The following is a 60,948-nucleotide window of genomic DNA, read 5'->3' as shown; positions in this document are numbered from 1 at the left end:
GGAGCCATACCTAGCACAAAGGAAGATGGATGTGGTTGGCAGAGGCCAATCATCTCAGCCCCAGGACACCACTGCAGGTGTTCCTCAGGGCAGTGTCCGAGGCCCACTCATCTTCAGCTGCTTCATCAATGAACTTCCCTCCATCAAATTCCTGGAATTCCCTCTCGAACAGCACTATGGGACTACCATTACCATGTGGAAAGCAGTGGTTCAGGAAGGTGGCTCACCACCACCTTCTCAAGGGCAATTAGGGATGGGCAATAAATACTGGCCTTGTCAACACGCCCACATCCCAGGACGAATGAAAAAAAAGACATGGAAATAGTGGGAAGAGAGGTTTGAGGGTGACAGTTGAACAAAACATGAAGGAAGTGTGGTAAAGATTCGAAGACGAATGTTGGTCCCAACAGAGAGGAAGGTGGGAGTGTAGGGGATGGTGTGGGGCATCAGTTTACCTTCCCTGACCCAGAGCGGTTGTGAGTTGCTCCCACTCCCTGGTTTTTGAGCCTGGATTTATTAATCAGGGTGTGATAAAGTACAGCAGACAACTGCTTTGTACAAAGAAATGTATGGTTTTTATTCAAGAAGAATGAATACACCTTTTATTAAAACTGAGAAAACTTATCACTTTAAAGGAGGGAAAACTTATCACTCTAATGGGGAATCCCTTATTCAAACACAAGGGAATACACCGCAGTACAAGACCTCCCACCTCCCAATTCCCCTATCTAACTAGGTTAGGCTCTGGAGCTTCAGGGACTATGCTCACCAATCCTTCCTTGACAGTCGGTAATGGGTCGCGGTTTCGGGGTGCGTTAGATTTTGTTGATTCTGCTAGCCATACCCTGAACGTAGGAGAGGACTTCTTGCTGCGTGTTCCTCAGTTGGGTGATGTCCGCTGATGCGGTAGGGCACGTATTGGATTTATGGGGTAAGTACCCACTTTCTTCCTTCAGCAGTCGGTTTCAAAGTACTTTTAGGTAATGTTTTACCCGTTGGTAGCTCAGGGATAGCTTGTAGAGTAGCTTGCGAATCTTCAGGTTTTCGTCGAGTTGACTTCGGTTTGGAAATCGTTGGTCGCGGTGGCTCAATATTACCAATTTGGTTGCTGGTAATATCTTGGTGGTTGTTCCGTGAGCCTCTTGCTGCCGCGGCGTGTTTGGTGTCCTGGTCGTTTGCAATGCTGTCTTGGTTGATGTTCTGAAGAACCAGGTTAACAACGCTGGTGTGCTGATCTTGAAGTCTGTCAGGTCTGAAGCATACGAAGTTGGTGTAGAAGCAAAGTGTCCCCCTGGCTGTAAAAACAGGCCTTAATTATACTTTGAGAGACTTCCTTATCTGTGCCCCAAATCAACCTTTGTTCTTTTTTAAGTTTTGCAGCCCAGCTAACTGAAACTTGATTAAGTTTTATTCTGGCATTGATAGACTTTCCTGAGTTGGTGAGATCTTGTCCATTGTGATAGCACCGTTTTTTCTTGCTTCCGGAAGTCTGGCCTGAGCCAGATATTTCGATGCCTGTTGAAAGGTGTTGGAATAAGTATGTGACATTTGGGTCCTCTGGGTGGGGTGGATAATGTTTCTACCGTGGTCGGTTATAAAATGTAAATGTCTTCTCGGGGCAGGTTACTGGGGTAAACAGTTCCCAGACAATTTGATTAGCTCCAATGTCCAAACTGGCCTTTTAAAGATTGACCCCACCCCTTTTCTTGCAGACCCAACATTCACCTTTTAAAAATCCCAAACTTGGTTAAAACTCGTAGATTTTTTCCATAAGCATTTTAGGATCCCAAACTTTCTGATTGATAGTCCCAAATCGAATTTCCTTTTCAATGAGTCCAAACACTGAGGGGTTTCCACGAATTTTGCAATCCTATAGGAGAGAGATTCAGAGATAAATGTTGATAAAGACACACAATAAGTGCAGGATAGGGGTTCAGCGATGAATATTGGTCAAGGCAGGGAGGATGAGGGGATGGGGGATAGAGGTGCAGGGTTGAATAGTGTTAAAGTTAAGGAGGAAAGAGGAGGGAATGGAGAGAGTTTCAGGAATGAATTTTGCCCATATTAGGGAGAAAGTGAGGGACATCGGTTCAGGAATGAAGGTTTCTCAATGTTAAGGAGGAAGTGGGTGGAGACAGGTTCAGGGATTAATGTTGGCCAATGTTAGTTGGAGTACTGCATACAGTTCTAATCACCGTATTATAGGAAGGACGTGATTGCACTAGAGAGGGTGCAGAGGAGATTTACTAGGATGCTGCCTGGAATGGAGAATTTTAGCTATGAGGACAGAGCGGATAGGCTGGGTTTGTTCTCATTGGAACAGAGGAGGTTGAGAGGAGACCTCATTGAGGTGTACAAAATTTTGAGGGGCCTGGATAGAGTGGATAGCATGGGCCTATTTCCCTTTGTGGAGGGGAAAATTACGAGGGGGCATAGTTTTAAGGTGGTTGGTAGAAGGTTCAGAGGAGATCTGAGGGGAGACTTCTTCAAGCAGAGTGTTGTGGGGATCTGAAACTCACTGTCTGGAAGGGTGATGGATGCAGAAACCTTCACCACATTTAAAAGGTGCTTGGATGGGCACTTAAAGTGCCGCACCGTGCAGGGTTACAGAACTAGAGCAGGTAAATGGGATTAGACTGGAGAAACTCTGTTCGCTGGTGCAGATACGATGGTAAGTACTGCAGAGAATCGAATATGTCCAATGTGATTTCCTGGACTAGTTTTGATCGCCTGGATAGGTCAGAGAGGAATCTTCCCAGATTTTTTTTCCCCAATTGGCCTGGGTTATTATCTGGGTTTTGCCTCTCCCAGGAGATCACATGGCTCCGGTTGGGGTGGTGTACAGAATGTTTCGGGGCAAGGGGTGTCACAGTTGTGTGGGGCGGACTGTTTGGGCAGTGGTTACCTTTCCGCTGTTGTTCATTGTTCATAGGTTTATATGTAACCTTCAGGGCTGCTGACCGAGAGCCATGTGGCTCTTTGTTGGCCGGTGCAGAGACATAGAAACATAGAAACATAGAAAATAGGTGCAGGAGTAGGCCATTCGGCCCTTCTAGCCTGCACCGCCATTCAATGAGTTCATGGCTGAACATGGGCCGAAATGGCCTCCTTCTGCACTGTATATTTCTTTGTTTCTATGTTTCGATGTTAAGGAGGAAGTGGGGGAGACGGGTTCAGGGATGAATCTTGCCCAAGAGAGGTAGGGAGGGAGAGAAGAGAACGTCCCAACAAAGTTGCATTTGACAGTATGAAGCTTGCGTCAACATTTCACGATTACCACACATACCAAGAGATAGAGAGATCCAGGAGGTGTCATCAGTCACATGCCGGTCAGTATAAATACATTGTCGCACAGTGTCTGATGAATTTTCATCTCTGGCAGAGAGGATGCGCTCGAGTTTGGTATTGGCGCAGGTTCTGGCCCTGGCCACGCTGTGGGTCGCCGGTGAATCTGACACCAGTATCGAGTGTCAATGCTCGAATCCGTCTCTGTGCCAACCCGTGGCCACACACATTCAGCACCAAGTCGAGGTGGGTGTCGAGGGCCATTAAATTCCCTCGTGTAAAAGTTATTTTACTTTAAGTTGTCTGTTGAAGTGTATTGAGCAGCAGCCCTTGGAATGGACATTGGGATGTGAGCTCCTTCCTTTCTTCATTTTGTTCCTCTCACCCGCACTGTTGTGGAAGATCTGAGAGATTCTCCTCTTTAGGTTGTTCTTTCCGGGGTCGGGGGTCGTTCTTCACCCCCTGGCACTTTCCCCCTAGGGAACCGAGATGGGGGGCTCGGGCTGGGTTGTACTGGGGACTCGGGCTGTGCTGCGTTATGATGGAGGGCACTGGTTGGGTTTGTTTGGGGGGCTTGGGCTGGGTTGAGTTGGGTTGGGGGCACAGGCTTCATTAGGTTGAGTTGGATGGGTCGGGCTGGGAGGGGTTAGGTTGGGGGGCATTGGGTTAGTTTGTTTCGGGGGGCTTGGGATGAGTTGTGTTGGGGGACACAGGCTGCACTGGGTTGAGTTGGGGGCATTAGTGGGTTAGTTTGGTTTGGGGGACTCGGGCAGGGTGTGGCTGGGTGGAGACACTCGGACTTGTCTGGGTTAGGTTGGGGGCATGGCTGGTTTGGGCTGAGGCTGACAGGTTCGGGCTGGGCTGGTTGAGCTCGGGCTGGGCTGGGTTGGTGGGTTTGGGCTGGGCTGGGTTGGTGTGTTTGGGCTGGGCTGGATTGGTGAGCTCGGGCTGGGCTGGGTTGGTGGGTTTGGACTGGGCTGGGTTGGTGGGTTTGGACTGGGCTGGGTTGGTGAGCTCGGGCTGGGCTGGGTTGGTGGGTTTGGACTGGGCTGGGTTGGTGGGTTTGGACAGGGCTGGGTTGGTGGGTTTGGGCTGGGCTGGGTTGGTGAGCTCGGGCTGGGCTGGGTTGGTGGGTTTGGACTGGGCTGGGTTGGTGGGTTTGGGCTGGGCTGGGTTGGTGGGTTCGGGCTGGGCTGGGTTGATGGGTTTGGGCTGGGCTGGGTTGGTGAGCTCGGGCTGGGCTGGGTTGGTGGGTTTGGGCTGGGCTGGGTTGGTGAGCTCGGGCTGGGCTGGGTTGGTGGGTTCGGGCTGGGCTGGGTTGGTGAGCTCGGGCTGGGCTGGGTTGGTGGGTTTGGACTGGGCTGGGTTGGTGAGCTCGGGCTGGGCTGGGTTGGTGAGTTTGGGCTGGGCTGGGTTCGTGGGTTTGGGCTGGGCTGGGTTGGTGAGTTTGGGCTGGGCTGGGTTGGTGGGTTTGGGCTGGGCTGGGTTGGGGGTTCGGGCTGGGCTGGGTTGGTGGGTTCGGGCTGGGCTGGGTTGAGGGTCTCAGGCTGAACTGTGCTGAGCTGGATGGCAGTCACGGGCTGGGGACAACATGCACGTGCTGAGCTTGGGTGCACGGGCTGGATTGGGGCAGAGAAAGAGATGGCACCGGTCAAGCTCCAGCCTATGTCACGGGGGAGAGGGATCGCTGGCCAAGTATCCGGAAAAGGCTGAGGGGTGTGGGTTGGGATCGGGAACTGGTGAAGCTCGTGGAATAATGCAAGGATCAAGCTAGAATATGGTGGAAATGCAGAGTATCATATTATAATTCGTATGTTAAAATGTTAATGTTGGTATAGTTGCAGCCTGTATAAAATAGGACAATCTATTGAGCAGTGTAAAGATATTTTCGCATGTGCAACATCAATAAAATGTGCTTTTTTTTAACGTGAAGTGTCTTAAATGACATGATCTCCCTCTTACTGCCTAATGCCATGGTTAAGGTTTGAGGTTTGCACAGAATCTTGACCCCAAAACACCTGTTAAAAATTCTGGAATCCCATGTAATAAAAATGGGATTTGACTTAATCAGTCAATGTAAAGTGTGACCCTGGCCATGATTAAACTGCATATAACTTATCTGATCTTTGAAAACAAAACATTGGTGGCAAATGACTATGTAACTGATGTAACTGATGAGGTTAGCATTTACTCCAGAGTAATGTTACTAAGTGGGCAGTGTGACAGCAACAAGAGCACCACCAATATAACCTGCAGGATAGATGTGTTCACCAGCCCTCCCTGGTCACATAGCCTGGAGACCGTTATATTGATTGGGAAAATCTATATTTTTAAACAGCGGTTGACAGCTTTATTTTTGTACTAGGTTGTTGTCTTTGATATTGGTGGAAAGGATTGGAAGCATTATGACTGGTCTAAGGTCACGACTATTATACCCGTGAGAACGTATGACCCTGAGATTTTGTGTCGCGCTCATGCAAATGACGTTCGAGTTCTCCTGATAGGTAACTAATTTTATCACTGAAAAAACCACAACGAGATATTGGTAGATCAAGGGCTAAAAATTGATTACCGCCCCGTTTGGCGCCGGAACACTCGCTCGGCGGGATATTTTGCAGCGGGCACAGAAGTCCCAACCCGCTCTCTAAATTGGGGTTACCGCCCCCGAAAGGAAGTGGAGCATTAAATCCAGCACTCCACTTGCTTTTTGGGGCAGTATTGGGGCACATGCACTGGGCCGCATAGCTCTGCCGTGTAGGTGGGGCTCATCCCTAAATTAAAGAGAAGGACCAAAGCTGCAAAGTCTGCAGTAAAAAAATAGTCCTACCTTGACCACCGGGTTGCAGGAGCCCCACGCCAATAGCCCGGCACTCAAACAGAGTGCCTGAATGACCAATCACGGTGTGGACCCACGTCCAAAGTGGCAAAGGGCTGCACAAGACAATTGGATAATTTTAATTGACCCACCCACCACCTCCCTTTTAACTCGTGCCCCGCTAGCGGCAGGCCGCCCGGTATGTATCCTCTGAAGCTGACGCTGTCATCGCTTGAGGGCTCGAGATAGAGTGCGTGGGAAGGACCTATTTCCCTTAGCAGAGAGATCAATAACCAGGAAGCATAGATTTAAATTAATTGGTAGAACGATTAGAGGGGAATTGAAGAGAAACGTCTTCAGCCAGAGAGTGGTGGGGGTCTGGAACTCACTGCCTGAAAGGATGGTAGAGGCAGAAACCTTCATCACATTTACAAAGTACTTAGATATTCACTTGAAGTGCCAAAACCTACAAGGCTATGGGCCAAGAGCTGGTCTTTTTCGGCAGGCACAGACATGATGGGCCAAATGGCCTCCTTCTCTGGCATGAACTTCTCTAATTCTAGGATTATGTGCAAAGTCCTGTTAATAAGATGACAGGACAGGCATTACTAGATTTGAACACATTAGAATTGGTAAATTGGTAAATTGGTAAATCGTTGACACAGAACTTTGAATAGAAAGCTGAAAGGACATACGTGGATGTTAAAGTCTTATAAATAGATAGTTGGTACATTTATTCCCTGGCACTGCAGCAGTATGCCACGTATTCTGAAATTAGGATGCAGTTAAATGAAAGCCCTCCCCAATTGTGTCCCGAGCCTTGGCCCAGCACACACGTTACACTCTACTGTCTCTGGCCGACTGAGATTTCTCCTCGTGCACCATCAATGGCAGAGACTTCAGCTGTTATTGACTTCAACGCTATCTGAAACTCTGTGCCTTGGTATTTCTCTATCTTCGCAAGCCCCCTTAAAACCTAGCTCATTGACTGTGCTTTTGGTTACTTCCCTCAAGTGTCTGCCTGGCTCCGTGGTAGCACTCTCTCTCTCTCCTTTGGCTCAGGAGGTTTTGCTGTTCTTCAGGACTTGACACATTTGGGCAGTACTGAGAGAGGGCTGCATTTCCAGAGCTGCTGTGTTTCAGATGATACATTAAACAAAGGCTCCACTTGCCTATTCAGGTGAATGTAAAATACCCCATTGTCACAATTCAAAGGATAATGGTCAGTTCTCGTGGTGTCCTTGGCAACATTTATTCCTCAACCAACATTATCTGGCCATTTGATAGTATCATAGAATCATAGAATGATTACAACATGAAAGGCCATTCAGCCCGTCGACCCCATGCCGGCTCTCTGCAAGATCACCTCAGCTATGTCGCTTTTGATTATTTTGCCAATCACCTAAAATCTGTGTTCTCTGGTTCTCGACCCTTCTGCCAATGGGAACAGTTTCTCTGTATCTACTCAGTCTAGACCTCTCATGATTTTGAACATCTTTAATAAATCTCCTCTCAATCTTCTCTGCTCAAAGGAGAACAGCTCCAGTTTCTCCAGTCTATCCACGTAACTGGAGTCCCTCATTCCTGGAATTATTCTCATAAATCTTTTCTGCACCCTCTCTAAGGCCTTCACATCCTTCCTAAAGTATGTTACCCAGAATTGGACACAATACTTAAGTTGGGGCCGAACCAGTGATTTATACAGGTAGATCATAATCTCCACGCTTTTGTACTCTATGCCTCTATTCAGCAAGCTCAGTGTCCTGTAAGCTTTTCTAACTGCCTTTTCAACCTTCAACAAATTATGCATATATAACCCTAGATCTCTCTGTTCATGCACCCCCTTTAGGATTGTACCATTTAGTTTATATTTCCTCTCCTCATTCTTGTGACAAAAATGAATCACTTCATACTTTTCTGCTTTAAATTTCATCTGACACGTGTCCGTCCATTCCACCAGCCTGCCTATGTCATCTTGAAGTCTATCTTTAGTTTCCACACTATTCACTATTCTTCCAAGTTTTGTAACACCTTCAAATTTTGGAATTGTGCCCCGTATACCCACATTCAAGTCATTAATATATATTAAAAAAAGCAGTGGTCCTAGAACCGACGCCTAGGGAACACCTCTGTATACCTTAACGTCCAGTTCGCTAAACAAATGTTCACCACTACTCTCTGTTTCCTGACTCTTAGCCAATTTCATATCCATGCTGCCACTTCCCTTTTATTCCATGGGTTTCAACTTTGCTGGCAAGCCTATTATGTGGCACTTTGTCACACGCTTTTTAGAAATCTGTGTACACCACATCAACAGCATCATCATAGGCAGTCCCTCGAAAGCAAGGAAGACTTGATTCCACTCTAAAAGTGAGTTCTTAGGTGACTGAACAGTCCAATATGGGAACCACAGTTTCTGTCACAGGTTGAAGGAAAGGGTGGGTGGGGAGGCTGGTTTGTCGCACGCTCCTTCCGCTGCCTGTGCCTGTTTTCTGCATGCTCTCGGTGATGAGACTCGAGGCACACAGCGTCCTCCTGGATGCACCTCCTCCACCAAGGGTGGCCTTTGGCCAGGGACTCCCAAATGTCGTTGGGGATGTTGCACTTTATCAAGGAGGCTTTGAATATGTCCTTGAAATGTTTCCTCTGCCCATCTTGGGCTCACTTGCTGTGTAGGAGTTCGGGGTAAAGTGCTTGCTTTGGGAATCTTGTGTCAGGCATGCGAACAATGTGGCCCACCCATTGGAGCTGGTCGAGTGTGGTCAGTGCTTCGATGCTGGGGATGTTGGCCTGATCAGCATTGCCCTCATCAAAAAAACTCGATCAAGTTGGGTAAACATAATTTGTTTTCAACAAATCCACGCAGGCTTTACTTAATTAATCAACACTTGTCCAAGTGACTGTTAATTTTGTCTCTGATTATTGTTTCTCAAATCTTCCCCAGTATCAAGGTTAAACTGACTGCCCTATAGTTGCTGGCTTTATCATTACACCCTTTTTTGAACAAGGGTGTATCATTTGCAATTCTCCAGTCCTGGAGCTCCAACCCAATTTCTAAGGAGGGTTGGAAGATTATGACTAATACCTCTGCGATTTCTTCCTTCACTTCCCTCAGTGTTCTAGCATCCATCCCATCCCATCCTGGTGACTTATTTACTTTAAGTACAGCTAGCCTTTCTAGTACCTCATCTTAATCAATTTATATCCCATTCATTATCTCTTTTACCCCCTCTTTCATTATGTCTATGGCAGCATCTTGTTCCTTGGACAGATGCACTGTATTCATTTAGTAACTCAGCCATACCTTCTGCCTCCATGCATACGTATCCTTTTGGATCCCTAAATGCCCCCACCCCTCCTCTTACTATCAGTTTACTATTTATATGCCTATAAAAGACTTTAGAATTACCTTTTGTGTTCATTTCCTATTTATGGGTCATTAATTGGGTACAAATTAGCGACCACATCTGCTTATACAACAGTGATTTCACTTCAAACATAATTATTTGGCTCTGAGTCACTTAAGGACATCCTGAGGATGTGAAAGGCACTATGTAAATGCAAGTTCCAGCTAAATCTTCCTCTCCTACTTACTACTGTTGCACTTCTGTCCTGTAAAATGCCTTGGGCTCGATGTTCTACAAATGATGCTGTAAAGATGTCAGTTGTTTCTTCTTTCTTCATTATACATATAACACAACCGCTTTTACGCAGCCCTTCAAAGCGAGCAGCTTGGATGAATGAACAAATACAGGTGGCAAAAAGGCAATTTATGGATGGAATCTCTTTGAATTACCAGCAAAGTTTATCAGATCAATCAATGTATCATACCGGACTAATTGAGCTGATTCGCGATACCGCACAAATCTTCCACCGTGAAATACCTGGATCTCAGGTAAACAACAACAACTTGTATTTATATAGCGTCTTTAACGTAGTAAAATATCCCAAGGTACTTCACAGGAGTGTTATAAAAAAAAAAAATTTGACACCAAGCCACGTAAGAAGAAATTACAGCAGATGACCAAAAGCTTGGTCAAAGAGTTAGGTTTTAAGGAGCGTTCTGAAGGAGGAAAGAGAGGAGAGAGGGGGAGAGGTTAGCTTGGATTATAATCAGGGTTGCTCAAGAGGGCTGAATTTGAGGAGCACAGACATCTCGGGGGGGTGTGCCTGAAGAAGATTGCAGAGATAGGGAGGGATGAGGACATGGAGGGAATAGTAAACAAGGATGAGAATTTTGAAATCAAGGCATTGCTTAACCGGGGGACAATTTAGGTCAGCGAGCACAGGGGTGATGGGTGAGTGGGACTTGGTGCGACTTAGGATACGGGCTGCCGCGTTTTTGATGACCTCTAGTTTACGTAGGGTAGAATGTGGGAGGCCATCCAGGAGTGCCTTGGAGTAATCAAGTCTAGAGGTAACAAAGGCATGGATGAGGGTTACAGCAGCAGATGAGCTGAGGCAGGGGCGGAGATAAGCGATGTTACGGAGGTGGAAATAGGCGATTGAAGTTATGCTGTGGATATGTGGCCGGAAGCTCAGTTCAGGATCAAATATGACACCTAGGTTGTGAACATTCTGGTTCAGCCTCGGACACATGCTAGGGAGAGGGATGGAGTCGGTGGCTAGGGAACGTAGTTTGCAGCAGGGACCAAAGACAATGGCTTAGTTCTTACCAATATTTAACTGCAGAACATTTCTTCTCATCCAGTACTGGATGTCGCACAAGCAGTCTGACAATTTACAGACCATGGAAGGGTCGAGAGAGGTGGTGGTCAGGTAGAGCTGGGTGTAATCAGCGTACATGTGGAATCTGATGGCGTGTTTTCGGAAGATGTCGCCGAGGGGCAGCTTATAAATGAGAAATAGGAAGGTCAAGGATAGATCCTTGGGGGACACCAGAGGAAACGATGTGGGAGTGGGAAGAGAAACCATTGCAGGTGATTTTCTGACTATGATTAGATAGATAAAATGGAACCAGGCGAATGTCCCACCCAGCTGGACGGTGACAGAGAGGCATTGGAGGAGGGTGGAATGGTCAACCGTGTCACAGGCTGCAGACAGGTCGAGAAGGATGAGGAGGGATAGTTTGCCTTTGTCACAGTCACAAAGGATGTCATTTATGACTTTGATGTGAGCCATTTTGGTCCTGTGGCGGGGGAGTAACCAGATTGAAGGGATTCAAACAAGGTTTTGGAGGCGACAACACGTTTAAGGAATTTGGAGAGGAAAGGGAAGTTGGGTGATCAGCAGTTTAGTGGGAATAGGGTCAAAGGAGCAGGAAGTGGGGCTCATGTACAATATGAGCATGGAAGGGTCAAGAGGGGCTATCAGAGAGAAACTGGGGAGAGATGTGAATTCAGGGCTAGGGCAGGGGGGAACCTCAGAGGAAATTTGGCCCGGTGGGTCAGGGGAAGGAAGGGAAGTGGCAGAGGCAGCTGATCGGATGGTCTCCAAAGAACAAATTGCAGAGGCTTTGACGATCGTTTTCCAATCCTTCTCCCGGCTTCAGGTGTGGTGACAGAGGACGGGAGGACTGCTAATGTGGTACCTATGTTTAAGAAGGGAGAAAGGGACAGGCCAAGTAATTGCAGGCCAGTCAGCCTAACCTCAGTGGTGGGAAAATTATTGGAACAATACTGAAGGACAGGATAAATCTTCATAGGCCGTCCCTCGAAGCGAGGATGACTTGCTTCCACGCCAAAAAGGGATGAGTTCACAGGTGTTTCAATGAAGGACCTAATATTCCAGGTCCCGAACTACATGTTGAAGGGTGGAAGATGCCTGTGCGTGGATTTTTTTAATGTGGGGTGGCCATTGCACCCCAGCCACCACATGGGCTTGACAGAGGTCTTGGTCCAGTGGCAAGGATTACCCAAGATGACTGGAGACCAGCTCTGCTGCACGGACCTAGTGCGCACACATATCGCAGTGCGGGCTGGCCCGTGCTGCCCCTGGGCACCTTGTCTCTCCTGGGCCCCGAGCTCACGCCTCTCCTACACTACACTGGGTCTTTCTTTTTAATTCTTTTTAGGGATGGACCTGGTGTAGGATACGGACAGGACCATTTAACCTATGATATGTTGGATTCTTTGTCTCAACTCTTGGGTGAAACCCCCCTCTTCACATCCTCCCAAGGTTGGAGTCAGACATTCCATTCTTGGCCTTCAGATGTTTGGAGCTGCCTGTTATCAGTTATTGATGTTCACGCTGTTCAAGTCGCTTGACTATTGAACCAGGGAATGAATCCTTTATTCTAACACCAGTCTGAAGGGACATCTTGGTCTCAAGTTATTTCTTCCAATTCACAATTTCTTACTTCACTTTGATCAGGTATTGGAGCGTGGCCGGTAGTTTTGCAATTGCAATTTGCTCACAACTTGCCACATTTAGGAGAGGAGGAGAGAAAATTGACAGAAAAATTGGAGGAAGGAGTTGGGGGAACGATGAGGTATTCAACATGATTAATATTTTGTTAATCTAAAGTGCAACTAATTAACTTCTTTGTGTTATTCTTTGGCCCTTAGATCACATTTACTGTGCCTTGGGCTCCAAACTGCATAGAGGGCCAATGCTATGACTTTGCTACAATTGGAAAACATTGTGACTTTTTGTTTGTGAGATCCTATAATATGCATGATCAAACGATGAACGAGTGTTTTGCAATGTCAAATGCTCCTTATCACCAGGTTGTATCAGGTATGTACAATAGAAACATAGAAACATAGAAAATAGGTGCAGGAGCAGGCCATTCGGCCCTTCTAGCCTGCACCGCCATTCAATGAGTTCATGGCTGAACATACAACTTCAGTACCCCATTCCTGCTTTCTCGCCATACCCCTTGATCTCCCTAGTAGTAAGGACTTCATCTAACTCCCTTTTGAACAGATCCAATAAGATGTTCAGGTTCAAGGTCGACCTGCCCTATATCAATGTTAATCTCAGAACCTCATTGTTGTTTTTTGCCCATTTAGGTCTGTCCACTTATATCAATCTGGGTATTGAATCCAGAAAGCTCGTGTTGGGACTTGCATGGTCTGGTTATGACTATACTTGCAAGCACTTGTTTGAGGTAAGGCAAAATGGTCAGTTTGCATTGCACAAGAAATGGGAGTAGAATCAATTCACCTGGAACTCATCCATCTGGTATATTAATTGTCTGATCAGGATATCTAATTGTGTTTTTGTCTCTGTTAGTTTACTTTGTAGACTATTTCAAAAACTCTTTTTGAACAAAAGGTTTTTAATTTCTGTTCCATGTTTACATTTCACCAATTTCCATTTACATTCATTGGCTTAGTCTCTGGGCTGACCTTATCCATGTTATTTAATATTGTATTCCATTGAAGCCGCCCTAAGTGCATTGTTCACGACTTCACCCTCCAGTGCAATTACTTTCTCTCTATCTACCCAATCAACTCCTTTGATCATGTTAAACTCATCAATTAGATCAGCCCTTAATCTGCTATATTCAGTCACCAGGAGTATCTGACGAACATCTTTGTGGCCTTCTGTGCATGCTCGCGGTATCCCAATGTGCACTCGATCCCCTTCTGTACATGCACGCTGTTAACCGAAACCGCGAAAGCACAGTACCCAATCGTTGCGGCCTGCACTGTGGGCCCCCTGGTGGTAAGTCTTACACATTGGTAATGTTTACATATATAACATCATTACCCCCCCAAAGTCTAAGATACAAGTTATTTACAAGCTGAGGCGATCCGGGGCTCTGCACTCCTGGGTTGATCACCTGAGTTGAAGTCCTGGCTTGGGTGAGTCGGTCAGATCATTGCTGCACTGCGGTGTGGCTGGTCTGATCGGACTGTTGGGCATGGTGGGTTCATCCTCGTGGTTGACCACAAGGTCGATTGCTGGTTAGGTGTGTGTTTGGATCATTGCTGGTAATGTCCTCTTTAAACTGTTCTTGGTTGTCAGTGAACTGCAATTTTGTCCATTCAAAAGTTTGACAACAAACACTCTATTCCCCTCCTTGGCTAACACAGTGCCAGCAACTTGGGTCTCCTAGAGGTGCGCCCCCTGGTGGCAAGTCTTACACATTGGTAATGTTTACATACATAACAGGGGCAGGATGGGGGGATGTCGGTGGAAGAGAGAGAGAGGGAGAGGGGGAGAGGGAGAAAGAGAGAGCGAGAGGGGGGAGCGAAGAGTGATAGGGCAAAAGGGAGTGAGAGAGAGGAAAGATAGGGAGAGGGAGATGGGGAGAGAGAGAGGGGGAGAGAGAGGGGAAGTGAGAGAGAGGGACAGATGGAGAGAGTGGGGAAGGGTAGAGAGAGGAAGAGAGAGAGGGGAGAGAGGGAGGGAGAGTGAGGGGAAGAGAGAAGGGGAGACAGGAAGAGGGGAGTGAAGAGAGAGAGGGATGTAGAGAGAGAGGGAAGAGAGACGGGTGTAGAGAGAGAGAGAGGGGAGGAGAGAGAGAGGGGAGAGAGAATGGTAGAGTGGGAGAGAGAGAGGGAGAGAGAGAGAGGGTAGAGGATTTAAGGGGAGGAGAGAGGATTGGAGCGAAGGAAGTGGGTTCTGAAATTTGGCGGGGAGATGAGATCAGGACCTCAATGATGAGAGCAGTTCAGGAATTCGGGGACGGGGAGGTTAAATAGCACGGAGAGCACAGTGGGGATGGGGGAAGAATGTGATTCAGGTCGGAAGCTGCGGGGGACTTATTTTCTGTTTTTATATTTCTTGCTATTTACTCTCATAATCTATCTTCCCTCTCTTTATTACTTTTTAAGTCGTCCTTTGCTGTTTTTTTCAAAATTCCCAATCCTCTGGCCTCCCACTAATCTTGACAACTTTGTATGCCATTGTTTTCAATTTAATACCATCCTTTACTTCCTTAATAAGCCATGGATGGTTCTCCCTTCTGGTAAAGTCTTTCCTTTTCACTGGAATATATTTTTGTTGAGAGTTATGAAATATCTCCTAAATTATCTGCCACTACTTATAAATGTCTTACATTTTAATCTATTTTCCCAGTCCACGTTAGCCAACTCTGCTTTCATACCTTTCTAATCACCTTTATTTACGACACTGGTTTGAGATCTGACTTTCTCATCCTCCAACTGAATTTGAAATTCAACCATGATATGATTACTCTTTCCTAGAGGATCCTTTACTAGGAGACCACTTATTAATCCTGCCTCATTACACAGTACCAGATCTAAGATAGCCTGCTCCCTGGTTGGTTCCGCAAGGTATTGTTCAAGGAAACCATCCCGGGTAAACTCTGTGAACTCTTCCTCAATTTGATTTGTCCAATCAATGTGAAGATTAAAATTATCCATGATTATTGCCATACCTTTCTTACAAGCCTCCATTATTTCTTGAATTATACTCCATCCAACAATGTAGCTACTGTTAGGGTGTCTATAGACTACCCCCACCAGTGACTTCTTCCCCTTATTATTTCTTATCTCCACCCAAACTGATTCTATATCTTGATCTTCTGAGCCAATATAATTTATCTCTACTGCACTGAACTCATCCTTTATTAATGGAGCTACCCCATCTCCTTTTCCTTTCAGTCTATCCTTCTCAATTGTCAAATACACCTGAATATTCAGTTCCCAGCCTTGGTCACCTTGCAACCTTGTCTCTGTAATGGCTATCAAATCATACCCATTTACATTTATTTGCGCCGTTAACTCATCTATCTTCTTACGAATGCTGCGTGCATTCAGATAAAAAGCTTTTCATTTTGTCTTTTTGGCCAAGAGGAAAGATTGGAGATGCAGGGTCTGTTTTCTTTGGAAAGGGTGTTAAGGGGAGGCCTGATTGAGGTGTATAAAATTATGAGAGGCCTGGATAGAGTGGATAGGAAGGACCTGTTTCCCTTGGCAGAGGGTCAACAGCCAAGTGGCATAGGTTTAAATTACAGGCAACTCTCGATTATCCGGGGCCCTCGGGGATCGGGCTATTCCGGGTGAACGATTTTGCCTCTCGGACGAGTACAATAGAGTACATTTTCTATCAGTCTTGCTTGCTTTCTGCAATCTTTTTTCTTTCTTATTTCCTTTCTGCACAACCAACATGTTATGACTGGTGTTATCAACTTGTATAGATGTGTATCTCTGTAAATGCATTTTATGAAAAAGTGAGACCATCATCGATCGGCGGAGAAAGAGCACAGACAAGCCGGACGGTGCCAGCATGCAGGGTCCCCACCCGAGCCATGCATGTTTATTTAGCAACACAACAGAAACAGCAACGGCCCCATTCCTGTCCCGTTGACTACTATTAAGAAATATTCCTTTAATATTACAATGCATTTCATTTAAATTTTGGCGAGAGTGCAAACAGGATCGCTTCTGGTGTCCGAAAATCGAGAGAGATGTGTAACAGCCGTTCGACCACGCATTGTCTGACTTACACTCTGGCCAAGAGTTAAAATATCCCCGATAAGCACACGGTTTCAGATGTGCAAAGATGAGATAAACACAAGTCAATAAAATTCAACTTGGGTGCGGGGGGAACGGGAGGTGGGGAGGGGGTGGGGAGGGGGGGTGTTGAGGGGGGTTGTGGGGGGCAGGGTTGGGGGGGGGGAATGGTCAATAAAACGGGCAGTATCAGACTTCAGTGGAAAAACAAATCCGGCTGGGTCGGGCGTGTGGTCGGACGTGTGACGTTGAAGCGGGTTCTCCGTTGGATCTGTGTACGGATAATCGAGAGTAGCCTGTAATTGGGGGGAGGTTTTGGGAAGATATGAGCGGAAATTTCTTCACCCAGAGGGTAGTGGTGGTCTGGAACTGCCTGAAAGGGTGGTAGAGACAGGAACCCTCACCAAATTTAAAACATTCTTGGATGTGCACTTAAAGTGCCATAACCTACAGGGCTACGAACCAAGAGCTGGAAAGTGGGATTAGGCTGGAGAGCTCTTGGTTGGCCGGCACAGACTCGATGGGCCAAAATGGCCTCCTTCCGTGCTGTAAATTTCTGTGTTACTCTGATTTTATGATTTTACCATTTTGTCCGGCTTTGACCACACTTTCTGATACACTCTGATTTTTATACATTCTGTCCCTTCCTGTCACACTTTGGTTATCATTTCCCCCACCGCTGCCCTGCCCTATTGCCTTCACAGAGGAAGTTATTTCTTAAATGGAGAAAGATTGCAAAGTGCCGCAGTACAGCGGGACCTGGAGGTACATGTGAATGAAACACAAAAGAATACTATACAAGTACAGCAAGTGATCAGGAAGGCCAATGGTATCTTGGCTTTTATTGCAAAGGGGATGGAGTATAAAAGCAGGGAAGTCTTGCTACAGCTATATTAGGTATTGGTGAGGCCACACTTGGAGGCCACTGTGTGCAGTTATGTTTTCCATATTTACGAAAGGATATACTTGCTTTGGAGGCAGTTCAGAGAAGGTTCATTAGGTTGATTTCGAGGAAGACGGGGTTGACTTATGAGTAAAGGTTGAGTAGGTTGGGCCTCTACTCATTGCAATTCAGAAGAATGAGAGGTGATCTTATCGAAATGTATAAGATTATGAGGGGGCTTGACAAGATGGATGCAGAGAGGATGTTTCCACTGATGGGGGAGACTAGAACTAGAGGGCATAATCTTAGAATAAGGAGCCATTCATTTAAAACAGAGATGAGGAGAAATTTCTTCTCTCAGAGTTGTAAATCTGTGGAATTTGCTGCCTCAGAGAGCTGTGGAAGCTGGGACATTGAATAAATTTAAGACAGAAATAGACAGTTTCTTAAACGATAAGGGCTAAGGGGTGATGGGGAGCGGGCGGGGAAGTGGAGCTGAGTCCATGATCAGATCAGCCATGATCTTATTGATTTGCGGAGCAGGCTCGAGGGGCCGTATGGCCTACTCCTGTTCCTATTTCTTATGTTCTTATGTTCATCTTGCTCTTTGACTTTTATAAATTTCTGCTCACCTGAGCCCTCCCCTCTCTACAGCCCTAGTTAGTCAATTCCCCAGGACACTAGCCCCAGCATGGTTCAAGTGAAACCTGTCCCAATGGAACAGTTCCCTCTTACCCCTGTACTGGTACCCGTGCCCCATGAATTGAAACCCATTTCTTCCACACCAGTCTTTGAGCCATGCTGGGTTACTGTTCACTTCACAGCCAATAAACCTGTTAACAATCTGTGACCCACACACAATGCCCCATCTGAAGGGGGAAAAATTCATTGGAAACCCCCCCCCCGCCAAGTGTTTGGACTAATTGGAAAGGAAATTTAATTTGGCATATCTACCAGAAAGTTTGAGATCCTAAAGTGCACATGGAAGAAACTATGAACTTTAATCGAATTTGGGATTTTATAAAGCGGATTGAACCTGTGGGGCAGGGCTAAAGAACGAGACCACCCCTTACACACCTATGGGTGGTGGGGGCTGGTAAGGAACTAGTTGCGGGGAGAAGGTGAAGAGCCCAGAAGGGTAAAGAAGGTCAGGAACTTGGGCATTAGGTGAAGGTCAGGACCTTTGGTGGGGGGAGGTCAGATATTTGGGTGGGGGGTGGTGCTGCTCAGGAACCTGGGTAGGGAGAGAAAATGTCAGGATTTCGGGGGGAAGGGGGGAAGGTGAAAGGCAGGAAATTGAGTGGGGAGAGGATGACAGAAACGTGGAGGGGAAGGTCAGGAACTTGTTAATTGGCAAAATTCAGAAACTCAGGGGGTGAACTGAATGTTAGAAACATGTTTGGGGGGTAGGAGTAGGTCTTAAGACACAAGGGTGAGCCCAATCTCTTCGATGTGAGCTCTGTTCCGACTGGAGCCTGGCAGTCAGAATCGCTCAAATTACAATTTGTAAAGTACTTGATTACTTAGGCAGGCAGGATCGAGTTACGCATTCCAGATAAACCACTGGGTGTGTCTTGTCCTTTATATTTGGAGATCATTCATGCTGTTCTTGTGTTTTTGAAGTTAACAATTAAATATATTCACAAGTATTATTTTCTCATCCTTTTTGTACTTTCCAGCCTGGTAGATGTGAATTGGAACAGAACGATTTGATACGTGCCCCTTGCAGTTATCACGCGGCAAGACCAGTCCCATACAAAGATATCATGAAGCTCTTGCCTAAATCGTTTACCGGCAAATATTGGGATGAAGTTTCGAGAGTTCCATATTTTAACTATATGGTAAGATTATCAATCAAAGCATAATGGCGATTGGTGCATTTAATGTTCTTTGCACAATGTGAATATTACAGCCTTTCATGATTCAATATTCTCTGTGTACAGGATTTGGCAATTGAGATTTGTTATATATGTGGACTTGTATTTACTCTGTACAGCCACCAGAGGGCTCATCCCGTGGAGTCCCAAGGGATCCCATAATCCCTTAGGAGCACAGATATTTAAGGCAGATTCATAGGTTGGAGAAGCACTCTGGAGACCTGCAATAAAAGACTAAGTTCACACTTTACTTTGAGCTTACAGTGTTCAGTCTGACTCTTTCTCCATACACAACAACTGGCGACGAGATACAGATAGCGAATCCAAAGATGCAGAGAACAGTGGGCATCCTGGAGAAATTTTCGGTGGGGGATGATTGGGAAACTTTTGTGGAGCGACTCGACCAATACTTTGTGGCCAATGAGCTCGATGGGGAAGAGAGCGCTGCCAAATGAAGGGCGATCCTCCTCACCGTCTGTGGGGCACCAAGGTATGGCCTCATGAAGAATCTGCTCACTCCAGCGAAACCCACGGAGAAATCGTATGACGATTTGTGCACACTGGTCCAAGAGCATTTGAACCCGAAGGAAAGCGTTCTGATGGCAAAGTACCAGTTCTACATCTACAAAAAGTCTGAAGGTCAGGAAGTGGCGAGTTATGTCGCCCAGCTAAGATGCCTTGCAGGACATTGCGAATTTGAAGGACATTTGGAGCACATGCTCAGAGACTTTTTCGTACTTGGCATTGGCCACGAAACCAAACTTCGCAAACTTTTGACTGTGGAGACCCCAACCTTGTGTAAGGCCATAACGACAGCCCAGGTGTTCATTGCCACCAGTGACAGTACGAAGCAAATCTCTCAGCACACAAGTGCTGCTACAAGTACTTTGAACAAAGTGATGTTGTGTTCGAATCGTAACGTACAGGGCAGGTCACATATACCTGCAGCCGCACGTCCGCAGATGACTCAGAGTCCACCATCAAGGGTGATGAATGCAAGGCCATTAACATCTTGTTGGCGTTGCGGGGGTGATCATCGTTTCCGTTCATGCTGATTCAAAGAGTACGTTTGCAAGGGCTATGGAACAATGGGGCACCTCCAATGAGTGTGCAGGCGAGCTGCTTAGCTTGTTAAACCTGCAATCCACCATGTTGCAGAGGAGGACAGATCCACGAAGGATCACGATGAACCAGAGCCTCAGGTAGAGGAGACAGAGGTACATGACGTACACACATTCACCACGAATTGTCCTCCGATAATGCTGAATGTTGAACTAAATGGACTCCTGGTGTTAATGGAGATGGACACGGGCGCAAGCCAGTCCATCATGGGCAAAAAGACTTTCGAAAGGTTGTGATTGCATCAAGGCCTCAAGGCCAGTCTTAACTCCAGTTCACACGAAACGAAGAACTGACACAAAACAACTGATTCCTGTAATCGGCAGTGCTACCGTAAAGGTCTCCTATGATGAAACGGTACACAAGCTAACACTCTGGGTGGTACCGGGCGATGGTCCCACGCTGCTCAGCAGGAGCTGGCTGGGAAAGATACGCTGGAACTGGGATGACGTCCGAGTTCTATCGCTCGCTGATGACACCTCATGTGCCCAGGTCTTAAACAAATTTCCTTCGCTGTTCGAACCAGGCATCGGGAAATTCCAAGAAGCAAAAGTGCAGATCCACCTAATTCCGGGGGCACGAGCCGTCCATCACAAGGCGAGAGCAGTACCGTACATGATGAGAGAAAGGGTAGAGATCGAGCTAGACCGGCTGCAAAGAGAGGGCATCATTTCACCAATCGAGTTCAACGAGAGGGCCAGTCCTATTGCCCCAGTCCTCAAGGGCGAAGGCACCGTCAGAATCTGTGGCAATTACAAAGTAACTATCAATCGTTTCTCCCTGCATCACCCCTTCTATCAACGACTGTCTGTTCCACCTGTAACAGGATCTGTGGCTCTCGTATCGGACTGTTCAGCCATCAAAGAACTCACATTGGGAGTGGAAGCAAGTCCTCCTCGATTCCGAGGGACTGCCTATGATGATGAGGACCAATACCCACTACCAAAGGCCGGCGAACTCTTTGCAACGCTGGCGGGAGGAAAGATGTTTTCGAAGCTGGATCTGACTTCAGCCTACATGACGTAGGAACTGGAGGAATCATCGAAGGCCCTCAACTGCCTCAACACTTACAAAGGTCTTTTTGTTTATAACAGATGCCTATTTGGAATCCGATCAGTGGCAGCGATATTCCAGAGAAACATGGAAAGTTTACTGAAGTCGGTCCCGCACACCGTGGTCTTCCAGGACGACATCTTGGTCACAGGTCGGAACACAGTCAAGCACCTGCAGAACCTGGAGGAGATTCTTCGTCGACTCAAACGCATGGGGCTCAGGTTAAAACGCTCGAAGTGCGTTTTCCTGGCGCCTGAAGTGGAGTTCCTGGGAAGGAGGATTGCGGCGGGCAGCATCAGGCCCACCAACGCGAAGACGGAGGCAATCGAGAACGCACCGAGGCCACAGAACGTGCCGGAGCTGCGGTCGTTTCTGGGACTCTTGAACAACTTTGGTAACTTCTTACCGGGTCTCAGCACACTGCTAGAACTACGAAAAGGGGGAGAATGGGTTTGGGGCAAAAGCCAAGAAAATGTCTTTGTAAAAGCGAGACAATTGTTATGCTCAAACAAATTGCTTGCGTTGTATGATCCATTATAAGCGTTTGGTACTAGCATGTGATGCGTTGTCATATGGTGTCGGGTGTGTATTGCAACAAGCTAATGATTTTGGGAAACTGCAACCGGTTGCTTATGCATCCAGGAGTCTGTCTAAGGCTGAGAGAGCTGACAGCATGATTGAAAAAGAAGCGTTAGCGTGTGTCTATGGGGTAAAGAAAATGCATCAATACCTGTTTGGGCTAAAATTCAAATTGGAAACTGACCATAGCCAGTTATATCCCTGTTTTCCAAGAGTAATGGGATAAATACCAACGCATCGGCCCGCATCCAGAGATGGGCGCTCATCTTGTCTGCATACAACTATGCCATCCGCCACAGAAAACTGCGTCGAAGCTCTCAGTAGGCTGCCATTGCCCACCACAGGAATAGAAATGGAGCAGCCCACAGATCTAGCAATGGTTATGGAAGCATTTGAGAGTGAGCAATCACCTGTCACTGCACGGCAGACCAAAACCTGAACAAGCCAGGACTCCTTATTATCTCTAGTCAAACGCTGTGTGCTTCACAGGAGCTAGTCCAGTGTCCCAGTGGAAATGCAGGAAGAGATAAAGCCGTTCCAACGGCGCAAAGATGAAATGTCTATACAGGCAGACTACCTTCTGTGGGGCAATTGAGTAGTGGTCCCCAAGAAGGGCAGAGACACCTTCATTAATGACCTCCACAGTACCCACCCAGGCATCGTAATGATGAAAGCGATAGCTAGATCCTACGTGTGGTGGCCAGGTATCGATGCGGACTTAGAGTCCTGCGTTCACAGATGCTTGCAGTTAAGCAATGTACCCAGGATGGCACCGCTAAGTTTATGGTCTTGGCCCTCCAAACCATGGTCTTGGGTACACGTCAACTATGCAGGCCCGTTCTTTGGTAAAATGTTCCTTGTGATTGTAGACGCATACTCCAAGTGGATTGAATGTGAGATAATGTCGGCTAGTACGTCCGCTGCCATTACTGAAAGCCTGCGGGCCATGTTTGCCACACACGGCTTACCCGTCGTCCTGGTGAGCGACAACGGGCCATATTTTACGAGTGCTGAGTTCAAAGAATTCATGACCCGTGATGGGATCAAACATGTCACATCTGCCCCATTTAAACCAGCGTCCAATGGTCAGACAGAGCGAGCAGTGCAAACCATCAAGCAAGGCTTGAAGAGGGTAACTGAAGGCTCACTGCAGACTCGCCTATGCCAAGTCCTGCTTAGCTACCGCACAAGACCCCACTCACTCACTGGGATCCCACCTGCTGAACTGCTCATGAAAAGAGCACTTAAGACAAGGCTCTCGTTAGTTCACCCTGATCTACATGAACAGGTAGAGAGCAGGCGGCTTCAACAAAGTGCATACCATGATAGCGCAAATGTGTCACGCAAGTTTGAAATCAATGATCCTGTATTTGTATTAAATTATGGACAAGGTTCCAAGTGGCTTCTCGGCACTGTCGTGGCCAAAGAAGGGAGCAGGGTGTTTCGGATCAAACTTTCAAATGGACTCATTCACCGGAAATACTTGGACCAAATCAAACTCAGATTCACGGACTATCCTGAGCAACCCACCTTTTTTGATCCCCCAACATACACACCAGTGGCAACCGGCAACGCGGTTGACCACGAAGCAGAACCCATCATCCACAGCAGCCCTGCAGGGCTCAACAAATCATTCAACAACACCAGCTTTCACACCGAGACGATCAACCAGGCAAAAAGGGCCCCAGATTGACTCACATTGTAGATAGTTACACTATTGACTTTAGGGGCGGGGGGGAGGTGTTGTTCTTTATGTGGACTTGTATTTACTCTGTACAGCCACCCTGGAGTCCACAGGGATCGCATAATCCCTTGGGAGCACAGGTATTTAAGGAGGCTTCACAGGTCAGACATGCACTCTGGAGACCTGCAATAAAAGACTAAGGTCACACTTTACTTTGCGCTCACAGCGTTCAGTCTGACTCTTTCTCCATACACAACAAGATTCATATTTGATTCCTTAGCCGATCTGACCTCTATGTAACCTCAGTCACACACCAATACGGTCGATCATTAACTGCCCTCTGAAATACCTCGCAAGACACACAGTCGCTTTGGGCAACTCGAGATGGGCAGCAACACACACATTCCAACAATTATTTTTTTAGAGAGATGAAACTGAAACAAAATGATATTAGATTTGAAAGTTTGTTCCATATTGTTGACCCTGATATTAATCTGAAGACAGGTTGTGTGCTCCGGTGTGGAGTTACATGGGGGAAACCCGTAAATCAACTAAGCGGGCTGAATTTTGCAATCTGAACTCAATTGTAGCAATTAATTTTGACTTCAAGGTTTTGTGTCTCCAAGCTGCACAGTGGGCGTGATGTACATCCACATGACATAATCTCAGCTGTATTTAAAGGGACAGTGCCCTTGTGTAAATTGGAGATGTTCAGTATGGATGGTGAACATAGAGCAAGGGCAGCACCCAGATTCAATGATGCCGCACTGGAATTACTGCTGGGTGCAGTCAGGAGGTGGAGGAGAGACATATTTTCCCCCAGTCATTGGAGGAAGAAACCTGCTGCTCTCATCAAGGAGGTGCAGTTGGAGTTAGTTCAGGAGGAGAGCAGCAGGAGCGTTGTGCCCAGGTCATGGATGCAATGCAGAAAGCAGTTTAATTATCTCACTGGATCAGGAAAAATGAGTACTTTTGCTGATTCAACTACATTCTATGCTTTAAGCCAAACCTTTTTCACTCTGTCTTGCTAAGTATTCTTCACCACACACCTAGCACCAACTCAACTTTGAACAGCACCCAACCCTCACTTTCTGTGCACTGCATCACCTTCCCACATATCCATACTCATCCCAACCAGGTAATATGATGCATGTGTCTCGTAGTCACGCTTATCGTATGTACCTTCATCTGCACCTGCATCTCAGAATAAACTGAGATGAGGAGAAATTTCTTCTCTCAGAAGGTTGTAAATCTAAGGAAATCTCTGCCCCAGAGAGCTGTGGAGGCTGGGTCTTTGAATATACCTAAGGTTGAGATCGACAGACTTTTGAGTGATAAGAGAGTAAGGAGTGATGGGGAGCGGGCAGGAAAGTGGAACTGAGTCCCTGATCAGATCAGCGATGATCTTTTGAATGGCGGAGCAGGCTCGAAGGGCCAAATGGCCTCATCCTGTTCCTATTTCTTATGTTCTTATGTCTTATGTTCTTCACTCACTCACAGGTCTGTTTTTGCACCTATTGTTGGAGAAGAGAGCGCAAAACACGAGGGAGAGAAATAGGACTGGAATTGGGGCGCCATAAATAGTGCAGCTCACAGATAGAAAAGAGGATGCACTGGAGATATGTGGCACATCTGTGCCCTCTCAGTTGAAGATGGAGACACAGGGAGCTCACAGATAGCTGGTGACAGAATTACAAATATCTCTGACACACATATTGTTGTCTTAAAACAAACTTCCGTTTGTTCACTTAAGTCGTATGAATTCAGTTCTCTGGTTATAATCATTTTATTCTTTAATTTCAACATAAAATGCGATTTGCAAGTGAAGTGTAGTCACAGATAGAGCAAGGTATACCTAGGTCTGGGTATCACCGTGCTCTCGAACAAGGGAATATACTTACATTGATACACTATTTTCTTATCAAACTGGAGCTTACATTACCTAATATGGTAGTTTCTGGCGACTGCATAATCCAGAGACACAAGTCTACATCAACAAAACACAGAGAAACATTTTGGACTTGCTGTGTAAGCATAAACCCCGAGTCTCTTAACTTTTCTGATCCGAACATAATATTTCTAATCTAGAAACATATTCTATTATGAATATCGACGGCTGGTTGGTGGCAAAACAACAGCGGTTGCTCAGTGAAATCTGTTTGTCTCTCTCTCTCTCTCTCATGATGCAAATCATATTTATCCCTCTATCGAATGAATTAATCATGAACCCCTTTCAGAAGCTGAATTACCTGGGTCCATACGCTGGCTTCTTTTCATTGATGGCTGAACTATGAGAAGACTGAGTATGGATTGTCAACATTGTGACTTTGTCACAACTAAATCCTATCTCTTTCTTTTGTCTTCCAGGGACTTCACGTGTACAGCAAGTGTGACAGGACATCCATGAGCACATTTCCTCAGAGGACCTCACTCTTCTGAGGGTGCACTGTCACAGGATCTACAGCCATGCACCAGCACAGAGACTCACACTTAAATGGGTTCACTTCGAGAGTTAGTTGTGTTTTCACCTGGTGACTCACACCTCACGAGTGAGCACGAGCAGACATTGGTGGTAGAGACAGCTATGTGGAGGTCACGTTGAGGGGCGCAGTACTTTCCAAGCTCTAATCAGCTGGATACAGATACTAAACTCCGGGGCTGATTGTTGAGAACGAGATTGCAAGAGGTGCATCGGCAACTTAGGCAGGTACTGAGAGAAGTGCCACACACACTCTCCATAATAGCGGAGAGGATGGAGGAGACCAACTTGTTCACTAGTGGATTGGTACTGCAGGGAATTGTAAGAATGTCTTCAATGGAGACAGAGTCTGTCTCTATGGAGCTTGAAGCAAGGATCTCAAATGAGTCCATGCAGGGACCACTGCGGCCTTTGAAAAAAGCTGTATGCATACAAGAACATTTTCTATGTTTCTATAGGAATGGGGGACTGAAATTGCACGTTCAACCATGAACTCATTGAATGGCGGTGCAGACTCCTGCACCTATTTTCGATGTTTCTATGTTTCGAAGAACTTTCTGCCAAACATTTGCCAGAGAAACCAGAGAAAGCAGCTGTAATAAGTGAGGTTTTATTGGGGCTGAAATTGCGGTCGGAGGTTTCCCGCGGGCAATTGCCTCCGACCTGAAATATTTCTACGGATTTGTCTGGTGGTCTGAGAGCAGCCTGCGATTCCGGTGGGGAGGTATTCTCTTGCTGCACTGCGAAGCCTGCTCCCATCCATAGATTCCCACACAGAAGATGCAGTCATGTATGACTGCTCAGCCAATCAGGTACAGTATTCTCAATTAATAGCAATGGGAACCCCGTATCTACAAGTTCTCATTGCTATTAATTGAGAAAAATACCCAAACACAATAACACCAAATTAAAAAATAAAAAACACACCTCACATAATTAAAATGGATTGAAATTAAAATTAATAAATATCTCAGAGAAAAAAACATTTCTGAGTTTTTAAAGGTATTTTAATTATGGTTTTAAATAAACTTAAAGTAGTGGGCAGGGTTTTAAAAAATAAAATGTGTATTTTTAATTTTATTTTTTATGTTTTAAGTGTGTTTTAAGATTCTTACGCCTGTAAAAGTAGGCTATGTGCCTGCTTCTATCAGGCACAAGAGTTTTGAGGAAATTTGCTGGGCAAGATATGGGAAAATACCTCAATCTTGCCCTTGAAAATGTCCTCGCTCCCGATATGCGGATGATCTGTCAAGCTGGAGCTTGACAGATCGGCAAAGCCAGTTTTCAGCGCACACGCATTGTGCGATGCCTTCCCTGGTCTGTCGAACCTCCATATGGACCCGGAATTTCTGGGCCAATGCTCCCCAATGTGACTGAATGTCAGGTGGAGTTCAATTTCTTTCACCCGGATGAAGCTGGAGGAATATTTCAATCATTTTACATCTAATGTTTCAAACAAGTTTTTCTTTGTAACATTTTATTGTGAGTATACAGCACAAATGTATTGTAAATTGTACAAGGTTTGCTACTGTTTTGGGTTTTCTACCTACTGGACAAACTGAACTGAAGTTCATGCCCTGGAAAGTTGCAAGTGATGAGAGCAGTTGAGGAGTTAGCTTTTTGTCAGAAGGATGCTGACTAATGGTTCATTGTAATGTTCTCATTTCTGGTTCAAACAAAAGTTCCAAGACCGTAAACATTTGTTACTTGGGTCTCAAATTTACAGTATCTGGAAAGTGCAACATTATCTTGTTTTATTTAAAATCAGATATTTTATATTGAGACCAAGTATTACTTGCTCTGAAAGAATTTATCTTGGGCACAGCAAGGATTACACTTGCTAAACAATGAGCAGTGTGAAAATCTCTTAAACCAGCGCTCCACTTCGTTTCGGGGGTGGTAACCCAGATTTTGTGAGATGAGCAAAACATAGAAACATAGAAACATAGAAACATAGAAAATAGGTGCAGGAGTAGGCCATTCGGCCCTTCGAGCCTGCACCGCCATTCAATGAGTTCATGGCTGAACATTCAACTTCAGTACCCCATTCCTGCTTTCTCGCCATACCCCTTGATCCCCCTAGTAGTAAGGACCTCATCTAACTCCTTTTTGAATATATTTAGTGAATTGGCCTCAATAACTTTCTGTGGTAGAGAATTCCACAGGTTCACCACTCTCTGGGTGAAGAAGTTTCTCCTCATCTCAGTCCTAAATGGCTTACCCCTTATCCTTAGACTGTGACCCCTGGTTCTGGACTTCCCCAACATTGGGAACATTCTTCCTGCATCTCACCTGCCTGAACCCATCAGAATTTTAAACGTTTCGATGAGGTCCTCTCTCATTCTTCAGAACTCCAGTGAATACAAGCCCAGTTGATCCAGTCTTTCTTGATATGTCCGTCCCGCCATCCCGGGAATCAGTCTGGTGAACCTTCGCTACACTCCCTCAATAGCAGAGTATCCTTCCTCAAGTTAGGAGACCAAAACTGTACACAATACTCCAGGTGTGGCCTCACCAAGGCCCTGTTCAATTTAGTAACACCTCCCTGCCCCTGTACTCAAATCCCCTCGCTATGAAAGCCAACATGCCATTTGCTTTCTTAACCGCCTGCTGTACCTGCATGCCAACCTTCAATGACTGATGTACCATGACACCCAGGTCTCGTAGCACCTCCCCTTTTTCTAATCTGTCACCATTCAGATAATAGTCTGTCTCTCTGTTTTTACCACCAAAGTGGATAACCTCACACTTATCCACATTATACTTAATCTGCCATGCATTTTCCCACTCACCAAACCTATCCAAGTCACTCTGCAGCCTCATAGCATCCTCCTCGCAGCTCACACTGCCACACAACTTAGTGTCATCCGCAAATTTGGAGATACTACATTTAATCCCCTCGTCTAAATCATTAATGTACAGTGTAAACAGCTGGGGCCCCAGCACAGAACCTTGCGGTACCCCACTAGTCACTGCCTGCCATTCTGAAAAGTACCCATTTATTCCTGCTCTTTGCTTCCTGTCTGACAACCAGTTCTCAATCCATGTCAGCACACTACCCCCAATCCCATGTGCTTTAACTTTGCACATTAATCTCTTGTGTGGGAACTTGTCGAAAGCCTTCTGAAAGTCCAAATATACCACATCAACTGGTTCTCCCTTGTCCACTCTACTGGAAACATCCTCAAAAAATTTTAGAAGATTTGTCAAGCATGATTTCCCTTTCACAAATCCATGCTGACTTGGACCTATCATGTCACTTTTTTCCAAATGCGCTGCTATGACATCCTTCATAATTGATTCCATCATTTTACTCACTACTGAGGTCAGGCTGACAGGTCTATAATTCCCTGTTTTCTCTCTCCCTCCTTTTTTAAAAAGTGGGGTTACATTGGCTACCCTCCACTCGATAGGAACTGATCCAGAGTCAATGGAATGTTGGAAAATGACTGTCAATGCATCCGCTATTTCCAAGGCCACCTCCTTAAGTACTCTGGGATGCAGTCCATCAGGCCCTGGGGATTTATCGGCCTTCAATCCCATCAATTTCCCCAACACAATTTCCCGACTAATAAGGATTTCCCTCAGTTCCTCCTCCTTACTAGACCCTCTGACCCCTTTTGTATCCGGAGGTTGTTTGTGTCCTCCTTAGTGAATACCGAACCAAAGTACTTGTTCAATTGGTCTGCCATTTCTTTGTTCCCCGTTGTGACTTCCCCTGATTCTGACTGCAGGGGACCTACGTTTGTCTTTACTAACCTTTTTCTCTTTACATACCTATAGAAACTTTTGCAATCTGTCTTAATGTTCCCTGCAAGCTTCTTCTCATACTCCATTTTCCCTGCCCTAATCAAACCCTTTGTCCTCCTCTGCTGAGTTCTAAATTTCTCCCAGTCCCCGGGTTCGCTGCTATTTCTGGCCAATTTGTATGCCACTTCCTTGGCTTTAATACTATCCCTGATTTCCCTTGATAGCCACGGTTGAGCCACCTTCTCTTTTTTAATTTTACGCCAGACAGGAATGTACAATTGTTGTAGTTCATCCATGCGGTCTCTAAATGTCTGCCATTGCTCATCCACAGTCAACCTCTTAAGTATCATTTGCCAATCTATCCTAGCCAATTCATGCCTCATACCTTCAAAGTTAGCCTTCTTTAAGTTCTGGACCATGGTCTCTGAATTAACTGTTTCATTCTCCATCCTAATGCAGAATTCCAGCATATTATGGTCACTCTTCCCTAAGGGGCCTTGCACAATGAGATTGCTAATTAATCCTCTCTCATTACACAACACACAGTCTAAGATGGCCTCCCCCCTAGTTGGTTCCTCAACATATTGGTCTAGAAAATCATCCCTTATGCACTCCAGGAAATCCTCCTCCACCGTATTGCTTCCAGTTTGGTTAGCCCAATCTATGTGCATATTAAAGTCACCCGTTGTTGCATGCACCCCTAATTTCCTGTTTGATGCCCTCCCCAACATCACAACTACTGTTTGGAGGTCTGTACACAACTCCCACTAAAGTTTTTTTGCACTTTGGTGTTCTGCAGCTCTACCCATATAGATTCCACATCATCCAAGCTAATGTCCTTCCCAACTATTGCATTAATCTCCTCTTTAACCAGCAATGCTACCCCACCTCCTTTTCCTTTTATTCGATCCTTCCTGATGTTGAATACCCCTGGATGTTGAGTTCCCAGCCCTGATCATCCTGGAGCCACGTCTCTGTAATCCCAATCACATCATATTTGTTAACATCTATTTGCAAACTTTAGGGCTTGGCACTGAGTTTCACACCTCCCAACTGTTATCACCACCAAATGGGGCAATAATGAATTTCACCCCCATAGAATCATAGAATGTTTACAGCATGGAAGAGGGCCATTTGGCCCATTGAGCCCTTGCTGGCTCTCTGCAAGAGCATCTTAGTTAGTCCCACACCCTTGTCCTTTCGCCTTGGCCCTGCAAATTTTTTTCTTTCAGGTACTTATCCAACTCCCTTTTGAAAGCCGTGATTGAGTTTGTCTCCTCGACGCTTTCAGGCAGAGGATTCCAGATCCGAGCCGCTCGCTGTGTAAATGTTTTTTTCCTTCTGTCACGTTTGGTTCTTTTGCCAATCACCTTAAATCTGTGTCCTAATGCAGAATTCCAGCATATTATGATTTTGAACACCTCTATCAAATCGCCTCTCAATCATCTCTGCTCCAGATTCTCCTGACTGTCCACGTAACTGAAGTCCCTCATCCCTAGAATCATTTCTCATAAATCTGTTCTGCACTCGCTCTAATACCTTCACTAAATTCCTAAAGTGTGGTGCCCAGAATTGGACACAATACTCCAGCTGAGGCCGAACAAGTGTTTTATACAGGTTCATCATAATAGCCATACTTTTGTACCCGATACCTCTATTCAGGAAGCCAGGATCCCCTAAACTTTTGTTAATCTGCTGTATACATTCCTCCAGTCCGAAAAACAACCGTTCACAACTATTCTCTGTTTCCTGTCACACAGCTAATTTTGCATCCACTCTGCCAGTGTCCCTTTTTTTCTATGGGCTTCAATTTTGCTGGCAAGCCGACTATGTGGCACTTTGTCAAATGCCTTTTGGAAATCCATGTACACCACGTCATCCACATTGCCCTCATCTACGATCTCTGTTACCTCGTCAAAAAACTCGATCAAGTTGGTTAAACATGATTTGCCTTTAACAAATCCATGCTGGCTTTCCTTAATTAATCCATACTTGTACAAGTGACTGTTAATTTTGTCCCTGATTATTGTTTCTAAAAGCTTCTGCACTACCGAGGTTAAACTGACCGGTCAATAGTTGCAGGGTTTAACTTTACACCCTTTATTGAACAAGGGTGTAATATTTGCAATTCTTCAGTCCTCTGGCATTACTTCTGTTTCTAAAGAGGATTGAAAGATTATGGTCAGTACCTCCGTGATTTCTTCCTTCACTTCCCTCAGCATCCGAGGATGCATCCCATCCGGTCCTGGTAACTTAATTACTTTATGTACGGGCAGCCTTTCTAGTACCTCGTCTTTATCAATTCTAATCCCATCCAGTATCTCCTCTATCTCCCCCTTTATTGGGCTCAATTTTCCCCAGTTATCTGCGCCGTTTTATTGGTGTGCGCCATTTTTTTGGAGTAAATTGAAATCTGTAAGTTTCCTCAAAGTTTCTGCACTAACGTAATTCACTTAGGTAGGATTTTTTTAGGCTACCATTTTTTTACCTCAATCCTTCTTAATCTTTCAATCCTCTTTAGAAACAGAAGTAATGCCAGAGGACTGAAGAATTGCAAATATTACACCCCTGTTCAATAAAGGGTGTAAAGGTAACCTGCCACCCGCGCCAATTCTGGCCATTAAAGCAAGTTTGGCCAGCTCTGATTTACTGCAATTTTTCTGAGGATGGGATATGTGACCACTCTGGAACAACCTTCTGGGCAGTTAACAAATTCAGCGCAGGTAAGAGAATCAGTGCAGCAGGTGCAGTTCCACGGCCTGGACAGCAGCAGCAGAGAGGGAGAGAGAGGGGGAGGGGAGAGAGGGAGGGGAGGGGAGGGGAGAGGGGCGAGGGAGAGAGGCCTTTCAGCCAGGGTTAGGACTGGCATCGGCACCGTGAGGAAGGGCGGGGTGAAGCGTTTCGGCCAGGGTTAGGAGCTTCACCGGCACCCAAATTTCCCCAGGAGTTGCTCTGTTTTTTTTGGAGCAACTAGATTTTTTTGGGGAACTTAAAAATCGCAATTCTCCCCATTTAAGTTGCTCCAGTGCAAGTGAGTTAGTTAGGTTTTTATTAGTTCAGTTTTTTTTTTCAAAAGAGGGCATTACATAGAAACAAAGAAACAGGGAAGATAGATGCAGGAATAGGCCATTCGGCCCTTCGAGCCTGTACCACCATTCAATAAGATCATGGCTAATCATTCACCTCAGTAGCCCTTTCCTGCTTTCTCTCCATACCCCTTGATTCCTTTAGCCATAAGGGCCACATCTAACTCCCTCTTGAATATATCCAATGAACTAGCATCAACAAATCTCTGCAGTCGGGAATTCCACAGGTTAACAACTCTCTGAGTGAAGACGTTTCTCCTCATCTCAGTCCTAAATAGCTTACCCCTTATCCTTAGACTGTGTTGCCTGGTTCTGGACTTCCCCAACATCGGGAACATTCTTCCTGCATCTAACCTGTCCGGTCCCGTCATAATTTTATATGTTTCTATGAGATCTCCTCTCATCCTTCTAAACTCCAGTGAATACTGGCCCAGTCGATCCCGTCTCTCCTCATATGTCAGTCCTGCCATCCTGGGAATCAGTCTGGCGTACTTTCGCTGCACTCCCTCAATAGCAAGAACGTCCTTCCTCAGATTAGGAGAACAAAACTGAACACAATATTCCAGGTGAGGCCTCACCAAGGCCCTGTACAACTGCAGTAAGACCTCCCTGCTCCTATACTCAAATCCCTTAGCTATGAAGGCCAACGTACCATTTGCCTTCTTCACCACCTGCTGTACCTGCATGCCAACTTTCAATGACTGATATACCATGACACCCAGGTCTCATTGCACCTCCCCTTTTCCTAATCTGCCGCCATTCAGAAAATATTCTGCCTTCGTGTTTTTGCCACCAAAGTGGATAACCTCACATTTATCCACATTATACTGCATCTGCCATGCATTTGCCCACTCACTTAACCTGTCCAAGTCACCCTGCAGCCTCTGAGCATCCTCCTCACAGCTCACATCACCACCCAGCTTAATGTCATCTGCAAACTTGGAGATATTACACTCAATTCCTTAATCTAAATCATTAATGTATATTGTAAATATCTGGGGTCCCAGCACTGAACCCTGCGGCACCCCACTAGTCACTGCCTGCCATTCTGAAATGGACCTGTTTATCCCGACTCTCTGCTTCCTGACTGCCAACCAGTTCTCTATCCATGTCAGTACATTACCCCCAATACCACGTGCTTTGATTTTGCACACCAATCTCTTGTGCGGGGCCTTGTCCAAAGCCTTTTGAAAGTCAAAATGCACCACATCCATTGGTTCTCCCTTGTCCACTATACCAGTTACATCCTCAAAAAATTCCAGAAGATTTGTCAAGCATGATTTCCCTTTCATAAATGCATGCTGACTTGGACCGATCCCGTCACTGCTTTCCAAATGCGCTGCGATTTCATCTTTAATAATTGATTCCAACATTTTCTCCACTACTGATCTCAGGCTAACCGGTCTATAATTAATGGACGATCAGACCCCGGGGATTTATCGGCCTTCAATCCCATCAATTTCCCTCACACAATTTCCCGACTAATAATTTCCCTCCTTCTCACTCGATCCTCGGTCCCCTAGTATTTCCTGAAGGTTATTTGTGTCTTCCTTCGTGAAGACAGAATCAAAGTATTTGTTCAACTGGTCTGCTATTTCTTTGCTCCCCATTATAAATTCCCCTGAATCTGACTGCAAGGGACCTTCATTTGTCTTCACTAATCTTTTTCTCTTCACATATCTACAGAAGCTTTTGCAGTCAGTTTTTATGTTCCCAGCAAGCTTCCTCTCATACTCTATTTTCCCCCTCCTAATTAAACCCTTTGTCCTCCTCTGCTGAATTCTAAATTTCTCTCAGTCCTCAGGTTTGCTGCTTTTTCTGACCAATTTATGTGCCTCTTCCTTGGATTTAACACTATTCTTAATTTCCCTTGTTAACCACGGTTGAGCCACTTTCCCCATTTTATTTTTACTCCAGGGATGTACAATTGTTGAAGTTCATCCATGTGATCTTTAGATGTTTGCCATTGCCTATCCACCATCGACCCTTTAAGTATCATTCGCCAGTCTATTCCAGCCAATTCACGTCTCATACCATCCAAGTTAGCTTTCCTTAAGTTCAGGACCCTAGTCTCTGAATTAACTGTATCACTCTCCATCTCCATATTATGGTCACTCTTCCCCAAGGGGCCTCGCACAACAAGATTGCTAATAGTCCTTTCTCATTACACATCACCCAGTCTAGGATGGCCAGCCCTCTATATTGGTCGAGAAAATCATCCCTAATACACTCCAGGAAATCTTCCTCCACCGTATTGCTTCGCCCAATCTATATGTAGATTAAAGTTGCCCATGATAACTGCTGCACCTTTATTGCATGCATCCCTAATTTCTTGTTTGCATCGCTACTACTGTTTGATGGTCTGTATACAACTCCCACTAGCATTTTCTGCCCTTTAGTATTCCGCAGTTCCACCCATACAGATTCCACTTCATCCAAGCTAACGTCCTTCCTTACTATTGTGTTAATTTCCTCTTTAACCAGCAATGCTACCCCACCTCCTTTTCCTTTCTGTCTATCCTTCCTAAATGTTGAATACCCCTGGATGTTGAATTCTCAGCCTTGGTCACCCTGGAGCAATGTGTCCGTGATGCCAATTATATCATATTCATTAATTGCTGCCTGCACAGTTAATTCATCCACCTTACCATGAATACTTCTCGCATTGAAGCACAGAGCCTTCAGGCTTGTCTTTTTAACACACTTTGCCCCTTTAGAATTTTGCTGTGATGTGGCCCTTTTTGATTTTTACCTTGGGTTTCTCTGCCCTCCACTTTTACTTTTCTTCTTTCTATCTTTTGCTTCTGCCCCAATTCTACTTTCCTCTGTCTCCCTGCATAGGTTCCCATCCCCCTGCCATATTAGTTTAACCCCTCCCCAACAGCACTAGCAAACACTCCCCCTGGGACATTGGTTCCGGTCCTGCCCAGGTGCAGACCGTCCGGTTTGTACTGGTCTAACCTCCCCCAGAACCAGTTCCAATGTCCCAGGAATTTGAATCCCTCCCTTCTGCACCACTCCTCAAGCCACGTATTCATCTGAGCCATCCTGTGATTCCTACTCTGACTAGCATGTGGCACTGGTCGCAATCCTGAGATTACTACCTTTGAGACCCTACTTTTTAATTTAACTCCTAGCTCCCTAAATTCAGCTTGTAGGACCTCATCCTGTTTTTTACCTATCTCGTTGGTACCTATATGCACCACGAGAACTGGCTGCCACTGCTGTTTCTATAAGATCACCCCTCATCCTTCTGAACTCCAACGAGTAAAGACCCAGTCTACTCAATCTATCATCATAAGGTGACCCCCTCATCTCCGGAATCAGCCGAGTGAATCGTCTCTGTACCCCCTCCAAAGCTAGTATATCCTTCCTTAAGTAAGGTGACCAAAACTGCACGCAGTACTCCAGGTGCAGCCTCACTAATACCCTGTACAGTTGCAGCAGGACCTCCCTGCTTTTGTACTCCATCCCTCTTGCAATGAAGGCCAACATTCCATTCGCCTTCCTGATTACCTGCTGCACCTGAAAACTAACTTTTTGGGATTCATGCACAAGGACCCCCAGGTCCCTCTGCACCGCAGCTTGTTGTAATTTCTCCCCATTCAAATAATATTCCCTTTTACTGATTTTTTTTCCAAGGTGGATGACCTCACATTTTCCTACATTGTATTCCATCTGCCAAACCTTACCCCATTCACTTAACCTATCTAAATCTCTTTGCAGCCTCTCTGTGTCCTCTACACAACCCGCTTTCCCACTAATCTTTGTGTCATCTGCAAATGTTGTTGCACTACACTCTGTCCCCTCCTCCAGGTCATCTATGTATATTGTAAACAGTTGTGGTCCCAGCACCGGTCCCTGTGGCACACCACTAACCACCAATTTCCAACCTGAAAAGGACCCATTTATCCCAACTCTCTGCTTTCTGTTAGCCAGCCAATTCTCTGTCCATGCTAATACATTTCCGCTGACTCCGCATACCTTTATCTTCTGCAGTAACCTTTTGTGTGGCACCTTATCGAATGCCTTTTGGAAATCTAAATACACCACATCCATCGGTACACCTCTATCCACCATGCTCGTTATATCTTCAAAGAATTCCAGTAAATTAGTTAAACATGATTTCCCCTTCATGAATCCATGTTGCGTCTGCTTGATTGCATTATTCCTATCTAGATGTCCCGCTATTTCTTCCTTAATGATAGCTTCAAGCATTTTCCCCACTACAGATGTTAAACTAACTGGCCTATAGTTACCTGTCTTTTGTCTGCCCCCTTTTTTAAACAGAAGCGTTACATTAGCTGATTTCCAATCCACTGGTACCTCCCCAGAGTCCAGAGAATTTTGGTAGATTATAACCAATGCATCTGCTATAATTTCTGCCATCTCTTTTAATACCCTGGGATGCATTTCATCAGGACCAGGGGACTTGTCTACTTTGAGTCCCATTAGCCTGTCCAGCACTACCTCCCTAGTGATAGTGATTGTATCAAGATCCTCCCTTCCGACATACCCGTGACCAGCAATTTTTGGCATGGTTTTTGTATCTTCCACTGTGAAGACCGAAGCAAAATAATTGTTTAAGGTCTCAGCCATTTCCACATTCCCCATTACTAAATCCCCCTTCTCATCTTCTAAAGGACCAACATTTAGTTTAGTTACTCTTTTCCTTTTTATATATCGGTAAAAGCATCCTGACACAATGGTGGTCCAGACCATGCTAGGGCAGCCATCATTGAGAGAATGCGAGACTCGGCTGACATAAAGAGATGGCCCAGGGCGGTGGCGCCCTCCCCTTTAAGCACTGCCCTGAGAGCAGATGTTGGCCAGCTTCGCGACCCACGAAGTTGCCGTTGACACTTGCTTGCTCCGGCCTCGCGGCCTGCATGGCAATTTCCCATGTGGGGTGGTAATAGGTCGGTATGGGGCAGTGATGGGTCGCCATGCAACACAATGATGTCATGGCCCTTGCATAGCACCCTGGGGTGCTAACCATGAGGCACAGCACAGCCATGGTCGTGTCCACCTCCCTGGACAAAAACTGTCTTGCTCCCCGTTGGCACTGCCCCGGAGGCGCTAATGGAGCCATAAAAAAGGGCAATTTCACCCCCAATGTCTCTCATTCCTGGTACCATTATAACCAATCTCTTTTACACCCGCTTTAAGGCCTTGACATTCTTTTTGAAGTGTGTTATCCAGAATTAAAGACAATACTCCTAATAGGCACAACAAGTGTTTTGTAAAAGTTTGGCAAAAATGGCTTTCGTACCATTTATAAAGCAATGCAAGTCTGTTACTATCGTTCTCATCGTTGACCACATTTCTGAGTTTTGAATCATGTGGAAAGTATAAAATAAAGTGTTTTCTGGTTTTAGCACAGACATAGGCCATTCAGCCTGCTGAGCCCGTGCCGGCTCTTTGCAAGAGTACTCCAGCTAGTCCCACGATCGTGTGCTTTCCCCGTAGTCCTGCATTTTTTTGCCTTTCGGTACTGATCCAATTCCCTTTTGAAAGCCAAGATTGTGTCTGGCTGCACCAACTGTTCAGGCAGTGCTTTCCAATTCTGAACCACTCCCTGCATAAAATAAGTTTTTCCTCATGTTGACTTAGGTTCTTTTGCCAATCACCATAAATCTGTGACATCTGGTTCACGATCCTTCCACCAATGGGAACAGTTTCTCTCGATCTACTCTGTCTAGACCCCTCATTATTTTGAACAGCTCCATCAAATCTCCTCTCAACCTTGTCTGCTCCAAGAAATGCAACACCAGCTTCTCTCATCCATCCATGTAACTGAAGTCTCTCATCCCTGGAACCACTCTTGTAAATCTTTTGTGCACCCTCTCTAAAGCCCTCGGAACTCTTCTAACGTGCAGTGCCCAGAATTGGACACAATATTCCAGGTGATGCCTAAACAGTGTTTGATAAAGGTTCATCATAAATTCCTTGCTTTTGTACTCATTGCCTCTATTTATCAAGTCCAGGATCCCGTATGCTTTTTTAACGGCTTTTTCCATCTGCCCTGCCACCTTCAATGATTTGTGCACATATACCCCCAGGTCTTTCTGTTCATATACCCCTTTTAGTTTTTTACCCTTTAGTGTATATTACCTTTCCTCGTTCTTCCTACCAAAATGTTTCACTTCACATTTTCTGCGTTAAATTTCACCTGCCACGCGTCCGCCCATTTCACCAGCCTGTTTATGTCTTTTTGAAGTCTATCACTATCCTCCTCACTGTTCACTATACTTCCAAGTTTTGTGTCATCTGCAAATTTTGAAATTGTGCCTTGAACACCCAAGTCCAAGTCATCAATATACATCAAGAAAAGTAGTGGTCCTAGTATCGACCCCTGGGGACACACAGTATACCTACCTCCAGTCTGAAAAACAACTGTTCACCACTGCTCTCTGTTTCCTGTCTCTTAGCCAATTTTGTATCCATACTGCTACTGTCCCTTTTATTCTGTGGGCTTCAACTTTTCTGGCAAGCCTATTATGTGGCACTTTATCAAACGCCTTTTTTGAAAGTCCATGCACACCACGTCAACTGCATTGCCCTCATAAACCCTCCCTGTTACCTCATCAATCAACTCGATAAAGTTAGTTAAACACGATTTGTCTTTAACAAATCTGTGCTGGCTTTCCTTAATTAATCCATGCGTGTCCAAGTGACTGTTAATTTTGTCCATGATTATTGTTTCTAAAAGCTTCTCCAATACCGAGGTTAAGCTGACAGGCCTATTGTTGTTGGATTTATCCTTACACACTTTTTTGAACAAGGGTGTAACATTTGAAATTCTCCAGTCCTCTGGCACCACTCCTGTATCTAAGGTGAATTGAAAGATTATGGCCAGTACCTGTGCGATTCTGTCCTTAACTTCCCTCTGCATCCCATGATGCATCCTATTCAGTCCTGGTGATTAATCTACTTTAAGTACAGCCCGCCTTACTGGTAGTACCTGTTCTTTATCAATTTTTATCCCATCCAGTATCCCCACTATCTCCTCTTTCACTATGAATTGAGCAGCAACTTCTTCCTTGGTGAAGATAGATGCAAAGTACTCATTTAGTACCTCAGCCATACCCTCAGCCTCCATTCATAAGTTTCCTTTTTTGTCCCACCCCTCCTCTTACCCGTATAATATCTGTATGCCTATAGAAGATTTTTGAATTCCCTTTTATGAAGGCCATTGGTAGCATTCAAACTGCCGAGGCCCTCAGCTCTTGAATTCCCCTCCTCAACGTCCCTACCTCTCCTCCTTCAAGACCTTCCTTAAAACCCACTTCTTTGAGCAAGCATTTAGTCACCTGTCCTAATATCTCCCGATGTGCCTCTGTGTCAGATTGTATTTGATAACGCTCCTGTGAAACACCTTAGGATGCTCTACTACATTAAAGGTGCTATATAAATGTTGTTGTTCTTGTTGTAATAGATGTTAAGAATGGCATTCGTATTGTACTTGATTGTGTCTATTTAAAGCTCAAAGTGCATCACACAAAAAGTTTCTTTGAAGTGCTGTAGCATAGTTATGTAATTGGCTTGAAATCATGCTGTGGAGTGTTCGCGGATTAACACTTAATTCAATCAATTGATCAGCCTGGCACTATTTTAACAGCATCAGTAACCTATCAAATTATTTGTACTGTATCCCACGGTGTAATTTCAAGGTCAGTATTTGCATTGACTTTGCCAACTTTAGTATCATAAAGAACTAAAAATTTGAAATTAATTAATTTTGAGGTTCTGTGCTCGCAATGAAGGATCAGTAACCAGACTTTCTCTAAAGTTAGCTTCTATTAGTTTGCAGTGATTTTCATAATCCATTTCAACTAAGGTTTGGAACAATCCACCCTTTCACCTTTCTTTAGCTCAGCCGACCTAACCTCACCTTTTAATGCAAGTACAAGTTTAATGTATTGTGCATATTGCTGCTAAAGATGTTCAGTATTTTGTCTGGAACTGTGTACTGAGTCAAACCTTGCTCCTACTTGTTTAACTCTCTTTGTTTTTTAATGGCAGGTCAATATTACATACCATGAGGTCTGGTTTGACGATCCAGAGAGCATTTCAATAAAGGCATCTATCTTGAGGAAATTAAAACTCCGTGGCATTGGCATGTGGAATGCAAATTACCTAAATTACAGTGCTGTTCCTATAGCAGCGATGCAAACTGAAGACATGTGGAATGCAATGTGCCCTTTCTGAGGAAAATGGCGAGCTCGAATCATTTAATATTTTCATAAAGTGATCATTTAGTTTTGCAAATAAACTCAGCCAAAAGTGAGCTAGCTTCCAACATTAGAAATGACACGAATATAGATCGAGGGAACAGCTTTAACCTTTTATCTAATCAGCAAATTTCTATTCAATGAAAAGCAAATGTACTAATGCAATTTGCACTACAAGATCTGGTCACTTCAGCACCTTAATTATTTATAAGATGCAACAAACCTATATTAACTTCATAATGTTTAATGATAGCACAGGCTAAAACTTCTTGCTAAATACTTACAATTCAGGCAACAATTCATCTTTCCCATTGGATGATAATCCACTTCTCACATTCACATGTGTGATGTCCATTTTATGCACATCGTAATTCTTGATGGGCTTTTTTAACGATTTTCTTTTTCCTCAGGTTATCATTTTGAACCGAGAAAACATTTTAATTTTCAGTTTCCTCCTTTAATGGGTGTGAATGGTCCAGCAAATAGTGTTGTGGTCAGCAAATAGGGTCCAGTATACTGCTACTGTGTTATTTTAAATTGTAATATACAATGATTAGAGCATAGAAGGTGGCCATTCGGCCCATCGAGCCCATGCTGGCTCTCTGCAAAAGCCATTTAATTACTCCCACTCCACCACCCTTTCCCCATAGCCCTGCAATTTTTTTCCCTTCAGGTACTTATCCAGTTCCATTTTCAAAGTCACGATTGAATCTGCCTCCACCACCTAAGGCAGTGCATTCCAGATCCTAACCACTTGCTGCATAAAAATGTTTCTCCTCATGTCACCTTTGGTTCTTTTGCCAATCACCTTAAATCTGTGTCCTCTGGTTCTCGACCCTTTCGCCAATGGGAACAGCTTCTCTCTATCTACTCTGTCTAGATGTTTAACACCACGATCAAATCTCCTTAACCATCTCTGTTCTAAGGAGAACAACCCCAGCTTCTCCAATCTATCCATGTAACGGAACCATTCTTTTAAATCTTTTCTGCACCCACTCTTCGGTCTTCACATCCTTCCGACAGTGCGATACCCAGAATTGGACACAATATTCCATGTAGTCAAGAGCCTCATATAGTCATACTCACAGAATCATACATTTCAGCTAATGTCCCCGACTCCTCCATTACTATCCCTGGACATGTTCTATCCCACCGGCAGGACAGACTGACATTCTGTCATTGTGGTGGTGGCACAGTGGTTTACATTCGGGTGGAATGCCCCTGGGAGTCCTCAACATTGACTCCAGAACAGATGAATTCTGATGGATTCAGGTCAAGCATGGGCAAGTAAACCTCCTGATTACCATCTACCGCCCTCCCTCAGCTGATCAATCCGTACTCCTCCATGTTGATCACCACTTGGAAGAAGCACTGAGGGAAGCAAGGACACAGAATATACTGTGGGTGGGAGACTTCAATGTCCATCACCAAGAGCACCTCGGTAACTCCACTACTGACCGAGCTGGCCAAGTCCTGATGCACATAGCTGATAGACTGAGAGTGCGGCAGGTGGTGAGAGAACCAACACGGGGGAAAAACACACATTAATTTGTCCTCACCAATCTACCTGTCGCAGATGCATCTGTCCATGACAACTTTGTAGCCGGTAACACAGTTATTGTGGAGACAAAGACCCATCTTCAGACTGAGGACATCATTCATCGTGTTTTATGACACTACCACACTGCTAAATGCGATAGATTCAGGACAGATCTAGCAGCTCAAAACTGGGCACCCATGAGGCATTGTGGGCCATTAGCAGCAGCAAAATTGTATTTCACCACAATCTGTAATCTCATGGCCGGGCATATCCCTCAATCTGCCATTACCATCAAGCCAGCGGACCAACCCTGGTTCAATAAGGTGTGCAGAAGAGAATGCCAAGAACAGCACTAGGCATCCCTAAGAGTGAGGTGCCAACCCGGGGAAGCTGCAACACAGGACTTTATGTACACTAAACCGTGGAAGCAGCATGCTATAGACAAAGCTAAGTGATCTCAAAATCAGTGGACCAGATCAAAGCTCTGCATTCCAGCCACATCCAGTTGTGAATGGTGGTGGACCATTAAACAACTAACGGGAGGAGGAGGCTCCATGAATATCCCCATCCTCAATGATAGCGGAGCCCAGCACATGAGTGCAAAAGAGAAGGTTGAAGTGCTTGCAATCATTGTGAGATTACAAAATGTATTAACATTTGTGAACCTTGCTTTTGAGATTGTAAAATGAATTAAGCTTGATTATAAAATGTATCTTGCTTTACTGGTGACAAGACATTATCGTGCAAAGTCCAAACAAGTTTTTACAGAAATGGTCAGACCAAGCAAGGTCCAGACAAGTTATTTATATAGAAATTATCAGACCATGCATGATTCAAGTCCGGTTTTGCAGAGAGGGAATGGGATACAGCGAGCTTTTGCAACAGCAACCATTACAGCTGCGTACTGTTATTGTAAAAGTAATGTTACAGGTTAAAATGAGATAATGGCTACATAATTGAACATACAAAGACTGCATCAGAGAGACCACTTTTGGATTAACCAGATATGGAACTGTCCCCAGAACAAGAGAATGGGGAAATATCTAGAAGTCTTGCATTTGCCACAAATGATTGGATAAGAGGACTCAACTGACCTTAAAAAAGAATGATAAAAAATGTACTGTTTGACCTGGGATGTACAGATGTAGAGAAGAGGACGATGGTACCTGACGAGATGGAGTTACACAAGCCTAATGCACTTCACGTCTCTCTGGTACAGTGGTATTGAGGAGTGAATCCATTCTGGGGAAAGCCTAACGCTCTAATTTGCCAGACCGGATCAAAGAAATAACGGTGACATTGCATGCGACACTGTCCAGTGACTGAATTTGGGAATATCCTTTGGAACTGTAATTACTGTCGGTTAAAATTAGTCTTTGCCGGTTGAATTGACTTCTACTTTATAACAATAAAAATCTAACGATACCAATATGTAGTCATGTCCAAAACATTAAGTTTGAGGTTAAAACCTCCTACAAATCTGGCGACCACGAAGGATTATGACTAATGTTTACTTTGGTGTACAGAGGACCTCTGTGTCTGTTGTGGTGCACAACCACAGACCTTAGGGAGGTAACCCAATGTACCTGTAGGAGATCTAATCACCCACCAGTAATCAAAAGTACACAAAGATGTCAAAATGAGTTTGTGTTCAAGAAGCATTAGACCAAGAGTTAGGTAAGTTGAATGTTGAGGGGACTCAAATGTTAGTGTCAGAATGTCTGACGAGTGAGATATCGTTTTATGAAGAGGTGGTGAAGTTTATTCAGGGACACGTAGATGATAAATTAAGGTAGAGAAAGGAAGGGGATTACTTGCCTATGTGTCCTAGTTCTGTACAAAAGGTGCAGATGAACGTTATAGGAAAGGTGAGGTGAGAGAGGAGAAGCAGAAAGAGCAGGAGAGACAGTGGGAGATGGAGAGGGAAGAAGATCTAAGCTGCAGGCAAACCTATCTGAAAAATCAGCAAAAGGAGAAAAAACAGGGAATTGGGGAGTCAGGAAAAGCTGCTGAGACGATAGTTTAAAAGGCGAAGGAAAAAAATGAAACTTAAAGTTGAAAGCGACACTGAACCGACCAGTTTCTGTGCCGAGAAAAATAAATCTCAAGTTTACTGAGTGAAAGGAACCTTAAAGGATATTGCAATTTCAGTTTGTGTGAAAGTGTGCAAGTTTTCCTGACTGTGAATGTTTAACAAGTTACAATATTCCTTTTGTCTGAAAGTCTATCTTTGAAAGAAAGTGGGTCCGAAATTCAGGGCCACCAGAAAGCTGGCGCACTTCCTTTTACTTTAAGATTTTTCCGCCGGGATCGTTGAGGCGGCCTCTCCGTTGATTTTCAGTACTTTGGGGTTTTTTTTAAGTTGGACCGAAAGGCGGTCATAGTGGGGGCGGAGTTCGGCCATAAGGCATGCTGAGGGGTCTATTAAAGACCAGGAGGGTAATCTGTGTGTGGAGGCGGAAGATGTGGGTATGGTTCTCAATGAATACTTTGCATCTCTTTTCACATAAGGAGAGAAGGGCAATGTAGACACTGCTATCGAGGAGCAGTGTGAAATATTAGATGAAATAAACATAATGAGAGAAGAGATATTAAGGGATTTAGCAGCTTTGAAAGTGAAATAGTCCCCAGGCCCCGATGAAATATATCCCAGGCTATGAAGCGAAGCAAAAGACGAAATGGCAGAGGCTTTGACCATCATTTTCCAGCCCTGTCTGGCTTCAGGTGTGGTGCCAGAGGACTGGAAGACTGCTTGTTTATGGGGTACCCTTGTTTGAGAAGGGAGAAAGGGATAGACCAAGTAATTACAGGCCAGTCAGCCTAATCTCAGTTGTGGGAAAATTATTGGAAAAAGCCCTGAAGGACAGGATAAATCTACATTTAGAAAGACATGGATTAATCAGGGACAGTCAGCATGGATTTGTCAAGGGAAGGTCGTGTCTGACTAACTTGATCGAATTTAGATGAGATAACGAGGAAGGACGATGAGGGCAGTGCGTGTGATGTAGTGTATTTGGATTTTAGCAAAGCTTTTGATAAGGTCCCACATGGCAGACTGGTCACAAAAGTAAAAGCCCATGGGATCCAGAGCAAAGTGGTAAGTTGGATCCAAAATTGGCTCAGAGGCAGGAAACAAAGCGTAATGGTTGATGGGTGTTTTTGTGAACTGGAAAGATGTTTCCATTGGTGTTCTGCAGTGCTCAGTATTAGCTACTTTGCTTTCTGTGCTATACATCAATGGTCTAGACTTGAATATAGGGGGTATGATTAAGAAGTTTGCAGATAATACAAAAATAGGCTGTGTGGTTGATAATGAAGAAGAAAGCTGTGGACTGCAAGAAGATATCAATCAACTGGTCAGGTGTGCAGAACAGTGGCAAATGGTATTTAATATGGAGAAATGTGAGGTAATGCATTTGGGGAGGGATAAAAAGGAAAGGGAAGACACATTAAATGATAGGACACTGAGGTGTAGAGGAACAAAAATACCTTGAAGTGCATGTTCACAGATCCCTGAAGGTAGCAGGCCAGGTAGATAAGGTGGTTAAGAAGGGATATGGAATGCTTGCCTTTATTAGCCAAGGTATAGAATATAAGAAAAGGGGTGTTATGCTTGAACTGTGTAAAACACTGGTTTAAGCCACAGCTGGAGTACTGCATGCAGTTCTGGTCGCCGTATTATCGGAAGGACTTAATTGCACTGGAAAGGGTACAGAGTAGATTTATGAGGATGTTGCCGGGCATGGACAATCTTAGCTATGAGGACAGATTGGATAAGCTGGATTTGTTTTCCATGGAACAGAGGAGGCTGAGGGGAGACCTCATTGAGGTGTATAAAATTATGAGGGGCATAGATACTCTGAATAGAAAGGCCTATGTCCCTTAGCATAGGGGTCAACAAGCAGGGGGCTTTAAGTCAAAGTAATTGGTAGAAGCTTTAGAGGGGATTTACAGAGAAACATAGACAATAGGTGCAGGAGTAGGCCATTCAGCCCTTCGAGCCTGCACCACCATTCAATAAGATTGTTGTGGAGTATTAAAAATATAACATTTACAAGAAAGGTCTTTTATAGAGAAAAGAGTTGTTTATTAAAACCTGATGAATCAAGGGAGATCTGACTGCATCAGTACCGTTACTGAGTGCTCTCCACACTGATCTCACAGGACAGGCGGTACAATTACATGTTTATAGAGTCGAAATACAGAAACTAGGCGGGGAAGTGTTCCATTGGTTATTTGCCACCAGTCCCCGCCACTCCGACTACTAATACATTGGTCAGGTGGTAACCCCCTAATACCCACCATGAACAACAATTTCTCCTTTCCCTGCCTTTTCCTGTCTTGATTCGTGTGTCTTCCGCCTCGGTTTCGTTGATCAGGCGATAGGATTGGGACACTCACGACTCATGTCAGGTATTCATGCGTCTTTGTGTTTGATTACCCGTCTTTGGATCTGGCAAAGGCTTTCTGCGTTCTTGGTTACGGGCCTTGGCCAACTTCATCATTCTGCGTCTTTTGTATCTGCCTGCACATTCTCCCAGGATCATCAGCACCACGATAGCTGCACTGGGACTAACACATGGGATATAATTCTAATCCTTATCTTGTAACTTTACTCGGGTATACCTCTCCTGCCTTTGCATTTGCTACATAACATCACCAACCAACTTAAGGCTATTACTATCTGTACTGCCACTAGGGTACGTGAAAGGATCCTCATCCACGGATGTATAATCTCAAGTATCAAGGCGGGTTTTTCAGGGTATCCTTTATTTCGCTTCCAGTTATTTGCCTTTATCCTTTAGCTCATAATATCTTTTAATGTTATTTCTTAATAGTCCTTTGAGCTCAGTTAAACCTTCAAGTAACAAGGGAATTGCTGGTGCTTGCTTTTCCATGCAATCATCAATATTTTACTTAATCTCATCGCTTATATTTAATGTCATAATGTCATTGTCTTCCTGGCATGTAACAGAGAAACATAGAAACATAGAAAATAGGTGCAGGAGTAGGCTATTTGGCCCTTCTAGCCTGCCCCACCATTCAATAAGATCATGGCTGATCATTCACCTCAGTACACATTTCCTGCTTTCTCTCCATATCCCTTGATCCGCCATATCTAACTCCCTCTGGAATATATCCAATGAACTGGCATCAACAACTCTCTGCGGTAGGGAATTCCATTCCCTCCACCCGGATGTATCAGAAAATATGGGGCGAGATCGCCGATGTAGTGTTGTCAGTGTCCCACAATAGGCGTGAATCCGACCAATGCCGCAAGAGTTGGAACAGCCTAGTTGCGTCCGCAAGAGTAAGTATTAAATAGATTTTAAATTGTAATGATCCGCTGAATATGTAAATCTGCTGGATTGTAATGAAGCTGGGTAATCTTACGTAGCTTCCCTGCTAACATTTGGACTGGGGTCGGAACCTGCGCCCTTCAAGTCAATTTGTTCACCGTCTCCTTTTGTGTTATGTTGATGGATGGGACACGACTGAGCAATGAGGGGTCCGGTCACCTTTACCCAGACTGTGTCAGTCTCTCCGGCTGCTGTCAGTCACACAGTGACCCAGCCTGGACTGGGGGAGAGCTGCCCTGGCTCACTGTCTGCCCTGGGACACTTTGGGACATTAGCTCCGGCCACACGGAGGTCTCCGGGCACAGCCCAGGGACACGCTGCTCCCTCCTGTCATTGGCAAGCTCACCAGCGGTCTTGATTCCCCCCCCGGAGGAACATCCATCGTTCAAATAAACCGCCGACCTCCCTACAGGCGCCAAATGCAACGGCCCGTGGATAGGGTCCTTCCTGGAGATTGTACGCGAGATGTTTGGTGACAAGCATTAGTTCCTAAACACGATGTTATTAACATAGAAACATAGAAAACGTAGAAAATAGGGGCAGGAGTAGGCCATTCGTCCCTTCGAGCCTGCACCACCATTCAATATGATCATGGCTGATCATGCAACTTCAGTACTCCATTCCTGCTTTCTCTCCATACCCCTTGATCCTTTAGCTGTAAGGGCCACATCTAACTCCCTTTTGAATATATCTAATGAACTGGCCTCAATAACTTTCTGTGGGAGACAATTCAACAGGTTCATAATTCTCTGAGTGAAGAAGTTTCTCCTCATCTTGGTCCTAAATGGCTTACCCCTTATCCTGAGACTGTGGCCCCTGGTTCTGGACTTCCCCAACATCGGGAGCATTCTTCCTGCATCTAACCTGTCCAATCCCGTCAGAATGTTATATGTTTCTATGAGATCCTCTCTCATTCTTCTAACTTCCAGTGAAATTCTAGTTGATCCAGTCATTCTTCATATGTCAGTCCTGCCATCCCGGGAATCAGTCTGGTGAACCTTCGCTGCACTCACTCAATAGCAAGAATGTCCTTCCTCAGACTAGGAGACCAAAACTGTACACAATATTCATGGTGTGGCCTCACCAAGGCCCTGTACAATTGCAGTAAGACCTCCCTGGTCCTATACTCAAATCCTCTCGCTATGAAGGCCAACATGCCATTTGCCTTCTTCACTGCCTGCTGTACTTGCAGGCCAACCTGCAATGAACTGATGTACTATGACACCCAGATCTCGTTGCACCTCCCCTTTTCCTAACCTGTCACCATTCAGATAATATTCTGCCTTCCTGTTTTTGCCACCAAAGTGGATAACCTCACATTTATTTACATTATACTGCATCTGCCATGCATTTGCGCACTCATCTAACCTGTCCAAGTCACCCTGCAGCCTCTTAGCATCCTCCTCACAGCTCACACTGCTATCCAGCTTAATGTCATCTGAAAACTTGGAGATATTACATTCAATTCCTTCATCTAAAACATTAGCAGCTGGGGTCCCAGCACTGAACCTTGCAGTACCCCACTAGGCACTGCCTGCCATTCTGAAAAGGACTTTTTTATTCCGACTCTTTGTTTCCTGTCTGCCAACCAGTTCTCGATCCACATCAATACATTACCCCCAATACTATGTGCTTTAATTTTGCACACTAATCTCTTGTGTGGGACCTTGTCAGAAGCCTTTTGAAAGTCCAAATATTTTCTCTGAACGTAGATGTTATAACCATGCATCCATTGTGGATACAAATCACATTAGCATATAATATTAGAATCTGTTGTCTTTCCGTAATAGTACCTAGTCAATTAGCTTATTCCATCCTCTTCTCACGTTTGCAGAGGAAGATATCCAAGAATGAGGTGGAGCAGAGGTGCACTAGGGGAGGCCCTGCTGATATACAGACCTGACTTGACGGAACGTACTGCAGCACTAGTGGGCAGCCACAGTTGCTCTACCAGCTGTAGTGGTGCAGGACCCGTTGTTGTACCACGTGAGTACTGTGTAAAGCAGTGGTAATCCAGTGGTAATTTAAAGTAATTTAATGGCATTTCATTATAATATAATAATGATGCCATGTTATGCATGCAGCTTCTGTAGTACTCTCAGGTTAAGAACATAAGGACATCAGAAATAGGAGCAGGAGTCGGCCATTTGGCCCCTCGAGCCTGCTCCGCCATTCAATAAGATCATGGCTGATCTGATCGTGAACTCAGCTCCACTTCCCTGCCCACTCCATATAACCCGGTACTCCCTTATTGCTCAAAAATCTGTCTATCTCCACCTTAAATATATTCAATGACCCAGTCTCCACAGCTCTCTGGGGCAGAGAATTCCACAGATGTACAACCATATGATGTAATCATATATAACGTCTCTTGTTCACATTTATTGCAGCAGTGTTGCTCCTCGTACATATGCGCAGCACAAGCATTCTCATGTCTACCCTTCTGTTCTAATAACCTCAATTATGTTTTGCAGGTCCCGAGACTCCCGAGGCACAAAGGGAGGCCCCTCCATGAACGCCTGTGCCATTGCAGGTGGTCATCACCACGGGTCCACAGGAGACTACTGAGGAGGAGGAAGATGACCAATTGTCATCTGTTGTACCTGTGGCCACGTCTTCATCGGCGAATGAAGTAGCGGGGCCAAGCGGCTTGCAGCAGGCCACTCCAAGGCTTCCAGTGCCCACGCTGACCCCACGGAGGTTGAGTCGGTGAGGTAGGCACGCGCTGCGATGGGTAGATTCTAATAAGGACATGGTCGCACTGTCAAAGTCGAGCGCGACATCGGTCGAGAGCTCCTCCAGGTGATTGGTGGGTTGACCGGAGTCATTGCCGCAATGTCCACACAAATAACGGAGGGCATGGAGCAGATAGTTGTGGCACTGGGTCAAACGACCGACACTGTCCATGCCTTGCGGCACCCCGAGGTGCCGTCCCAACAACTACCTGGAGAGGTGTGAGTCAGGAGGAAGAATTTCCCTCTGACTCGGAAAACGTTTCTTCCGAAACGTCTTCTCCTCCAGCCACTGAGGAGATTCTGCCAACATCACCCTCCCCCGCCCCGCCCCCTCCCCCCGACACCTCCCCCCCACAGCAGCAAGCCTTGCGATCCCCTGCGAGAAGATGTATTGGTCCCATTACTCAGGGATTGAAACGGGGGCTTATTGGAAGGAGGTCAAGGTTCAGGAGGGAAGTGTGGCCGAAGGTAGGGACGGGGGGCTGTTGTATATTGTTGCTACTTCTTGTTCAAAAGACTTTTTGTTAAATGTTCACTGTTATGTTATTGTTGTGTTAAAAATATTGTTGAATGTTCGGGGTTGGGGGGGAGTGGGTGTTATACCCCTTGATCCCTTTAGCCGTAAGGGCCACATCTAACTCCCCTTTGAATATATCTAACGAACTGGCCTCAACAACTTTCTGTGGTCGAAAATTCCACAAGTTCACAATTCTCTGATTGAAGAAGTTCTCCTCATTTCGGTCCTAAATAGCTTACCCCTTATCCTTAGACTGTGACCCCTGGTTCTGGACTTCCCAAACATCAGGATCATTCTTCCTGCATCTAACCTGTCCAATCCCATCAGAATTTTATCTGTTTCTATGAGATCCCCTCTCAGTCTTCTCAATTACAGTAATTTTTGCCTAGTCGATTTCTTCATATGTCAGTCCTGCCATCCCGGGAATCAGTCTGGTGAACATTCGCTGCACTCCCTCAATAGCAAGAATGTCCTTCCTCAGATTAGGAGACCAAAACTGCACACAATATTCAAGGTGTGGCCTCACCAAGGCCCTGTACAACTGTAGTAAGACCTCCCTGCTCCTATACTCAAATCCTCTCGCTATGAAAGCCAACATACCATTTGCCTTCTTCACCGCCTGCTGTACCTGTATGCCAAATTTCAATGACTGATGTACCGTGACACCCAGGTTTCTTTGCACTTCCCCTTTTACGAATCTGTCACCATTCAGAAAATAATCTACCTTCCTGTTTTTACCACCAAAGTGGATAACCTCACATTTATCTATATTATACCGCATCTGCCATGTATTTGCCCAGTCACCTAACCTGTCCAAGTCACCCTGCGGCCTCTTAGCAACCTCCTCACAGCTCACATGTCATCTGCAAACTTGGAGATTTTACATTCAATTCCTTTGTCCAAATCATGAATGTATATTGTAAATAGCTGGAGTCCCAGCACTGAACCTTGCGGTACCCCACTAGTCACTGCCTGCCATTCTGAAAAGGACCCGTTTATTCCTACTCTTTGCTTCCTGTCTGCCAACCAGTTCTCTATCTACGTCAATACATTACGCCAAACACCATGTGCTTTAATTTTGCACACTACACTAATCTCTTGTGTGGGACCTTGTCAAAAGCCTTTTGAAAGTCTAAATATACCACATCCACTGGCTTCCCCTTGTCCATCTACTAGTTACATCCTCAAAAAATTCTAGAAGATTTGTCATGCATGATTTCCCTTTCATAAATCCATGCTGACTTGGACTGATCCTATCACTGTTTTCCAAATGCGCTGTAATTACATCTTTAATAATTGATTCCAACATTTTCCCTACCCCCGATATTAGGCTGACCAGTCTATAATTCCCTGTTTTCTCTCTCCCTCCTTTTTTAAAAAGTGCGGTTACATTCGCTACCCTCCAGTCCATAGGAACTGATCCAGATTCTATAGAATTTTGGAAAATGACCACCAATGCATCCACTATTTCTCGGGCCACTCCCTTTAGTACTCTGGGATACAGACTGTCAGGCCCTGGGAATTTATCAGCCTTCAATCCCATCAATTTTCCTAACACAATTTGCTGACTAATAAGGATTTCAGTTAGTTCCTCCTTCTCGCTAGACCCTCCGTCCCTAGTATTTCCGAAAGATTATTTGTGTCTTCCTCAGTGAAGACAGAACCAAATTATTTATTCAATTGGTCTGCCATTTCTTTGTTCCCCATTATAAATTCATCTGATTCTGACTGTAAGTGACCCACATTTGTCTTCACTAATCTTTTTCTCTTCACGGATCTGTGGAAGCTTTTGCAGTCAGTTTTTATGTTCCCTGCAAGCTTACTCTCATATTCTATTTTCCCCCTCCTAATTAAACCCTTTGTCCTCTTCTGTTGAATTCTAAATTGCTCCCAGTCCTCAGGTTTGCTGTTTGTTTTGGCCACTTTGTATGCTTCTTCCTTGGATTTAACACTATCGCTAATTTCCCTTGTAAGCCACGATTGAGCCACCTTCCCCGTTTTATTTTTATGCCAGACAGGGATATACAATTGTTGAAGTTCATGCATGTGATCTTTAAATGTCTGCCATTGCCTATCCACCGTCAACCCTTTAAGTATCATGCACCAGTCTATCCTAGCTAATTCACGTCTCATACCATCAAAGTTACCTTTCTTTAAGTTCAGGACTCAGGTCTTTGAATTAACTGTGTCACTCTCCATCTTAATGAAGAATTCTACCATATTATGGTCACTTTTCCCCAAGGGGCCTCGCACAACAAGATTGCTAATTAATCCTCTCTCATTACACAACACCCAGTCTAGGATGAATACTCTCTAGTTGGTTCCTCAATATATTGGTCTAGAAAACCATCCCTTATACACTCCAGGAAATCCTCCTCCACCGTATTGCTACCAGTTTGTTTAGCCCAAGCTATATGTAGATTAAAGTTATGAATGATAACTGTTGTACCTTTAATGCACACATCCCTAATTTCCTGTTTGATGCCATCCCCAACCTCACTATTACTGTTTGGTGGTCTGCACACAAAGCCCACTAGCGTTTTCTGCCCTTTGCTGTTCCGCAGCACTACCCATATAGATTCCACATCATCCACGCTAATGTCTTTCCTTACTATTGCGTTAATCTCCTCTTTAAACAGCAACGCTACCCCGCCTCTTTTTCCATTCAGTCTTTCCTGAATATTGAATACCACTGGATGTTGAATTTCCAGCCTTGGTCACCCTGGAGCCATGTCTCTGTAATCCCAATTACATCATATCCGTTAACAGCTATCTGTGCAGTTAATTCAACCACCTTATTATGAATGCTCATCGCATTGAGACACTGAGCCTTGTTTTTTTAACATTCTTTGTCCTTTTAGAATTAGCTTGTACTGTGGCCCTTTTTGATTTTTGCCTTTGATTTTTCTGCCATCCACTTCTACTTTTCTCCTTTATAGCTTTTGCTCATGACCCCATTTTACTTCCCTCGTTCTCCCTGCACAGGATCCCATCCCCCTGCCCTATTAGTTTAAATCCTCCCCAACAGCACTAGCAAACACTCCCCCTCGGAGAGCGGTTCCAGTCCTACCCAGCTGCAGACCGTTAGGTTTGTACTGGTCCCACCTACCCATAACCAATTCCAATGTCTCTGGAATTTGAATCCCTCCCTCTTGCACCATTCTTCAAGCCACGTATTCAACCTAACTATCCTGCTATTGCTACTCTGACTAGCATGTGGCACTGGTAGCAATCCTGAGTTTACTACCTTTGAGGTCCTACTTTTTAATTTCACACCTAGCTCCCTAAATTCAGGTTGTAGGACCTCATACCGCAGTTAGCCTGACGTCAGTCATGGGGAAAATGCTAGACTCTATTATTACATAGAAACATAGAAACATAGAAAATATGTACAGAAGTAAGCCATTCAGCCCTTTGAGTCTGGACCACCATTCACTATGATCATGGCTGATCATGCAACTTCAGTATCCCATTCCTGCTTTCTCTCCATACCCCTTGATTCCTTTAGCCGTAAGGGCCACATCTAACTCCCTTTTGAATATATCTAATGAACTGGCCTCAGCAACTTCCTGTGGTAGAGAATTCCATAGGTTCACAATACTCTGAGTAAAGAAGTTTCCCCTCATCTCGGTTCTAAATGGCTTACCCCATATCCTTAGTTTTTAACCCCTGGTTCTGGACTTCCCCATCATCGGGAACATTCTTCCGGCATCTAACCTGTCCAATCCCATCAGAATTTTATATCTTTCTATGAGATCCCCTCTCATTCTACTAAATTCCATTGAATATAAGCCTAGTCGATCCAGTCTTTCTTCATTTTTCAGTCCTGTCTTCCTGGGAATCAGTCTGGTGAACCTTCGCTGCACTCCCTCAGATTAGGAGACCAAAACTGCGTACAATGTTCAAGGTGTGGCCTCACCAAGGCCCTGTTCAACTGTAGTAAAATCTTCCTGCTCCAATGCTCAAATCCTCTCGCGATGAAGGCCAAAATGCCATTTGCCTTCTTCACCACCTGCTGTACCTGTATGCCAACTTTTAATGAATGATGTACCATGACACCCATGTCTCATTGCAACCTCCCATTTTACTAATCAGTCACCATTCAGATAATAATCTGCCTTCCTGTTTTTACTACCAAAGTGGATAAGCTCATATTTATCTACATTATACCGCAGCTGCCATGTATTTGCCCACTCACCTAATCTGTCCAAGTCACCCTGCAGCCTCTTAGCATCCTCCTCACAGCTCAAACTGCCACCGCTTAGTGTCATCTGCAAACTTTAGATATTTCATTCAATTCCTTCGTCCAAATCATGAATGTATATTGCAATAGCTGCAGTCCTAGCACTGAACCTTGCAAAACCCCATTAGTCACTGCCTGCCATTCTGAAAAGGGCCATTTATTCCTACTCTTTGCTTCCTGTCTGCCAAGCAGTTCTCTATCCACGACACTACATTACTCCCAATATCATGTGCTTTAATTTTGCACACTAATCTCTTGTGTGGGACCTTGTCAAAAGTCTTTTGAAAGTCTAAATACACCACATCCACTGGTTCTCCCTTGTCCACTCTACTAGTTACATCCTCAAAAAATTCTAGAAGATTTGTCATGCATGATTTCCCTTTCATAAATCTATGCTGACTTGGACCGATCCTATCACTGCTTTCCAAATGAGCTGCTATTCCATCTTTAAAAATTGATTCCAACATTTTCCCCACCAAAGATGTCAGGCTGACCAGTCTATAATTTCCTGTTTTCTCCCTCACTCCTTTTTTTAAAAGTGGGGTTACATAAGCTACCCTCCAGTCCAAAGGAACTGATCCAGAGTTTATAGAATGTTGGAAAATGACCACCAATGCATCCACTATTTCTAGGGTAACTTCATTAAGAACTCTGGGATGCAGACTATCAGGCCCTGGAGATTTATCAGCCTTCATCCCATTAATTTCCCCAACACAATTTGCTGACTAATAAGGATTTCCTTTAGTTCCTCCTTCTCGCGAGACCCTCGGTCCCGAGTATTTCCGCAAGGTTATTTATGTCTTCCTTAATGAAGACAGAACCAAATAATTTGTTCTCCATTATAAATTCACCTGATTCTGACTGTAAGGGACCCTCATTTATCTTCATTAATCTTTTTCTCTTCACGTATTTGTAGAAGCTTTTGCAGTCAGTTTTTATGTCCCCTGCAAGCTTACTCTCAAAATCTATTTTACCCCTTCTAATTAAACCCTTTGTCCTCCACTGCTGAATTCTAAATTTTTCCCATTCCTCAGGTTTGCTGCTTTTTTGGCCAATTTAATTGTCTCTTCCTTGGATTTGACACTATCCCTAATTTCCCTTGTAATCCATGGTTGAGCCACCTTCCCCATTTCATTCTTACGCCAGACAGGGATGTACAATTGTTGAAGTTCATCCATGTGATCTTTAAATGTCGACCATTGCCTATCCACCGTCAATCTTTTAAGTATCATTTGCCTGTCTATCCGAGCCAATTCACATCTCATACTGTAGAAGTTACCTTTCTTTATGTTCAGGACTCTAGTCTCTGAATTAACTGTATCATTCTCCATCTTAATGAAGAATTCTACCATATTATGGTCACTCTTCTTCAAGGGGTCTCGCACAACAAGATTGCTAATTAATCCTCTCTCATTAGGCAACTCCCTGTTTAGGATGGCCAGCTCTCTCGTTGGTTCCTCGACATATTGGTCTCGAAAACCAACCCTTATACACTCCAGGAAATCCCCCTCCACCGTATTGCAACCAGTTTGTTAAGCTCAATCTGTACGTAGATTAAAGTCACCCATGATAACTGCTGTACCTTTATTGCACGCATCCCTAATTTACTGTTTGATGCCATCCCCAACCTCACTACTACTGTTTGGTGGTCTGTACACAACTCCCACTAGCGTTTTCTGCCCTTTGGTGTTCCGCAGCTCTACCCATACAAATTCCACCTCATCCACGCTAATGTCCTTCCTTACTCATGCGTTAATCTCCTCTTTAACCTGCACCTCCTTTTCCTTTCTGTCTATCTTTCCTGAATATTGAATACCCTTGAATGCTGAGTCCCCAGCCTTGGTCACCCTGGAGCCATGTCTCCGTAACCCCAATTGTATCATATCCGTTAACAGCTATCTGCGCAGGTAATTCATCCACCTTATTATAAATGCTATTCACATTGAGACACATCGCCTTCAGGCTTGTTTTTTTAACACACTTTGTCCTTTTAGAATTATGTTGTAATGTGGCCCTTTTTGATTTTTGCCTTTGATTTTTCTGCCCTCCAATTTTACTTTTCTCCTTTATATATTTTGCTTCTGACCTCATTTTACTTCCCTCTGTCCCTACATAGGTTCCCATCCCCCTGCCCTATTAATTTAAATCCTCCCCAACAGCACTAGTAAACACTCCCCCTAGGACCTCGGTTCCGGTCCTGCCCAGGTTTATATTGGTCCCACCTCCGCTCGTACTGGTTCCAATGTTCCAGGAATTTGAATCCCTCCCTCTTGCACCATTCCTCAAGCCACGTATTCATCTTAACTATCCTGCGACTCTTACTCTGACTAGCATGTGGCACTGGTTGCAATCCTGAGATTACTACCTTAGAGATCCTACTTTTTAATTTAACTCCTCGCTCTCTAAATTCAGCCTGTAGGATCTCATCCTGCTTATTACCTATATCGTTGGTAACTATATGCACCACGACAACTGGCTTTTCACCCTCTCCCTCCAAAATGCCCTGCAGCTGTTCCGAAACATCCTTGACCCTTGCACCAGGGAGGCAACGTACCATCCTGGAGTCTCGTTTGTTGTTGCAGAAACATCTATCTATTCCCCTTACAATAGAATCCCCTTCCACTATAGCTCTCCCACACTTTTTCCTGCCCTCCTGTGCAGCAAAGCCACCCATGGTGCCATGAACTTAGATGCTGCTGCCTTCCCTTGATGAGCCATGTCCCCCAACAGTACCCAAAATGGTACATTTGTTTTATAGCGAGATGACCACAGGGGATCCCTGCACTACCTTCCTACTCCTGCTCTGCCTGATGGTCACCCATTCCCTATCTGCTTGTGTAACCTTTACCTGTGGTGTGACCAACTCACTAAGCATGCTTTTCACGGCACCCTCACCATCGCGGATGCTCCAGAGTGAATCCATGCGCAACTCCAGTGCTGCAATGTAGTCTGTCAGGTGCTGCAGCTGGATACACTCCCCACACACATAGTAGTCAGGGACACTGGAAGTTTGGTGTCCCTGCACCTTGCTACTGAATCACATGAGGCATGTACTGCAGACACAGTCACTATGTGACCTTTCTTTATTTCCAGGACCAAGAAGTGATGACCCTGCATGGGACCTTCCTTTAAATACCTGAGTGTCCAGGTGAGGAGTGCCTCCTAAAAGTTCACCCCCTGTGGTCAAGGTGTGCATTTCCAGGACATATATACAGTGTACAATGTGGTTGCATGAAGGTTACAGTTACATGAGGGTTATAGTTGTATGAAGGTTGCATACATGACATCACCTCCCCCCCTCACGTCTTTTTGTGTCAAAGGTTAAGTCTTTCAGGTGGTTGACGCTCTCTCGTGGAGCGCCGCATTTGGGGCTCTGGTGGCTGAACCTTGGCATGCATCTCTGTCACCTGAGGTGATTCCGGCCTGTCCGGGCTGGCCGCAGGGACTGTGCATGCTGTGGACTGTCCTTGTTGCTCGTCCACTGGCACTGGTGTGGGTGACATCTCATGCTCTTCCTCAAGTTCCTCCGTGTCTATGCTGAACCTTTTCTTTACTTGGTCCAAGTGTTTGCGGCATATCTGCCCATTGTTGAGTCTGACCACTATGACCCTATTCCCTTCTTTGCCAATTACAGTCCCCTCAAGCCACTTGGGTCCCAAGGCATGGTTAAGAACAAATACCGGATCTTCGATTTCTGTACACCTCCCCTTTGCATTACAATCATGGCACTCAGTTAGGGACTGGCGCTTGCCCTCGACAATATCTGCCAGGGCTGGATGAATGAGGGTCAGCCGCGTTTTAAGCATGCGTTTCATGAGTAGTTCCGATGGAAATGGAGCATGCCCTGTTTTATGACTTGGACCGCATGTTCCGCCTGGCCATTGGAAGCCGGCTTGAATGGCGCAGTCCAGACGTGTTTGATGCCATTACCCGACATAAACTCCTGGTATTCATGCCTGGCGAAGCACGGGCCAATGTCGCTGACCAGAATGTCCGGCAAGCCGTGGGTCGCGAAAACCGCACGCAGACTCTCCACTGTGATGGATGTCATGCACGAGTTTAATATGATGCACTCAATCCATTTCAAGTATGCATCGACAAAGATCAGGGCCATGAACGGGTCCGCGTAGTCTCCGTAAACACATGACCACGGCCTGGTGGGCCAGGGCCACAGACTGAGGGGTGCCTCCCTGGGGGCATTGCCCAGCTGGGCACACGTCGTGCATCTGTGAACACAGTGTTCCAGGTCTGAGTCAATTCCCAGCCACCATTCATGTGACCGGACAGTGGCCTTCATTAGCACGATGCCAGGGTGCTCGCTGTGGAGTTCCCTGATAAATGCTTCCCTTCCTTTCTGGGGCATGACTACCTGGCTGCCCCATAGCAGGCAGTTGGCTTGGATGGAGAGCTCATCCATCCGTCTGTGAAACGGTCTGATCTCCTCGGGGCACGCCCCGTGTGCAGGCACCCAATCACCAGTCGGAACATATTTCTTTATCACGGACAGGAAGGGGTCTCTGTTGGTCCAGATTTTGATCTGGCAGGCTGTGATGGGGGAGCCTGTGATGTCAAAAGCCTCAACGGCCATGACCATCTCAGCGCTTTGCTCCGACACCCCCTCAGTGGTGGCCAGCGGAAGCCTGCTGAGCGCATCAGCGCAATTCTCGGTGCCTGGCCGGTGCCGTATGGTGTAGTCATTCGCAGCCAGCGTGAGGGCCCATCGCTGTATGTGAGCTGACGCATTGGCATTGTCAGCCTTGCTGTCGAACAACAGGGATGTTAACGGCTTGTGATTCGTTACTAGCTCGAACCGCCGACCAAAAAGATACTGGTGCATCTTTTTCACACCGTAAACACAAGCGAGTGCTTCCTTTTCGAACATGCCGTATCCACGCTCTGCCTGGGAGAGCGACCTGGAGGCATAAGCCACCGGTTGGAGTTGGCCATCATCAATACTCTGCTGTAACATGCACCCAACCCCATAGGATAATGCATTACACGTTAAAACCAGTTTTTTACAGGGGTCGTACAAGGTCAACAGCTTGTTAGAACAAAGCAGGTTCCGCGCTCTGTTGAAAGCCCGTTCTTGACCGTCCCCCAAAACCATTCACAACCTTTACACAAGAGCACGTGTAACAGCTCCAACAATGTGCTTAAGTTAGGCAGAAAGTTCCCGAAATAGTTCAAAAGTGCCAGGAACGATCGCAACTCCGATGTGTTGCTGGGTCTGGGCGCCCGGCGGGTCGCCTCCGTTTTTGATTCAGTGGGCCAAATCCCGTCTGCGGCAACCCTCCTGCCCAAAAACTCGACCTCTGGGA

The 60,948-nt window shown here is 45.2% G+C and overlaps 1 protein-coding gene across 1 annotated transcript; it reads left to right on the top strand.

Moving 5' to 3' along the window:
* Positions 1 to 9,803: 9,803 nt before the first annotated feature.
* LOC139268403 (di-N-acetylchitobiase-like) lies at positions 9,804 to 44,204 on the top strand. The gene is made up of 5 exons (XM_070886494.1): positions 9,804 to 9,995; positions 12,628 to 12,799; positions 13,075 to 13,172; positions 19,054 to 19,215; positions 41,027 to 44,204. Exons 1-5 carry the CDS (start codon positions 9,837 to 9,839, stop codon positions 41,210 to 41,212), a joined length of 777 nt encoding a protein of 258 aa, XP_070742595.1. The 5' UTR covers positions 9,804 to 9,836; the 3' UTR covers positions 41,213 to 44,204.
* Positions 44,205 to 60,948: the final 16,744 nt, after the last annotated feature.

Source organism: Pristiophorus japonicus, chromosome 8 (genome assembly GCF_044704955.1).
Source record: "Pristiophorus japonicus isolate sPriJap1 chromosome 8, sPriJap1.hap1, whole genome shotgun sequence".
NCBI lineage: Eukaryota > Metazoa > Chordata > Chondrichthyes > Pristiophoridae > Pristiophorus > Pristiophorus japonicus.
The sequence above is the reverse complement of the archived record's forward strand: the minus strand, read 5'-3'. Positions and strand labels throughout refer to the sequence as shown.

What these genes read in the sequence shown, in the direction of transcription:
- LOC139268403 (XM_070886494.1), top strand. Translation starts at nt 9,837, where the DNA reads ATGAATGAACAAATACAGGTGGCAAAAAGGCAATTTATGGATGGAATC. An exon ending in GTGAAATACCTGGATCTCAG is followed by an intron (nt 9,996 to 12,627) that starts GTAAACAACAAC and finishes TTTGGCCCTTAG; the next exon opens with ATCACATTTACTGTGCCTTG. An exon ending in CTTGCAAGCACTTGTTTGAG is followed by an intron (nt 13,173 to 19,053) that starts GTAAGGCAAAAT and finishes TGTACTTTCCAG; the next exon opens with CCTGGTAGATGTGAATTGGA.